The sequence below is a fragment of the Garra rufa genome, chromosome 1 (assembly GCF_049309525.1).
Source record: "Garra rufa chromosome 1, GarRuf1.0, whole genome shotgun sequence".
Classification (NCBI taxonomy): Eukaryota; Metazoa; Chordata; class Actinopteri; order Cypriniformes; family Cyprinidae; genus Garra; species Garra rufa.
In genome coordinates, this window is record NC_133361.1 from 92,853,430 (window position 1) to 92,925,518 (window position 72,089).

General features: G+C 37.7%; 1 long non-coding RNA gene across 1 annotated transcript; it reads left to right on the forward strand.

The window, feature by feature from the left end:
- The first annotated feature begins 40,448 nt into the window (after nt 1-40,448).
- LOC141326130 (uncharacterized) lies at nt 40,449-53,041 on the forward strand. The gene is made up of 6 exons (XR_012353860.1): nt 40,449-40,507; nt 41,401-41,516; nt 44,496-45,447; nt 51,258-51,508; nt 51,672-51,764; nt 51,972-53,041. It is a non-coding gene; the product is annotated as an uncharacterized lncRNA (long non-coding RNA).
- Nucleotides 53,042-72,089: the final 19,048 nt, after the last annotated feature.

The window sequence follows — 72,089 nt, forward strand, 5'->3', positions numbered from 1 at the left end:
AATCTTATCAGCCTAGAAATTAGCAGCTTTGCATTTCCACTGGTACACGATATAACTACAGAAGAGTCAAGTTTTAAATACAACAAATATGGAAACTCGTTGGTCATTTTTGAACGTGATGCTATTGGTCTAATAGGATTCAATGATCTATGCTAACTATGCTAAAAGTGATATCGCCAGAACAGGAGAACGGTTGAATGGATTTCAAAACGGTAAAAATCAACTTATTAACTCGGGGGGAGTTGGAGAATGAGCCTATTTCCAAAAAAAGTGGAGTGTTCCTTTAAGAGAGACGTTGAGATGTCTGCTAGAGTCTGATCTGTGGCAGAAATCAGAAGAGCCCTCTACTGAGCCTCCTGCTGATGTTCTGTGTGACATAAGTGATAAGCTGTTTAAATCAAATGATTTTTTGGTCAAAACCCATCATGCCTCAAGCTAATACTCTACCAGGATGCCTTTGAAGTCGTTAACCCTTTAGGCTCTGCAAGGACAAAACACAAGGTATTAGCTGTTTATGCATCACCGGCAAACTTGCCACTTCGTCTACGCTCAAACACAGACCACACGTCTCTTGTCTTACTGTACAGGGAGAAAGATTTTAAAGAGTTTGGTCGTGCTAATGTGTTCTCTGAATTACTAGCAGACTTGAAAGAATTGGAGGACAGTGGGATTGTTGCATCAGATGAAAATAGAGTCAAAGGGACTTTGTTTTGCATTGCTGGTGATAATCTGGGTTCTCACTGTATTGGTGGCTTCACTGAAAACTTTAGTTCTTCTGCAGGTACTGACGAAATCTAAGTTTCAGGGTGCTGACCCAAATCTGTGTGGACCAGAACTTACCAAAGAGAACTACAACTCTGCTATTGATTGCCTCCAGATTAACAATACACCAGACATCGAAGGAGTGAAGTTCAGGTCAGTGTTCAATTCAGTGAAATACTTCAACGTTTGTATGCCAGGCTTGCCACCATGTCTAGGTCACGATATCTTTGAGGGAGTTTTGGCACTGTATCTGAAGTACTTCATCAAGAAAAAAGCATGGTTCACTTACCTCCACTCTGAACTGACGCATCAAACTGTTTAATTACCATGCCTCTGATACTTCTACAAAGCCATCTGAGGTCAGCCCTCAAGCAGCTAAACTCTCAGGACTAGGGTTGGGTATCGTTTGAATTTTATCGATTTCTATTCAGATTCCGATTCCACTTATAGATTCCAATTCTTTTCGATTCCCAGTTTCGATTCCAATTTAGTATAAAAAACAACAACAAACACAAAAGTCAAACATTAATATATCAAACATGTTTATTTGCAGTGCTTGCTTGCAACATATTTTATTACAGGGGTTCTCAACCTTTTTTATATCAGGGCCCCCCTTCTTCTCGGGTCAATTTTGTAAGGCCCCCTATGCCTGACATTTCCTCTAAAGGTGTTTATTTTTTAACCTTTTTTATTAACCTAAACATTTGTTTTGCCTTTATTTTTCTCCTGCATGTTATAAAAAATTCAAACAAACTTTAAATTAAAGCTATACTTTTTAATTTAAAAGAAAACCCTGTTCTCTAACTTTTTAACATGAATATACATATGCAGATTTAAAGCACCTAAATTATTTAATTCAGACATTCTTCACAACTTCAGAGTACTCTTTCTTAAGTGACTGAATATCTACTGTTTGTATTTATTATAAAACAAACATATAAATAAAAAAAAAAATACAGTAAATACATTGTAAATCTGTTTATGCTGTTTAAACTATGCAAATATTTTGAAATTTCACACAAAAATACTCTGGATCAGAGCCTCGAAAGCATGAATATTTTGTGAATCAAGAGCGGACTTATGCGTGCCTTATGTACGACTCTAATATACAAGAATGAATACATTAGGCACACACGAGTTCGTTACTATAACTCTGATCATCTTTGCCTTTACATTAAAGGGAGGGCTTGTTTCATGCAGCCAAGAGATGAAGTAGATGCCTGTCTTCCCGCGGGGGTATAAGTTACTTTTATGTGGCTTTTGCGGGATGAAATAACATATATTCCTTCTGGAGCGGGCGGGCGCGGGACTAAAACACCCATCCCTTGCAGATCTCTAAGATGAAGTTTGCGTGCAGCAGTAGCTTTGTCTTCGGTTTTAAAAAAGCGTAGACACACTTTTAAACGCTTACGGCGATCCATCTTGTACTAGACTGATGTTTACATAACCACTCAAGGTCCTGGCAGATCACTAGATGAAAAAATGCACCCAGGAATCGAAACGAGGAATAGAAATTTTAATAAGTATCCAAATTTTTATCTTAAGTATCCGATTCCAGAATCGGAATCGATTTTCGATTCCCAACCCTACATGAGACTACATACAGGAGTCCTGCTTTACCAAACCAAGTCCTTGTACACCATGATTAAATTTACACAAATATGATGCAGAGTTATAAACTAACAGCAATGAGACTACATACAGGAGTCCTACTTTACCAAACCAAGTCCTTGTACAACATGATTAAATTTACACAAATATGATGCACAGAGTTAAGAACTAGTAGTTATGAGACTACATACAAAAATTATGTTGTAACAAATATATTTTGTAATGCTTAAATCCACTTGTAGCATTTAAAATGATTGATTTTGTCAGCAATTCATAATGGGCATAACACAAATAAATACCAGCTTGCACATTCACGAATATGATCTGTGAAGTGCACGTAATGCCTATTTATGGACTTTTTAATTTTTGTGTTAAAAGGGTGTTTTCTTTTAAGCCACACTAAATCAGCAGTTTTTCCTTCAAATGTGTTAAAAGAGTTTCTACAGAATGTTAGGTGAGCAGGCGTTACTTCACTTTAATTGGGGCATTCAGAACACATCAGATTTAGTTTCAAATACAAATGTGTTCTGAAATGAATGGATCACAATATGACTAATTTAACTATTCTACCATGTCAAACTAAATATTGTCCTCTTAATTAAGAAGCATTACACCATATTCATTATCCTTAAAACGTGTTGTAATAGTATATCATATTGACAGAGATTACCTTTGAATGTGTTCTTTTGTTTACACGCCAAGGAAGGTCAGCTCCTCCATAGTCGTAGGTTATCTCTTGGCCTTCAGAAATACTTCTAATTGCAAACAAACAGAGGTGTGGATTGCCATTCACCTCTATTTTCAACATTTTTGCATTAGGTTTCTTGTCATCATTTATTAGTCTACCCAGTGAACCATCATCATGAGATGCATCGATGCTGTAAAAAAAAAAGTTATATAACATTTACACACATCATAGACATCAAGTAATCACAATGACTTTACTGCAGTGATATATTTTGGCGTTTTATTGCAATTCTTTCAACCTTAACTAATGCAGTGTGTAACTATTTGTTTCTTAAAAGATCAAGCAAAAGGTAAGTAATATAATTAAAAACACTACAGGTAATAGACTAAGTGGTAATAAAACAAGTATTTTGCACTTACACTGCAGACACAATGCATAATGCACAGATCTACTCAAACCATCAGATTTTAAATGGGTTTGAATGGGTTAAACACACAAACAGAATAAAATTACATAATAAAAACTGTCCAAAAGCACTTCCTTTATAATCAAAGCTGGATTATTAAATGGGTCCTGACAAACTTAATTGCTTCTGATTAACTACTGTATTTAGGTGATCAGCAAACATGGCTACAATGCTCAATGCTGCAAAAACATTTTATAAACAGAAACCTTTAACCGTCTTGACAGAGAGTAAACAATTACACACAGGACCATTTAAAAGCTTAGTATCGAATAGATACCAAAGTAGCAGTATTTTTGTCCACAATAACTCACATGGTTCATTAATTAAATTGATGAAATGTAATTTTGGTTGTCATATCTAGATGCACTTCAAGTATATTGTACTTACCAATAATTTTTTCCATTGTGTTTAAAATGGTATCTGTATGGATTTGAGGTGTTTTTCAACTTGTTCTCCTCAAGCAGAGCTCCGCGATGCTCAACTATGAAGGATCCCTTGACAATTAAATGTTTTGCGAAAACACCACGTCCTGTTTTGAATAAGAAATATAAGAAGTTGATAAAACACTAAAGTTAGAAACTAATTAACCATTAAAAAACAGCTTTACAAGGCTTTATACACTCAACAATTCAAATTAGCCCATTATTTACTCACCCTCAAGGCATTAGGTGTACATGACTTCCTTCTTTCAAACAAATCCAATCAGAGTTATATTAAAAATTGTTCTGGCTCTTTTAAGCTTTATAATGCAATGGGCAGGCATTTCTACTCATCAGTCCAAAACAAGTCCAATAAAGTGCATATTCATAATAAAAAGTGCCTCACACGGCTCCAGGAGTGAATAAAGCCCTCCTGTAGCCAATCGATGTGTTTTGTAAAAAAAAAAAATAATAATAATAATCTATATTTAAAACATAATAATCTCTTTTCTCTAGCTTGCATTGACAGTTGTACACAGAAGCAGCTTTGGGCAGATTACATAGGACATCCAAGTCGCGCATGCATAAAACCCCGGAGCCGTGCGAAGCACTTTTTATTATGGATGGATGCAACTTGTTTTGGACTGATGAATAGAAACACCCACCCATGGAATAATAAAGCTTGAAGGAGCCAGAAAAAACTCTGATTGCATTCATCTGAAAGTAAGGAGTCATACACACCTAGGATGCCTTGAGGGTGAGTAAAAAATGGGCTACTTTTGATTTTGGGGTGAACTAACCCTTTAATGCTTTTTAAAAATATGTAACATCAATATTACAAAAAATAATTTAAAGATTCTAAAATTGTGACACTGGAAATGTGATGAGGTGGTACATTTCCAAAATAATGGTTTGAGACCTTCTGTCTGTAGCATGTCTGGACCCGTCACCCATCGCCCAAGAATCACACAACCACTAGATGATGAGATCCGATGACTTTTAATCTGAATGAAAACGAAGAGAGGTCATCAGTGGAATAAACGTACATCAACTTCTCTCACTCTGGTCACACTCAGAGATATTCACGGAGAGAAGTGAGCAACCCACGCGCTCGTCAGCATCACATACATTAGACTGACGTGATTACACAATCAATAAACAAAAAGAAACAACACATTTAAATAAAAAGAAATAATAATTCTGAATACATGTATTATCTGTGCTACAATACATAATGAGATTGATACTTTCAGCATACTACATTAACATATGCAATAGTGTATGTATTTATATTTTGTAACATAATACATTAGGAAAATTTATAATATATAAACTGTTTGTAAATATAAATCAATATTTCTTCACCTTATGTTCCAAAAATGAAATTAACATTCAATATAATTAGCACCGTTACACATGTAAACTACACCAGGTGCGTCTCAAGCCATTAACTCAGGCTATTTCCTTTTAACACACTTTAAGTGCAATATTTGCTCATTAACAGCAAATCGGACCTCTTTTCTTTATGAAACAACTATTTTAACAACATACCTGAATGAAAACGAAGAGAGGTCATCAGTGGAATAAACGTACATCAACTTCTCTCACTCTGGTCACACTCTGAGCAAAAAATGCTAACTAGTTAGTGTGACGGTCTCCGTCATTGAGCCTGTGAGATGTGATTGGCGGATCTACTTGCGGCAGTCTGCAGATTGAATGCACCTGCCCCTGCGCTCTGAGTGCTCCTTTAAAAGAGCGATCGTTGAGGCAAACAGAAATGGGGTTTTGGACTTTGGGTTGTATTAGGTTGGAGTCTGGTTAATTTCAGCACCTTTTGCACCATCAGTACATTACAATGTTGCACTCAGGCACCTTGCGCTACACACTGATTCTGACGTATACAGGAATATTATTATGTTTCGTTGTTTCTTTTCAGTGAGTTATGTTTAAGTTGAATAAAGCCCTTTTCCAATTCGACCTTATGTTTCCGTGCGTCCCTCTTTTGTTGCTTCCCTTTGAGCCACGGGTTGTAACAAATTGGGGGCTCGTCCTCGTTTAATTTAGTAGCTACAAGAAAAATGTAACTTTGATTAATTGGTTTTGGGGACGCATGTGAATTAGTTTGAATCACGCCCAAGTTTGTTCAGTCGTCGTGTTAATCACCAATTGGTAAGTACATCTGTGCAATATTGTCTTTTGAACGTGAGTTTCCCTATTAGGGATAGCGGCATGTTTCTTTTGAGACGTGTCGTGTTTGTTTTTTTTGTGTAATGTTGCGATGAACGTGGGTAGTAGTATTTATCTCGGGGGCACATCCATGGTGTTGAAAGCGTCGCTGGTCGTACCGGTTGCGTTTTCACCCAGCGGGCTATAGTGCGTAAATACCCCCCACAAGTAATCGCATGAAGACTAGGGTTGAGGTAGTTAGAATATTGGATAGGTAGTTAGAGGGATCTCTCGTTATTTGATTGCACAGTGTAAATTTAAATTGTGTTTTTTTTGTGGTGAATTTTCATGGACGATTTTGATTTGTTTATTACTTCACCTTCTCATGAAATTTTAGAAAGATGTTCTAAGGAACAATTGTTAAAAATAGCGGAATATTGTGAAATAGTGATTAAGGATAAAAGATTTGGTAGAGAAAATGTGAAAATTATTTTGAGAACGGAGTTGATTGGAAAAGGCTTTTTAGAGTCCAATATGGAGGAGTCAATAGCAGGTGCATCTAATTTACAAACGAATATGTCTTTTGAACAGCAAAAAGAGCTACTGCTTTTACAGATGGAGCATGAAAAATTAAAGCAACGCTCTGAGGGTAATAAATTGGAGCTGGAAAAAGCGAGACTTGAGGTGGAAACCCTTAAACTGAAACTGGTGAAAGAAGGTAGGCTGTCTAGCTCTGGTGAGAAACAAGGTATGTCTTTTTCGCTTACTTCAAGCTTAAAACTAGTTCCGAAGTTTAATGAAGAAGACCCTGACACCTTTTTTAACTTGTTCGAACGTATGGTAGAAATGAGGAACTGGTCAAATGATGATTGTGTAGCTTTACTTCAGTGTGTTTTAACAGGAAAAGCACAGGTAGCTTTCTCTTCAATGTTGATTGATGATTGTAGAGATTATGATAAAGTCAAATCTGTAATCTTAAAAGCTTATGAGTGCGTACCAGAAGCTTACAGACAGCGTTTTCGTTTGCAGAGAATAGATGACGCCCAGACACATATAGAATTTGTTAGAGATTTGAGGAGAAACTTTAATCGTTGGTGTACAGCATTAGATATTAAGACATTTGAAGATTTAAGTCACTTGATGGTTTTAGAGCAATTTAAAAACTCACTCCCGACTCGTGTTGCTACATATATCAATGAGCACCATGTTGAAACTCCTGAGGAAGCGGCAATGTTAGCTGACGATTTTGTACTGACGCATAAATCCGCTTTTGTTGATGTACATGATCGTGATGTTCAGTCTGCTTCATTTGTAAAAACTCCATTTAAAAATGAGCGAGGGTTCACAGGAAAATCTGACCCGAGTAAGGTATGCAATTACTGTCGGGAGAAGGGGCATTGGAAGTTGGACTGTCCAGTACTTAAGAATAAAGATAAACGAACCATGTCATGTTCACTTGTTAACTCCGTTGTTTCCGTGTCATCAGCTTGGTCTGAAGAAGTAAAAAATCCGACATTTGGGGGTGAATTTTTGGCCTCTTACGCGCCTTTTATTTCAGAAGGTTGGGTATCTTTAGGAGAGGAAAATAAAGTTCCTGTGAAAATATTAAGGGACACTGGTTCGATGGATTCGTTCATTTTGGAGTCTGTTCTTCCTTTTTCTCCGCACTCGCATACTGGTGAGAGCGTGTTAATCAAGGGAATAGGACTGAATGTTTTGTCCGTGCCTCTTCATAAAGTGAAACTTCAGTCTGCGTTGATTCAAGGCGATGTGGTAGTAGGAGTACGGCCAGCGTTACCAATTGAAGGAGTTCATATCATTTTGGGAAACGGACTAGTAGGTGGGCGTGTTTGGGCTGACAGTTCACTGTTCTCGATAGTTATTGAAAATAAGAATGAAATTGAACGCCGTCAAGATGCCGCCTGTGTAGTAACTCGTGCAATGAAGCAGCGAGAGGATGAAATGATTCTTCAAAAGGAAATTCAGTCAAATAAAGTCTGCACTGATTTGTTTGTTCCTGACGTGTCTGCACTGTCTTTTCCTATGTCAGCAGAGGAACTTGGAAGTGAGCAACGACGCGATTCCTCTTTGGAGGTACTGTTCCAGAGTGCTGTTACTCCAACAGAAGTGGGTAACCTTGCTCGTGGGTATGTGGTCAGTGATGGAGTGTTGTTGAGGAAATGGATTCCTCACAAAGGTGACTTGGTTGGAGATCCTATTTTCCAGGTGGTGGTTCCTGATAATTTTCGACGTATGATTGAATTTGCACATGATCAAGCTGGTCATCAAGGTGGGCGAAAGACTTATGACCGCTTGTTGCGATATTTTTTTTGGCCGCGTTTAAAGCGGGACGTTTCTGCTCATATTAAGAACCGACTGGTTCAGGCAAGGGAACTTGCTAAAGTAAGTCTTCAGAAATGTCAACAAAACATGAAGCGGTTATACGGTCGAACAGTCGAATATAGAGTCTTTGACTCAGGAGATTAACCCTAATAAGGTCTTCATTTCCAGTTTATCAATCTGGTCTTTGGGGTCAATATGACCCCAACAATTGATAGAGAAATTATACAAAAAATATACATTTTTAATTATACAAATAATATGTTTTTTTTTTTGTTTACTTCTCATCTATTCATTAATGCTGTGTTTTGGGAGATATGAAGTACTTTTGTACCTATTTACCACACAATTCCACAACTACACCATAAGCTTGCATATTACATTTTAATTTTTTATGAAAAAAACACTTAAATGATGATCTAAATTTAATTTAAATTGTTTTTGGATATTGATTTAGGTGTTATGTGTAGAAGTACGCCATCTCCTGGTTAGAGATAAACCTTAATTCTTTGCAGTTTAAGAAAGAAATAGTTTTGACCAGCAGAGGCCAATAGAGAGCCATTCATTTTACTGCATGTAGCCAACTGCTTGTATTACAACTTTTGAAATACATTTTGTGAATTTATATATATATATATATATATATATATATATATATAAACATGAGAAAGGACATTTAAAATATATATATATTTTAAATAGTAGAATTTTTGTAGTTTTGATGCATTTTGAAATGTCTGTTTTTACAGAAATTTGACAGAAAAATGCCACCTAAATGCCACCTAAGACACACCTAAAGGACAAGACTTGGAGTCAGATTTTAGTTGCATATTGTTGTATGCATTATTTTAATGAACAAAGTGTAAAAATAAATAATTAACTTTAGAATGCAAAAGAAATGAAATAAATAATATGTAAACAAAAGCAATATGTGTGAACATCTAATAACAATAAAAAAAAATTCAATAACATTCTGAACACTGAACATAAAAGCAATAACAAGCTACAAAAAATAAGTAAAACAAATTGTAAAACAATAATCAGTACACGCACATCTGGCACAGGAACACTGTGTGAGCAGCACAAATGGCTCTTTTGCAGTTTGTGCACTGCTTGTCAGTTTTGGTGTCCTTTGCCCGTGGACAAACCTGACACCGTTTTCTCTTTGGGGGTGGATCAGTGGAGGGCCCTGGTTTGGACGAATGCTGTTGTCTCTTCAGAATCACTGCAGAGGCTGGTGTACGAGGCACGTGTTGTCGTCGCTCCATCTGAGGGGACACCAGAGCTTTTCCCAGCTGCTCTAGAAAGAGCCTCCTTTTCATTTTCTTCCCTCTCTCCCATGATGGATTGATTTCTCTCCACACCACAAAGGCATTTATGGCCGAAACATCGAGGATTGTGGAGAAGACAACCATTGGCCATCGATTAGTCTTACGCTTGCAGCTGTAGCTTGAAACCATCTGCAATATTTCAAACACACACACACACACAAACAAATTAGTATATCTGTTAGCAAAAGAAATACCAATTACTAACTCAGCAACTTAGCTAAAACAATGCATCAAAAAATACAATTTGGAAATACCTTGTCAAGGTTGTCAACTCCGCCTTTGCAGCGATTGTAGTCCAAGATGACCTCTGGCTTCTTGTCCTCCCTGTCGCTGATTTTGCCATCCTTGTGACATGTGCTCATGAGCAGCACATTTTTTTGCCTTTTGGGGCAATATGAAACAATAGTGTGTGTTTCATTGAACGCAAAAAGAGAAGAAAACACAGCTCGGTCTCTCGTGGTCAGTAGAGCAGGTGGGAGTTCTGGTTTGTTTTTTCGAACTGTGCCAACCATGGTCAACTTCCTTCTCAGAAGCTCCTGGCCAAGGGCATAGGAAGTGAAGAAATTGTCACACGTCACTGTGTGTCCCTGGAGACCAGTGGTCAAATCAAGGACCACACGCATGCCCTGGTTTCTCTCTGGCTGGCCACCTCGAGGTTTGCCGGTGTAAACTTGCATGTTCCATGCATAACTCGTTCTGGCGTCACACGCTGCCCAGATTTTCAATCCATATTTCGCCGGCTTACTAGGCATGTATTGCTTGAAAGAGCATCTACCTCGAAATGGCACCAGGCACTCATCCACTGTTACGTCTGACCCAGGGTTGAACATTATTGGGAGACGCTCAACCCATAAGTCCCACAGGTCCCGAATTGGTGCCAGCTTGTCAGTTTCTCGGCGAGCAGGTCTTGTTGCCCTGTCATCAAATCGGATGACTCTAGACAAAGTTTTAAACCTTTTCAGAGTCATTACAGCACAAAAAATTGCACGCCCAGTTTCAACCTCCCACAAACTGGACAGGGCCTCATTGTTAGAACGGAAAACTCCGGCAAGAATAAGCAGACCAATAAATGCCTCAATATCAGTCCAGTCGACATCCCTCCAGTCAGCATCATATACTCGCTTGCCTTCCAAATTTGTCATCTTCACCAAGATGCGTTGGATGCTTGGTGGAAAAAACAATAAAAAAGATGACTTTATGTCCTCTACACGAGAACATGCGTACCTTGTTGGTCCGGGTGTCAGCTTTTTCACACATGCTGCTGAAGCTCTCCCTGGCCCCTGGGAAGGTGGGGTAGTAGACCAGGTTATTTGCCCATTTTTAGAAGTGAAGGTTTGATCTGCATCTCCCTCCTCACAGTCATCATCCGATTCCTGGTAATCTTCCAACTCTGTGTTGTCTTCAGGGGGCTCAGTGTCTTCTGGCTCAGAGTCTTCTGGCTCAGAGTCTTCCAGGGCATCTTCAGTTTCGCTGGAATCCAGCAAGTAGTCCAGTGTCTCGAGGAGAGTGTAATGCTTTGTCATACTGCCAGCACAGAATGAACTGTGTGCAGGACACCAAAGACACTCTTTTATAGCCTTTGCGTGGGAACAACTTCTTTGTTTTCAAAACACAGGTCTAGCTCTTACATCTAGACGTAAACTATTTACAGTGGAAAAGGTCAGTTGTCTTTTATCTCTGTTTCATCTCTCTCTTGCTCTCTCTGTGCATTTGAGTGTGCATGTGCATGCATTAGGTCTCACTCACACGTGTTCTGCATTTGGCTTCATTAGCCAAATTGGATACAAATTCTCTCTGTGACAGTCACACCTGTGTTTGTGCGTGTGCGTGCGTGTGTGTGTGTGTGTGTGTGTGTGTGTGTGTGTGTGCGTGTGCCTGTGTGTTTGTGTGCATGAATTAGGTCTTACCCTTTTATATCTTTGTTCTGCATTTGTGACTGATTTCCTTTGCCAATTCTATAAAAATGCTGTGGCAGTACACACATACATGTGTGTGTTTGTTTGTCTGTGTTTTTGTGTGTGTGTGAGTGAGCATGTCTTTTCTACATCACATTTATGCTCTAGTAGTAGGCCTTCATTTCTGTGTGAAAATTTTCTGATTTATGCTGGATTTATAGTTTTTTTTTGACAAATGAAAAAAAAATATTGAGTTTTTTTCACATTTCCCATTCATTTCAATGTGGGGTCATATTGACCCCGAAGACCAGATTTGTAAAAAAAAATTTTACATACCTTCAGAACAACCGAATCAAGCCCAGTTTTTTTGTGTGTGTATAGATAGATTATGTAGGAAAAGTCACAAAATATTATTCCACTCAGATGAAGGGAACCCTTTTTTTTAACCAAGGAAAAGTCGATTGGGGTCAAATAGACCCCAAGGACCGATTGAGGGTTAAGTTATGGTATCTCGGCCAATAGTATCTATTAAAACCTTATTATGAAAACGAAAGTAAGTCCGTGTCAAATCAGAAAACGTGGTAGCGGATGCGCTGTCACGTATTTCACATGCAACATAATGCATTTTTCTTTTCTGGTGTTCTGGGAGCTGTTTTTTTGTTTTGTTTTTAGATCACGTGACTTATGTTTTATATTTTGTTGCAGGTCTCTTTGCAGAGTCCCTGTCTTATGGAGAGGGGTGTGACGGTCTCCGTCATTGAGCCTGTGAGATGTGATTGGCGGTTCTACTTGCGGCAGTCTGCAGATTGAATGCACCTGCCCCTGCGCTCTGAGTGCTCCTTTAAAAGAGCGATCGTTGAGGCAAACAGAAATGGGGTTTTGGACTTTGGGTTGTATTAGGTTGGAGTCTGGTTAATTTCAGCACCTTTTACACTGCACCATCAGTACATTACAATGTTGCACTCAGGCACCTTGCGCTACACACTGATTCTGACGTATACAGGAATATTATTATGTTTTGTTGTTTCTTTTCAGTGAGTTATGTTTAAGTTGAATAAAGCCCTTTTCCAATTCGACCTTATGTTTCCGTGCGTCCCTCTTTTGTTGCTTCCCTTTGAGCCACGGGTTGTAACATTAGCATCATAACGAATTTAACAACATTCAGTGGCGGACTGGGACTAAAAAACAGCCCTGGGGTCCGTTCTTCGTACCTCGCTAACTAAGTTAGCTGGATTTGATTGTTGACGATTTGGCATGATCTTGGATTGTTTGGTTCTTCGAAGCTCATCCTGGACTTGCTGTCATAGCAACAGCTCTGCAAGCTTAAACCTGCTCTGGAGCAGGTTTATTTCATCAGGGTTTCTGCAGATATGAACAAGTCAAATTTAAGACTTTTTAAGACCTTTTTAATACCACCTTATATGAAATTTAAGACCGAAACCTGTAATGGAAATAGATATTATATTACATGCATATATGTAATATTTAATGTGTTTAATGTAAAAAGTAAACACAATTTCATGGCTGTCATAAATAATATTTATTACTACGATATACTGTGTACTTTTTAGCGCTGGGCGATTAATCGAAAAGTAATCGAAATCGACATTCAGAACCTATAATCGATCAAATTTTTCCAGGTCAATTATTTCAATTACTTTCCCTTTAAAAACACTACCACCTGTGGAATCACGTGACCCCGCTCTGTTACGTTACGTTATTCCGCCGACATTTCGATGGAGAGCTTAAACAGTATTTATACAGTAAAAAGTATTTACAGGATACACAAGAGAAATTTTATTTAGAAGAGATACTGCTTATTTTCTACTTTTAATATGAAAAACATTGAAAATAATTTATTTTGTTTCCAAAAGTGCAAGTTATTTATTTTCACTAATTTAAGAAAAATGTGGCTTTTCATTTTAAGCAATGTGTGCTTTAATTTAAGTTGTTCAACACTGAAGGTCAATAAATAATCAAAGATAGCAGATGTGTTTCCTTCAATTAATTTTAAATCAAGTAATGTACCCTTCATTCAAAAATCTCTCACTTGTAATATGTGAGCATATTTACTGTACAAAACTTGCCATTGAACTATGAGGGCAAAAAAAAATAATAATATATAAATATAATATAAATATAATTCAATATAATTTAATTAATAAATAAAATAATCGTTCATTAATCGTAATCGAGTTAAAATGTTCAATTAATCGAGATTTTGATTTTAGGCCAAATCGCCCAGCCCTAGTACTTTTCATATCAGCAGATAATATTCCACACAAAAAATGCCCATAAAAGTACCACTAGAAATATCTGACGTAAAAAAAAAAAAATTCTGAAGCAATATTTTCATCAGTACTCTATTAGCTTTTACATCTTAAATCTGCATATTTGATTTACCTTTATAAAGGCTTTTTTTTTTTTTTTTTTACTTTTGAAATGTATGCATTACCTTTCAAATTTATTTTATGAATTTATCAATAAATTCTAAATGGCTGTTAGCAGTGAGATTACATAATTTACACTGCAAAATAAAAAGTGAGATTAATGTTTTAAATACATTTATTTATTTCTAAATATATACATTAGAAATGTTGGGTGTGGAGGCATACTTTTAAACACACTAAACCACCAGCAGGTGGCGGTAAGTCACTTCATGAGCGAGTTATTTCAACTGATTCGAGCAAAACGCTGAATTATAGCAAAACGTTGCTAGGAGAATGCTTCTGCTAATGTTGCATATTGTCTAATAAGTAAGTAACTACTTGACTAACTACTTTTTTATTGAGCTAAAATTAATGTAACATTTGTAATTGTGAGAATTTTCAGCAAAAAGCTCACTTGGTATATTTCTGAACAATGTCATGTTATAAATAAACTTTACATTTGAAATTTTTACCTCAGTGTGTTTCTTTAGAGTGCGGTTACATTTGTTTATAAGTATGTCTCAAATAGACCAGAAATACACACATATCCATTATCAATTTCTGTTTACATTGAATGTATAAAAATAGGAATCTTTCTTGCCTTTTGATGCTTCGCTAGTTGTTTTTGTCACTTCAGTTTTAATCAGGTGGTTTGTTCGGTCGGGCAAGTAAAAATTTTTAAAAGGATTTCGAAGGCTGGCGGTCAGCTAGCTCGACCTAACTTATATATCTTATTATTATTGATAACATTATATACAGAAAAAGGTAGTTTGACCAGTATTCTGCTACTGCGATTCTGTCTGAAGACGCAGTAACTTCCACAGAGGGAGAAAAAAATCTAGTTGTTAGCAACTGGCCTTAGCCAAGCCCTATATTCAGTTTTTTCAAGCTAAGTATCACTAAACTTGCACTTCCCCATAGCTAAAAAGTTAAATCCATTTTACTTCTGCGGTACAATCCGAGAGAGACTCGCGCCAATAACAGAAAGCTGATTGGCTATTGCATGCTGGTCTCATTTGTAGTTTAAATGCAGCAAACTATATTTGGACCAGTGAAATAAAGAACTACAACACCACGGAAACAACAGAAAGAGAATTTAAATAAGCTTTAGAGGTAGCGTTACATGGACATCGGAAAAATAAGACCTGTGTCAAATTATTTAAGACCTAGAACAGCGAATTTAAGACTTTTTAAGGCCTAAAATTTTGATTTAGAAATTTTAGACTTTTTAAGACTATTTAAGACCCCGCGGAAACCCTGTTCATGTAAACAGGATTTAGGCTGCGCTCCTGGCGGGTTATGATTGGTTGAAATGGCGAGGTCACATCTGATTGGTTAAAGAGCACGACTGACGCGGACTGACTCACGTGGGAAAAGAAAAGTATCTTGCAAGAAAGTGTAGGCCTATATATATATGACAGGTTCCAAAAAATATTTGGCAGCACAACTGTTGATATTATCCAACATTGATCATTCTAATAATAAATCAGCATATTAGAATGATTCCTGAAGGATCGTGTGACACTTAAGACTGGAGTAACAGCTGATAAAAATTCAGCTTTTCATCACAGGAATAAATTCTATTTCAAAGTATGTTAAAATATATTAAAAAAACAAAAACATTATTTTATTTTGTAAAAACAATTTGCAATATTACTGTTTTTTCTGTATTTTTAATCAAATAAATGCAGTCTTGATGAGCATAAGAGACTTCTTTAAAGACTATTACAAGTCTTACTGACCCCAAACTTTTGAACGGTATTGTATAAAAATATAAATAAAATAACATATCAAGGAAAAAACATGTAACATGGGCAGCATTAACGCATTTAATTTGTTCACTACTTTTTGCCAGCCCTCTCTCCTTGCTTTTCCAGTCTTTGCAGTGTTCCCTTGCGTTTTAATTAAACTCTGAAACTCCTGAAAACCCTCAATCAAGAGTTCTTGCTCTGCTGCAGAAAAATACTGAGCGCGCTCCTTTGTCATGTTTGCCGACCAATCAAAGAGTTGCCGATCAATGTTTCTACTATCGATACGTAGCCCCTTTTAAGCCACCCAGTGATCTCAAATAACTTCATCCAGCTATACTAATCATCAACAACAGGTGCGTTCGGAGAACCGGAATAGCGAGCTCATAGTTAGCGCGATGATTTGATCTTGGATGTGTCATTTGATCTTGGATGTAGTAAGCGAGGTACGAAGAACGGACCCCTGGACTTTGACTCAGCTCAGCCCACAACAACAGATGTGTGTGAAAGCTAATCAGCAGCTTTCAAAATAATCAAAATACTTAAATCTTAACCCATGATGTTTTACCTTCCAAATTATAGAATTATCTCTGATTTTGACTAAAAGATGTGTTAAAAGCATAGTGTAGAATACTCACAGAACAGCCCTCTTTAATGTCTCTCTGCTAAAAAAATATGCAGATGAGGTGACTACCTAAAACATACAAAAACAAATGGTAGAAATGGCATGCAATCTTAAACTATATTTATTACTTGCTAATCTCTTAATTAATTTGTGCAAAAAATACGGCTCTGCAAAAACTGTTCATCTAACCAAGTCAAAAAAATCATGTTTCCAGCTAAAAAGTATTTTTGATCTTGTTTTGAGACTTATATACTAAGCAAGAGCAGAAGAGGTTATATTATTAATCTTATTTTGAGTATATTTGTCTTATTTTGAGAATTCTTAGCAAATTCTTGTTTCATTGGCAGATTATTTCACTTAATTTAAGAAGCTTTCGACTAACCTAACCCTTAAAATACTTGATTTTAGTCGAAAACTTCTTAACTTAAGTGAAATAATCTATCAATGAAATAAGACAAATCACACTTGGTAAGAATTCTAAAAATAAGGCTTATATACTCAATATAAGAATAATAATCTCACACCTTATACTCTTGCTTAGTATCCATAGGGACCATGTGACGTCACTGTGCTTTATCGCCGCCATTTTTGTGACCGCGCCACCTGTTTCAGTCTATGGTCACAGTAGCCACAACTACCAGAGGAAGATCAACAAAACTCCCAGAATGTTCACAACAAGGATACAATATGCCCAAGATCTGTTGTTCTGTACGCTGTAACAACAGTCATCAGAAAAAACCTAACTACAGTTTTATTCGTTCTTAGCAGTGCTTGAAGTGGGTCGGTATGCATATAGCCTTTAGCGTACCAGTGTCATTCACGCAGGTGCTTTTCACAGCAAGGGTGTTTTTTTCGTCACAATAAGAGTAGTGGAATAATAATTAATTATTGACTAAGATTGTGAATCAGTACATTAATACGAAAATAATGCCTTAAAATGAAAAGAAGCATTTTTTTTGCAATTACATCATTTTGAACCGATCAATTCATAAGTCCAAAGATTTAGTAAACAAGAAAGCATTAGAACAGCAAGTTCAAAACAGTGCTAATGCAGAGAATAGTGACTTACTGTACATCCAGATGCCGTAAATTATTTGTTTCAGTGTATATTTGGCTTAAGAGCAAGAGTGTTTTATAGTTAAAGGTGTTTTAGAATATACGGTGTTTAGTGAATTATGAAAATTAAATAATAAACGCTAAACTATTTTACTACATAGCATTCGTCATTACAACGCCTGCAGTAAAGTATATACATGTAAAAAGGTTCTCAAAAATAATCATATTTGTTTTGCTGAAACTATTTATGTACAACAAAGTTACACACAAACCATCGTCCCGAGTAAATGGTACCATTGTGAATTGTGACTGGCTGCACAAGTGGTGTAATAAACTAAACTAAATTAAACTAAAATGTTATTGCAGCCATATAGCTTGAATGAATAAAATCGCATATTTTAAATAAAGAAATCTCATGCTTTTGGTGCTTGAATTTGTGCTTCAATAATGAGATCCAGGTTTAGGAATACACAAGACGTGAAAGACGTCTTCCATTAGGTATATTTTATGTTTTCTTGGCTTGCTGGATGTTGGTTTTATGCTCAATAATCACATTTCTCTGCATTTGCCAAAACTAATTTGCCGAAATCTAAGCGCGGACTGTAAGGGGATAAGTGCCGTCAGCGCGAGTCTCGTTCGCTGTGAAGTAAGTTAGTGACCAGCCGGCAGAGGATTCTTCAAGGTCTTAAAGCCTTCATCGAGCGACTACGTTCACAATGATGTACACTTTTTGTCCTAAAAGTACAATCAAGTCAGATATACAGTGTGTGAAGTAGTAGTAAAAAGTAATTTCTTATTTCAATTTATTATTAAATCTCATTTAGATGCGCTATGTCTGTTGTCATATCGGACACAAATATGGCGGTGAGCATAGCGGAAGTGACGTCTTTGGTACCCATGAATATAAGTAACAAGGTTAAAAATACTTTTTTTAGCAGGAAACAAGATTTTTTGACTTGACTATGGAGTTTTTGCAGTGTGCACAAAAACGGTTTAACTACTTATTAAATATTTCTTCTACCTTCATGTTAATGCAGTTGCATGTTTATATCGTGTTTTATAGCTAATCAACTGTAAAAACTGCAATAGTTTTATTTCATTGGGGTATAGATACAAATGTAGCAACCTGAAATTACATTTGCTAAAGTCAGATTACCTAGGAAATAACCCTAATTATCCTCATCTCATGCTTACTTGCCGAGTTGCAATGCACTTGTCTGGGGAACTTCCCCCTGTTCCTGCACCTGTCCCTCATCTCTATGTCCCTGTGCTGCTGCGGCCGCAGCCTCCTCCTTCACACCCTTTTCTTTCCTTTTTTTTCCCTATTACCAACACCTGCAGTCTCCATGTTCTTTCTCCCACCTGCACTTGTAAACGGTTGAGTGACAAGCATTGACGAGTGAGCTTGCGCTTCTATGGGCTTGTAAGCGCATTGTTGCCACCTATCGATCTTGACATAGAACAACAGTAAATTATGAGCAAGAAAAAAAAAGAAGGAAAAAAAAAAAACTGTGACGGCTGCACAGAGGCCGACGGCCATCCTGCTGCAGCGGCCGTTCTGGTATTCTCCCGAACGTCCAGACGGCCAGTCCGCCACTGACAACATTTGAATTATAAATTAACTCACACCAATAAAACAAACACAATCTGATTCTGCTATTGCTCAATCACGCTTCAAAATAATGCACATTTTACAGAAACGAAGACATACCAGAGATATTCACGGAGAGAAGTGAGCAACCCACGCGCTCGTCAGCATCACATACATTAGACTGACCATATCGTACGCACGCGTGGGGAGGAGCTCAGGAGGTGTTCCACTAATAACACTCCCTTCTGCAACAAACACCCGAGAAAAAGTCGGCTACCTTAATGTTTATAACTCATAAATATTAACTAGAACAAAATTTCGTGAAGTTCATTAACTTCATCTTAACACAGAACACAAATTTAAAACATAATATAAACAGCAAATAATATATATACACATAAAGAATAATACAATAAAAAAAAAAAAAAAAAAAAAAAACACAAACAAGTCACACCAAATCAATGACTTATTTATACCAGTTACATGTCATCATCTATTTTTTTATCATATACATTTTTTTAAACTAAATACAGTACTCGCACAATCTCTTATACACTTTTTTCTTTGCGCCCACACCCAAAGTGCCATTTTTTAAATGTTAGTCAAACTACTAGGGGTGGGAATCTTCAGGCACTTCACGATCCGATTCCGGGAGTCACGATTCGATTCTATAACGATTCTTGATCTACATTTTTTCCCCAATTAATTCTTCTGCTGTGCAAATACAACTTTACAATTTTAAAAACATGTAAAATTGCAGTTTCTATGCTTTTTGTTTATAGTTGGAGTGTAGTATAGTAGGTGTGTCAATCTTCACTGGTTTCAACATTCAATTTAATTACTGTTTTCATTATCAACTAAATATCACAATGCTCACATTCTCAGTTTTAAATAGTACTGCACATGGATACATTTTCATATACGTTTTATATCTAATTTATTTTGTGCCAATTTTATTTTTTAAATTATATAAGCAAGGTACTTTTTAAAACAATTACTCATTTAAAATAAGTGTTCTTTAGGTATCCTAAAGTTTACAGACAATAGATTTTCTTTTTTTCCTCAGCATTACTGCGTTTTATTTTTACTGATGAGATCATAGACAGGCAGCTTTACCAGGCTGCATTCAAACTAATGCACAGCAGTGGCGAGAGGTGACACTTTTATTTACCAGGTATGCTGAGTGCTAAAACCACCAGTAATACCAAAAATAATAATGTCTTTAGATTATTTAGAAACCATTAAAATCAGAGACGAAATCATATTTTAATATTTCCTCTTTTTCCTGTTATTATTTTAAAAAGTATATAAACATTTTATATAGGCAATTTTTTTTCAGTGGAATTTCACATTTTGAATTGTTGATAAATTATGAAAATATACAGTTAGGATGTTTGTTTGTTTTTTCCACTTGATTTAGTCGAGTAAGTTGCGCATCAAACACAATATGATTTTCAGCAATCAGGATCTGGCAGCAACAGTGCGTTTTTCCGTTTGGGTGAGCGCTTCTCAGACAGCTTACCCCGCGAATGAAATCACGCGCATGCCAGCAAAACAGAGAACGCGCATTAATTCTGAGGAGTCGAGAAAGATGCAGAGAATCTGCTTGCCTGGAAGATTCAATCTCAAATAAGGTATCAACTTGAGCACGTTTATATTAATTAACACGTGAATGCATTCTCTCTGACAGCCTGGGTATGCGGAGCATTAGCAGCTTATATGGACGGAACGCCACTGATGCACAGATCTGTCCTGCTCTGAAAACATAACTAACTGCATGTACAGTTTTGTTTAAAACTATTCGAAAATGCAAGTGCATTTAACCGCATCCACAATCGAGCTTTAGGACAAACAAACACAATGCGCATGTAAAAAATCTGTCAGTGCACGAGTTTCGTGCATCTAATTTTACTGCATTGCAGATGGAAGCACACACCGTCAAGCAATGCGCACGTGTCTCACAGTGCAAATTCTGTGCAAAAAAGCGTGCCGCGTCTCTAGTGCGCACACGTGCCAAATGCGGGAAAAAAACAAGCTCAGAATCGATTCTGAAATATTAGGAATCGATTCAGAATCGTTGAAGAGAGAATCGCGATGCATCGGAGAATCGATTTTTTTCTCCCACCCCTACAAACTACTTGTAAATTCTTTCAGTAGCCCATTCAAAAAAACAAAATAAAAAAACACCTGTCCTATACAAGTGAGCAAGCGTTAATGGAGAGCCCTTTACCTTTATAGTAAAAATCTTGCAAGAGATCATAATTTATTGCACCACTGACATAATGTCGGTCAATGAAATTTTTTACACAGATACTGCCAGCAAAGATATACTTCATTCATACATAAGTAAAAACAAATGTCACAACCTATATACAATAATATGAAATTTGCCAGGGCTGAAATTGACAAAAAAAATATATTTTTGATTTACTATACATAAATTAAGAATAACAACAAAAACAACATTACTATACAGATTACATTATTCTTCTAAGCATTAAATATAAGTGTAAATACTTACCTTTAGTTTCATCAATATATTTTGATAAAATGATGTTTTTTTTTTCTTCTTCTTTTTTTAGACTAATGTGTATACATGCATCCTGAAGAGGGGTAAGCCCCCTGCCTCTGGAGCTCTTTCTGGTATTCACTGAAATTCAAAAATGTGATAGTCAGTTGTAGGAAAGATCTTCAGATGAGTAATGTATGTTATCAAGTTGTTAACATTGTAACATTACTTGGATAGTCTTGGGAATAAAGTTTCTATTATAAAACACTGTCTAAACTATATATATTTCCACAAAAGAGAGAAATCTGAAAGAAAAAATACAGTTCGGATAAAGTAAGGCCAAAACCGATTTGACAGAAGCAAGTACAACGAATCATTTGTTAACTATCTAACGTTATGGTTCAGATTCTAGAAAGTACGTGACGAAATGGTTGCTGTAATATTGACGTTACCAAGAAACGTTGTTGTAACGTTATGCCACAAAGTACGTAACTTACTTTTAAGAAGTTTGGGGGGAGCCTATGACGTTCGGTTCTGGTCGATCTCGAATATTACAAATTCGTAATACAAAACCATCATATATACGTAGACCAAAGACATTTCAACTCATCAGTCGTGGTTTCTAAATTTGCCAAATAGCTTTTATTTGGTCGTAACGTTAACCCTGACGCCGGTTTCACACTGCACTCGTAAGCAGGGCGTATTTTTTTTCGGCGCCCATGTTAACAGATTAGAGCATTCACACCGCACGCAGGGACGGCGCGGCAGCGCGTAGCAGGAGCAGAGCAGAAGCGTCAGTGCTGCGATCGTTTTGGCGCCGAGTCTATTTTTGCTGCGCCGCTTACGCTGGGTTAAAGCCACAGTGCATCGATGTTAGAATATGTTTCTCTCTCTCTCTGCTTCAGTCTGTTTTTCTCTCTCTGCTCGTGAGAAGCTTCCTGTGGCTGACTTCTCTCCACTCCTTTTTTCCTTTCTCACCGCTGCTTAATGTATTTTACACTTGTATCTGTTTGATTAATATATAGTTAGTTAGGAATAACAGGAAAGAGCTATTGTATACCTAGACCTATTTCTGATATTCTATTGTACACCCAATATTGTTTTTATGCCATATGACGCACATAGATATTTTTGGTTAGATGCATGACATACTATATAAGCTCTTGCACTACACCAATAAAGTTGAAGTAATGGAGATACAGAACTTGTGTCTGTGCAAAATTTACTTCCCGGCCGAATCACTGCAGGAGACTGAGAATACTTGGGGCAACGAGAAGCAGAACGGGAGGAGAATTATATATTTATTAACAATTGGGGGCTCGTCTCTCCGGGAGTTTCTCAGAAAGACAGGTAAGAAAATGTTTTAATTCTTTCTGCCTGTCTTTTTGGAGAAATTGATGGCTTACTCGTGCCGTGATTTTGTTTCCGTTGTTGGTAAACAAAAAGGATATTCTCGTATTGTGTAAGATATACGTGAATTGGATTATTTTGTGCCGTGATTTTGTTTCCGTTGTTGGTAAACAAAAAGGATATTCTCGTATTGTGTAAGATATACGTGAATTGGATTATTGCGGTTAACCTCACTATTTGAATGTGGGATGAAGTTTTGAGAATCTGTTGAAATGCTTTCATTACCTATTTCTAGTTGGGAATAGTTGTTTTTGTGAAAGATTATTTTCACGCTCAACTCTTGCTTAAGATATTCTCGGTCTCCTAGGTGAACATATGAATTTTGATGAATTGAAAGCTTTCTTTTGGCCAAAATATCAAAAAGTTAATTTAAAACCGCGGAATTTATTTTGTGTTTTATTTGGGCATTCTAATGCTTGTGTGAAGTGTATTAAATTTGATGAGACATCTTTGATCGATGATGGGAGATGTAATTTCGAAACCGATTTTTGGGGAAAGTCCGAGAGACTGGATGTACAGAAATAACAAAGGTTTTAATACTGAACCGTATCTGAGTAATTTGGCAGGTTGGTCTGAGGGCAAAATACAATTGGATCCATTTCCTCGCGATGGCTCGTTTAAAGACGATGACATGCAAAATGCTTACAATATGATCCGAAATGGATGGGGAGATCCACAGTGGGATTATGATTATATGAAACAGTCTTTTGATGTATGGAAAAAAATGAAGCCCTATTGGGATAAAGGACCGGAACAGGTTCCTAATAAAAAATCCCTCTTTGGTTCCCCCAGCGCACCTCTGCCCCATTGTAACAGTGTTACAAAGCCTTCTGAACCGGCTCCGTCAAATTCGAATCGATTATATCCGCAATTGCCAAATACAAATGATGTTTTTCCATTTGTACAGTTACCAGATGGTTATAAAATTACTCCTCTGTCTATGTCCGATTCTATGGCAATTTCTAAAGAACTGCCTGATCCTGCCAGGTGTCCTCATCAATATGTGTCCATATTGAAGCGTTTAACCGCGTACAGTCAGTTGACTGGACGTGATTATCGCTTCATTTTGACTAAAACATTGCCTGCGGAGATTACAGAGGAGGAATTGATTGATGAAATCCCTTTCTTAGACCCACTCAATGATGCACCGCCAGCGCGTCAGGGTGCTTCATCGAAAGATAATAAACCGCTGGATCTGTCTCGACCAAAATCTCGTGTATTGACTATTATAGATTCAGAGGATGAGGATGACGCGTGGGTTTGGGCTGATGCTGCAAAACTCAAAGAATTTTTTACACAGCTGACTGCATTTTTGGTGAAATTGTCTTCATCTAAACAAGATTTGTCTCATGCTGCTAATACTAAACAAAAGAATGGTGAGACACCTGTCGCATTTTTCAATAGATTTAAGCATGCTTGGATTGAGGAATCAGCTATTCCTCTAGATCAAAATTCGCCATTGTTTGTTAACACGTTTTTGAATAACATGCATAAAGAAACTGCACAATTGGTTCGGTTGACTACTCCGAGCATTAATGATATTTCTGTAGAAGCTTTGGCTCGCAGACTGCGTGAGCTTTCCACCGCAGGTGCATTTGATACCCGGGGAAAGACTCTCGCAGTAATGCAAGTTGCTGATGTTGCTGACTCACGCCCACAACAAGCTACAAGGTCTAAAGTTTGTTTTTATTGTGGAAAAATTGGCCACTTCGCTAAAGCTTGCCGTAAAAAACAGTGGGACAAAAGACAGAAAAAAGGTGGGTTTAGCAACCCTAAGTTACAACCTACTGCTCCTCCAGCTCAACAGCAACAGAAACAAAACCCGAAATACCCCACAGCTTGGACTCCTCGCTAGGGGTGCCCACAGAGTGAAGAGCCCTCCGCTAATGAATATTCAATGATTTCTCTTACATATCCAAATAAATCGACTGTTTTGCCTTTCATTGAATTGAATATCAATCATAAACCATATGTCCTTCTTGTCGATACAGGGGCTACGATTTCATCATTAAGCGGTCTATGCTACGAAGGCTCTATTTCGGGGCAAATTATCAACTCTGTTGGGATTAACGGTGTCCCTGTCCGATGTGAAATGACACCAACTTTACCGGTCACATCTAAAGACAATCCTTCTTTGTTTAAAATGCATGCGTTTGCAGTTATACCTGATGCTCCATTTTGCCTTTTGGGAAGAGATCTCCTACACAAGCTTGGTGCTAACATTATTTTTGATAATAACTCTCTGCAACTTATGTTTCCTGCCATATATTCTCTCACTGTAGATGCAGGAAGTGTTTCCTCTGAGGCTGAGGCTGAGACTGCAGCAAGACCGGAAGTGCCTGGTGTTAACCCTCAACTATGGGCTGAGCATAAGGATGATGCAGGCCTTATTAACGCCCGCCCATATGTAGCAAACCTGATCAGAGACACACCAGTCTATTGTAAACAATACCCTCTCTCCAAAGACAAGGAAGATGGAATTCGACCTGTTATTGAACGGTTATTGGCTCAAGGCATTCTGATCCGTACTCATTCAAATTACAACACACCAATTAATCCAGTAAAGAAGCCTAATGGTTCCTGGCGATTGACACAAGATCTCAGAAAAATCAATGAATTGATAAAACCATTAGCTCCTATTGTACCTGATGTGCACACTATTCTTAATTCTATTCCTGTTTCACATGCCTATTTTACGGTCATTGATCTTTGTTCTGCATTTTTTTCTGTCCCCATAGATCCTGCTTCGCAGCCACTGTTCGCTTTCACCTTTGACCACGCCCAACTTACCTGGACACGCCTCCCTCAAGGCCTGCGCGATTCGCCAGCTCATTTCTCCGCTGTAGTGCACGCTACATTGATGGATGCTCAACTTCCTCCAGACACCTGTCTCCTGCAGTATGCAGATGATCTACTTCTTACTGGTGCCTCTGCGGACTTGTGTGAAGCTGCCTCCATTATTGTATGCAACATTTTAGCAGAGGCCGGTTTCAAAGCGTCAAGAGACAAATTGCAGTGGGTCCAGAGGAGGGTCGAGTACCTTGGACATGAACTGTCACAGGGCACAATACGATTGTCTGCAGATCGTATAAAAACTATCGCTACATTCAAGCATCCTGCCACGAAACAGCAAATGCAAAGCTTTTTGGGCCTAGTGAACTATTGCAGATCCTGGGTGCCTAACTGTTCCATGTATGACAAAATCCTGAGAGCGGCCACCTTGCAGGACTCTGAGACTATTACATGGACAGCTGAGATGGATCAAGCATTCAGACATTTGAAAACATCCTTGATCAGGCCCCCCGCCCTGGGCCTACCAGCATACGATAAGGACTTCCATCTGTATGTGCATGAAAGTGGGGGAACGGCTGCCGCAATCCTGGCCCAAGAACATGGGGGAATCTTTCGTCCAGTGGCATATTTGTCCAAAACATTGGATTCAGTGGCGAAGGGGCTTCCAGCGTGTTTGCGTGCAGTGGCTGCTGCAGCGATCATGGTGCAGGATGCAGAACGCATTGTTCTTTCACATCCAATGACAGTGCACACTTCTCATCAGGTAGGCGCTATTATGCAAAACATTTCTACTCAGCATATGACTGCTCAACGTCGATCAGGTTATGAAGCTATTTTATTGGCTACTGCTAACTTAACTTTGAAACCTACTTCTGTTGTTCATGGTCCTACCTTATGTTTGCATAAGTTGTTAACACAGGGGGAATTTGAGAACGATGATCATGACTGCCTTGCAAGAATCCATACTTCCACAGCTTGCAGGCCAGATATCTCTGCATCTGTCCTGGAGGAGGGGAATCATTGGTATGTAGATGGATCATGCTTTAAACCAAATGACAATGAATACTGGTGTGGCTACTCGATCGTAGAACTTCCAGATCGTATAATTGAGGCTTATTCTCTGCCATATAAATCAGCACAAGTGGCAGAGCTAATTGCACTAATAAGGGCTTGTCAATTGGCAAAAGACCAGTGTATTAATATATACACTGATTCAAAATACGCACATGGAGTTCTCCATGATTTTGCTAAATTATGGGAAGAAAGAGATTTCAAAACCTCAGAAGGAAAGCCAATTTCACATCACAGTGTTATAGCTGAACTGATCCATGCAGCGCAGTTACCATCAAAATTGGCTGTGATAAAGGTGGCTGGGCATGCATCTGGTCAGTCAGATGAGGCTCAAGGAAACAAACTTGCAGATGAAGTTGCTAAATGGGCTGCAAAAGAAGTAATACTGAGTCCATATGTAGACAAAGCAGGCACGGAGGTGCCTATCATGTCTTTTGTGTTGAATAATGATTTGGACATTAAAGTGTTACAGGCCAATCCGACGCAAGCTGATTTGAACCACTGGGCAGCAAATGAGGTGAAACCGGATCAAACAGGTATTTTGAGAGACAACCAGAATAGAATTGCTCTGCCAGCATCAGCAGTTGTTATGCTGTGTAGACATTATCATGGTGTCTCCCACATATCTAAAGAGAAAGTGATTCAAATTCTGAATCAATCTTATTGTATTGCAAATGTCAGAAAGAATACTTTGCTAATACTGGACGCTTGTTTGGTATGTGCTAAAACAAACAAACATAAACCCGTCAAACATGATGCTCTTCCACATCCGGAATTGCCATTTCAACATTTGCAGATAGATTTTACACATATGCCTCCTTGTGGGAACAATAAGTATTTGCTTGTAATTGTTGATCGTTTTTCTAAATGGCCTGAGGCTTTCCCGTGTGGAAGAGAAAATGCACAGACAGTAGTAAAAATATTGGCTAAGGAAATCATACCACGTTTTGGTATACCGTCAGTTATTGAAAGTGACAATGGCACGCCGTTTACGTCTAAAGTCACACAGTTATTAGCTAAAGAGCTAAATATTAATTGGCACTTTAACATACCATTTCACCCTCAAAGTTCATCTGTGGTGGAACGTTTTAATCTTACGATAAAGAATCGAATCACTAAAGCCTGTATAGATACGGGACGGAAATGGGTTGATGTATTACCTGCTGTTTTAGCAGAAATAAGGATGTCTCCCTCATCAACGACAAAGATGTCTCCTTTTGAAATAATGATGGGAAGACCTTTTCCCACCCCATGGGTTAAAGGTCGTGTAGGTAATCTTTCCACAGGTGACACGGAGGTGATCATCGCGGATTACGTGGATTCCCTGGTTAAGACGTTAAATAGCATAAATGGTGATGTTTCTCTCTCTCTCCCTCTTCCTGCAGAAAAGCCGACTCACCCTTTTGCTCCAGGTCAACAGGTGCTGATAAAGTGTTTGAAACCTCCAAAGCTGGGAGAGCCAAAGTACCTAGGACCTGCGACGGTCATCGCTGTGACGAGGACCGGGGTGCTGACTGACTACCAGCCACAGTGGGTTCATGCCAGTAGAGTGAAGGCTGCTCCGGCCGGAGGAGGGGATCAACCTGTTGTTTCGTCATCTGCTTGAGATCGGGGAGCTGAGGAGGAATCGATAGGACGAGGAAGAACCAAGGATTCACAATCACCATCGCTGAAAATATCTGGCCATGTCTTCAAAACCAGTCATATATCTGGCCATTTTAATAAATTTGTTTGCCTGTGCTCATACTTTTGTTGGTACAGGAAATGAAACCTGGCTTGGAGAAGATGAGACGCCACATGCATATGCGACAAATATGTGGTGGCGATTTGCTAACTATACAGCCAGAGCTGATGGTAAGAAAGGGCCTTGTTATGTATGCACTAAAATGCCACATAGTGCTACTGGACCACGTGTGATTGTTGAGGCCCCGCCAGCAGAAGAATGGGAATGCATTTCATTCATCAGTATTGCTGGACTGATTCCAGCTTTGAAGACTTCTGGACAATGGATGTGCAGACCAAATGCAACAGTGTGGTTTGTGCCTCAAGTGTTTGCTAAATTAACAATTGTGAGTTCTATTCCTGATTCGTTGTTTTGTGTAGAAAGACGAGAAGGAAACTACAAGTTAGGTGAAATTCCAGAGAAAAAATGTAATCGAATTTATCAATATTGCCAAATGAAAAGTATTACATGTTGTCATTACTGTCTTTTAAAAGGTGGAGATGTTAATTTGGAAGAATGTGCTAATAGAAATCCACTTCCAATAACTACAGTAGTTGGTTATGGATGGAGTAATGATACAATAAGAGAAAAATGTGATTTTTTCTGTTCATATGGAGGAAATCCAAAGTGTCATGTATATGTTCCAAACAGAAGAGGAACTAGAGCCTTAAGGGACTGGTTCTGGCTCTGTGGACATTCTGTGTATACTTCTTTACCAGAGGATTGGAGCGGAAGATGTGCTCTAGTAAGTTTAGAAGAACATTCTTTAATTGTTAGACTTCCATCACAAGAGAAAGAAACAAAACAGAAAAGTAAACGTTCTCTCGCCAATCGTAGTAAAGTTTCTAGTCTGGCTCGAGATAACCCTGTCCCAAAGGAACATCGACTTTGGTCTGGCACAGAAAAGTTTTTTGAAGCTCTGTTCCCTGGTGTAGGTGTAACTTCCGTGATGATTGAAACAGAAGTTACGAGATATGAGTTGCTCATGTTTATTAATACTACTAGGAACACACTAGAAGCTGTCAAAGAAGAACTTAGAGGTCTTCGCTTAACTGCTCTTCAAAATAGATTGGTCTTGGATCAATTAACCGCTTCGCGCGGAGGAGTTTGTGTTATTATAGGAACAACATGCTGTACATATATCCCAGAGAATGATAAAGATGGTCATCTGATTGATGAAGGTTTGATGAACATGACTAGAATTGCTAATGAGTTACAAGCAAGGGAAATTGGGGATAATCGGGATGACTTCTTATCCTGGCTTACAGGCTGGCAAAGAATGTTTGTAAATGCCTTAATTCCTATAGTGGTTATGGTTTTAATCCTTGCATTTATTGTATGTTGTATTATTCCATTTATTCGAGTTTTGATTAATCGTGCCATGAATAATCTTGTATCTTCTCAATATGCTTTGATGAGTAGACCTGTCAATATAAGGACAGAATGAAGATTTTTATCTGACTATATTCTATGCATTTATAGTTGCTTAACACCAGTATGAGTATTGGGAGTATAGGTAATGGTGTAGAGAGAGATTGATATTGTTTATTTTATAAACAAAAGCAGGCAACTGTTAGAATATGTTTCTCTCTCTCTCTGCTTCAGTCTGTTTTTCTCTCTCTGCTCGTGAGAAGCTTCCTGTGGCTGACTTCTCTCCACTCCTTTTTTCCTTTCTCACCGCTGCTTAATGTATTTTATACTTGTATCTGTTTGATTAATATATAGTTAGTTAGGAATAACAGGAAAGAGCTATTGTATACCTAGACCTATTTCTGATATTCTATTGTACACCCAATATTGTTTTTATGCCATATGACGCACATAGATATTTTTGGTTAGATGCATGACATACTATATAAGCTCTTGCACTACACCAATAAAGTTGAAGTAATGGAGATACAGAACTTGTGTCTGTGCAAAATTTACTTCCCGGCCGAATCACTGCAGGAGACTGAGAATACTTGGGGCAACGAGAAGCAGAACGGGAGGAGAATTATATATTTATTAACAATCGATCTTGATCAAAACTGGCCTGATTAACACGAAAAATAAGTTATCCATAAAATCATGTATCACATGTAACACAATCACGGTTTAAAAGGCTCACCAGTAAAAATAATGTTTTTTTTGTAAATAACATTTACAAAGTTAGCCTACTTGTTCAAAACAATCACTTTAACAAACTTTGTCCTATTTTCTGCTTGTTTTGATATATACAAGAATAAATAAATTTATACTACTTCCATTAAAATGTTAATATAAAACATATTTTAAAATACAGAAACAAAATTTTTAAAAGTGAAGATTCTGAAAGTATTGAAGGTGATCCTATAATAATTTTGTCTTATGTCTTATCATGTTTTTAAATATGATGGTTTCATTATCTCAAAGTTGGACAACCACCATAAAAATATGATATATACCAGGGATCATCAAATCTGGACCTCGAGATCCATTTTCCTGCAGAGTTTAGCTCTTACCCTAATCAAACACACCCGAGCATGCTAATCAAGGCCTTCAGGATCATTAGAGAATAACAGGTAGGTGAGTGTGATCAGGGTTGGAGCTAAACTCTGCAGCGCATTGGACCTCCAGGGTAAGATTTGGGGAACCCTGATATATACCATATGAGTCAACAAATGTAAAAGTCAGTCATCTATTATCTTGTAAATTATTGTGCCTTTAGCCCCAACAGTTGGGGTGATTAGTACCCCAAATATCATACTTTTACATATTCTTCTCGTTATTGAAAAACTGTTGCCTTTAATTATCTTAAACCAACCTGGTAATCATTAAGACCTTTAAGATCTTTGTCTAAAAATATATTCAATATTTTAGCGTTTCTCATTTTCTACTTACAGTAAATCTACAACATACAACCATATCACAATTCAATGCACATGACAGACAGTTGTCGGAGAACACCTGAAATGCCGGACCGAATGAACGATACTCGTCTATATTTTCAGTACACAAGCTGCGGTTCAGCTGCGCGCGACAAACGCTGCCAGTGTGAAAGCCCAATGGATGCGCGCTGCTTACGTCCTACGCGTGCAGTGTGAAACCGGCATGAGTTTGAATCTGAGGTAACGATAACGCGGCACCTTAATTATTCGCTTTATCAAACGTAGTAGCTTAAATGTATTCAAAATAAAAGACGATATTTAAAGAGACATAAAATTTTAGGTTTTACAAATAATGTTACAGAAAGTTACCCTGGAAATCCAGAGGATACGGCAAGAGTTTAATCTATCAGTTCACGCTTACATATAATTAGCCGGATAATAGTAGTGCATGTTTGGCGTGCTGTCCGGTAAAGGGCTCCGAGCTCGGCAGTGGCCCGAACCCAGAGTACGTTACCCCCCAATAGGAGTAGCGAGAACTCGGAGTGATGAGATGGGGTGGTGGAGGTTTACTGATAAACCATCGAGTGAATTGAGGTGAGTCAGCTGTATTTAAACCTATGGCGCTGATTGACTTGTGATGTTTACGCTAAGCATCTGACACCTTCTCCCGAACTTTGTTAATGAAACATCATTTAGCTCTGCTGGTAGCTAAGCGTGTATTGTTGTGATTGGTCGTGGCGTTATCCAGTTGCGTGCAGTTAGAGTTTCAAATGCATGCTTGGTGCCACCCCTCGAGTTAGGCAGTTTTCATTGTTCGATCCCAGACCCATAATCTTAATAGATTATGGTCTGGATTTTTCCAGGCTAACAGAAAGTATTACAACAGCACAGATTAGCTTACTTCGTTCCTCGATGACACAGTCTGAAGATCTTCGCGGGAAAAAAAAAGGATTGACATCCCAGGAAAACCTCCCTCTGCATTGTCATTGGTCGGTAGTGTTGTCAATCACAATGAGAAAAAAACACGCAGGCTGCAATCACTTTTAATTCATAGGTTTATTCTTTTTTTAAATTTGACCTTTTAATTTTAAAAGATCTTGTGTAGGAGAAAATTGTCCAGCCCCGCGAACGGCGTTTTCAAAACGGACCAATCAGACAAAACTTCATGTAGGCTATGGCAGACACACTGCCATAAGCGAAAACTTTGTTATCTGTTAATATTAAGTTTGTATTTTTAATATTTATCCATCAAATCGTCATTTTATCCATTTCCCGCAAATTGTTGTATAATTTCCTGAGGGATTGTACTGTTGTAAAATGCACATCGTGGTTAAAGGGGACATCCTTAAAAACCATACACTTACACATTGTGGTATATAAGGCCTTTTTTTTTTAAAAAAAACATGATAGGGGGCATTATTTGGAGTCAAAAAACAACATAATTATATCGAAGTTTCCTCATAAACCAAGGTGTCCTTATAATGCTGGTGAGAACCCCAAAATGTTGTCCTCATTCAAGAACACACACACACATTCACATAACACTCTCTTTCAATATGTCTGTCTCACACATAACATCCTCTCACATGCATGTCTTTATAGCAAACATCCTCCACAAGCATGCCCTACGCAAATTATAATTACTCTGCTTTTATTATTTCTATTTATTATTTGGAGAATGTTTTATTACTAATGTTTTTTTTAATTGAACAGATGCCTGTTTAAGATGAACCCTGAGAAGGGATCAAAAGTGGAGAAGACCACATCAAGAAAGCTAACAGCAGTCAGTCCAAAGGTTCTTTCATTGATTAACAAGATTGCGGACTATGAATGGATGGACTAAAAACGTTGAGAGCCAGATCATCCTTCATTGCCTGGCAGGCTTAATATAGTTGGCGATCATTTGCTTTCGTGGTTTAATAATTTGTTTTTTTGTCCATGCCTCATGTGTTGTCAAGATGAATTCATCTGTTCCCAGGTCGTTCGGATTTGTTTATCAAATTGTTATATTTTTACAGATCTGAAAAATTCCTTTTATTGTATATTGCTGCAGTTATGATTTTTTTTTTTAATAATGGTGTACTGTTGCAGTTATAAATTGTGTTGTTGCAGAAATTTTAACTTTTGGAGTAATTTGTATATTTGAATATTGTTGCAGTTATTATATTGTTGTAGTTTTAAACAAAGAAAATAAGTAAATTGCAGTAATGCTATATTGATATTCTTGCATTTTGAGATGTTATACTCATGCAGATGAATAAATTATTAAAACAATGTTTTATGGCTGATTATTTGAGTTAAAGCAGTGTTCAAAATGGATAATTTCATGTTATTTTTACGTAACTTTCCACAATTGTAAGATTGTAATAGGGATTAATTACATAATAATTTATAATTTAGCTCAAAGGGAATCGAATATGATTCAATAGGGAATTTGAACAGAATCGCTGTTTTACGGCTGTTTCAGAGTCGACGCGCGATTCATTCACAAGTCGTCTAACAGAAACTCTGCAATGGATATTACTATCCAGAATATAGTGAAAACACTATATATAAGCACAGTAGCAAAATCAGCAGTTTAAGGCAATAACTTGTAAGCACGAAACACAAGATACTTAATAAAAATATGAATTTATTGGATAAACCTACCACATACAAACTAATCTAACATAAACACACGCATTCACACAGGTTGCAGAAAGAGAAAGTGAGGAAAGAATGAGTTTAAAGGAATGAAAATATGAAGTCCCAAGTTTATAGCAATATGTGCATTTGCTTAGACCTGAACAACCATCAATCACTTAATTAACCCTCGTATTGAGTCTCTCAAAGAGGTTATTAAACTTTATCAAATGCACCAGTTCAGTTAGAACCTGGAAGTTACTTGCGTTGCCTTTGTGTGAAGGGAATTCCTTTCGTCGCTCGTTCCAGAAAGGGTTTTCCCGAGGTTGCTGATTGGTTGGTGGTCGGTCAATGTAACGTCTTCTTGGGCGTTGGCTGGATACGAGAGTTGTGCGCTGGTTAGAGTTCGGGTCCGCGAAGGCGTTTGGGTCGGTCGCGGCTTGCACAAACTTAACTAGACACGAAACTCTCAACGGAAAGAAATAAAAGAATTAAAGTAATAGATAAGTGTGATGATCTCCTCATGTTTCCTTTAGATGAGGAGGCTGGCATTCAGGCCATGCGGCGTCGAGACGCCGCGGCGCGAAGCACGTGAAGAGCGTTGTAAGGAGTGAGAAAAGTTGCAAGAGATAAGAGAGAGATTTGAGGGTGTCCTTGGTATTTAAACTCAGCTTTTGGACACCTCCCAAAATGATGTCTTGACCAATTAGAACATTGGCTGAACTCCGGTGGGCTGCTGGTTCCACCTTCCAAACCATAAATCACCATGTTATCTTATTAGTCCCGTGATCCCAAATTCCCGCTCTTTGCAGAGATAAATTTGGACATGATTTCTATAACAAGACTATAATACATTTCGCAAAGAATTGAATTACAGGAACATTTTGAGAATGCGATTTCCAGACCGTGCATATCAAACATCAATATAAAACATTAAACTATTCAATAGTTATCAAAAGGGACATACACAATGAGTGATTAAAACATAATAGACAAATGTGTGGGTTACATATATGATAGGAAGTTATACATAGAAATGAGGAGTTGCTCCTTAGTTCTTTAGCACATTTTAGGTGCATATGTACATCAATAGACAGTTTTCTGTGCCCTTCTGTGAGGGTCTGTTCTCTAAGCTGGGAGGTCAAAAGTTTAGGGAAGGAATTTCCGTTGTGTCCTGTGTGTGGGGGAAAACCAACCATATCGCTAATGACTTTAATCATGTGATGTTCAAAATGTGCATCTCTTTGACCATTAATCTTGGTTACTTGCTCCAAATTTGACAATCTCCTTATTCGAAGGATTTGATTATGAAGAAGTGTCTTTGTGTTAATTTTGCAAGTTCTTGGTTAGTTAGGTCTGCTTCAGGCTGGCGTTCTGGCGCCAGGCTATGAAACGTCAGATTTATGACGGAGGCCTCTTGTGGAATTTGAGTGTGTAGATGTAAAAGTGTTTTAACTTCTGATCGAGTCTCCTAAATTGTCTGATTCTCGCTGAAATACTACACAATATTTAAGTAAAGTTCCATATTGAATATTAAAAGCTCAAGAAAATAGTTACACTGATTATTTGAGTTAAAGCAGTGTTCAAAATGGATAATTTCATGTTTTTTACGTAACTTTCCACAATATTTAAGTAAAGTTCCTTATTGAATATTAAAAGCTCAAGTAAATATTGTGTAAAATTACAGAAAAAAAAAAACTGTTTTTGAATTATGGAAAAATACTGTAATTTAATGTGCCTGTTATTTTACTTTTTTTTTTCCAGCACCCCAGCTGCTATAGATCTAGATCTATCTATCTATCTGTTACATGTTTCTCGATTAGAAATTATGTGCAGGCAATCAAGAAAAACTGAATGGGGAAACACCAGAATCTATGGGGCCATCAGAATCTATTAAGACCAATGCAAAAATGAAAGTAAATTTTAATATATATATATATATATATATATATATATATATATAAGGAATAATTGACGACGGGACGTAGAATTCCTAGAAAATAATGCACACCCGAGGTGGTGATGCGGTCACGACGCGAAGCAGAGTGGCCGTTACACCTCGGGTGTGCATTATTTTCTAGGAATTCAACGGACCGAAGTCAATTATTCCGCTTATACTACAGTTACCACACCTCAAGACAACGATCAAATGATATATTTCAAGACATTCGTCCGGTTTGTATCCTTAAAATGCTTTTGTGAGTAGGATTATTTTCTTACGCAGCTCATCCAACAGCTTCGTTGCTAGTTCCAAAACGTCATTTTAGACCTAGTAACGAAGGCTTGAGCTGTTGAGAGCAGACTATGCAGTTAATAACTGCGTCTCAGTGGCAAAAAGTTCAACTGTAAGTTCATCTGCTTTAAGATGCAGCTGTTATTACCCTGCTAGTGAGAAATGGACATGTATAGCGCTGACAATACGTTTCTGTGCAAGTATGTGACCTATAGTGTGCATGCGAGCGCGTGATTGCAAGACAGAAAAAAGTTTGTGCGTGTATATTTACTAATTTATTTATTTATTGGTTCGTTGCATATTTCTATTAGTTGCAGCAATAAATGAAACACAAAGTTCTTAGCCATATCAATATTATTTATTTGTTGTACCTTCGATAAAAATGTGCAGCAGGCCAGCCATTATTGTTTCATTTTCGATTTATATGGCTACAACTTAATTTATCTAGACCTTTGTTTTATTTATTAAAATTAAACTGCACGTTTCCATTAATTGTAAAATTCGACATTGAAAACGGCAGATCAAGCGCGGGGGGCTGTGTGTTCGCAGAGATCGCCTTTTCCTGTTGATCGTGGGTTTCTGATTTCTGATTTTCTGTGACATTTGAACTGTTGTTTCCTGAGAGGATCAGGCTCCATTGTTTTCTTTCTTTAGCCGAAGGTGTCCAATAGCTTTTTAGGCTTGTTTCGCACCTGTGCCCTGTGACAGACATTATTTGCCTGCTCTCCAGCCCTGCTTCTGTCAGAATTTGAACTGCGGTGCTTCTCAGTGAGTGGTTGGTGTATCTTTTGGATAACCCGACTGCCTCGCTGATGCGTGGAAGCATATTTCCGAGGAAGTTCACACCCATCGGTTCGCGGGTATACCAGAACTCTCACCCGTCGAGCTCCTCCTGTGGGGCTTTCAGTGGATGAAGATAGAAGGATGTGGCATCAGGTGGGCATTTAGCGATGTATTTCTTGAAACTTTTGACTGGGCAAAAGGGGTCACTTGAATTAGCAAACATAAAAACTCGGTAGCAGTCTTTGTTAGGATCAGTGGGCTTTTTGTGGTTTTTTGTTTCAGCATTGTAAGACAAGCAAACATATTCATCTCCATTTTCGTCTTTTTTAATAACGAACGAATGCTTTCTCAATTCTCGATTTCCTTCACGGCCCCTTCTTGCCAGGTTCAGCTGAACATCAAACCAGACCTTGCGAACCAGTCCGGCTGCTGTGTCTGGTGACAGATACGGAGAGTTGCGAATGCGCTGTATTTCAGCGATGGAGATGGGAGGATGAAGAAAACTGGTGTCTTTTCCAGCCTTGCGAAACTTTTTGAGGACGGCCCTGAATACGTCGTTTGATGACTTGAATTCGGATTGACCAGTGATGTTATATCTGGACATAAAGCGGTTCAGTCCTGCTCTTAGGGAAATAAAACTTGACATGGAGTACTCTGCGCCGGATGCGTTTCGGACAGTGGCATAGAAAGCTCGCAGCTGGGTATTTAAAGCGTCTGCTCCCTCTCTCTCTACCTCATCCACAGACATATTTTTGGCCTTAAGCCAATCATTAAACACATTAACTGCCCAAGCTGTTGTTTTTTTGGTGTTTTCTTCATGTTTTTCTCCTTCGAGTATGTCTAGCTGTTCTTCGCTGATCGTTTTATGTCTTTTGTTCTTGCCGGCTGCTTTTGATGTCCGCTTCCGTTTATGTTGTTTTTCATCTGGACTGTCCAATACTGCTGCCGCCCAGTTGTTAAAATTTTCATATTTACCATAAATATTAAAATGTACGTGCGGAAAATGGTCTGCCATGTTGTTGTTGTTGTTGTTTGTGTATGCAAATGTCCGTTATTACAGTTATAACTATGCGAAGTGATATGGAACTGTAATTCGGTCAAAAGCTGTCTGGAACTTGTGGTACTTTTCAGTTTAAATCTGGTCTCTCCTATTGCTGAGCTTGAATAAAACTTTTGAACTTTGACAGATTGACTCCAGACCATTTTTGAACACGCATGGGACTCTTTGAAAGTCCAACAAACTACATTCGCCGTGCGTTTCCCTGAATATAATGCACACCTCTAGAACGTTCGTCAGCCAATCAGATTCAAGGATTCAACGGCCCTGTAGTATAAGCCTACATAAACCATACTTATACTTTTAGAATTTTATAAAAAAGTTTATTTACAGATTAATTCAAGTAAAATTACATTTTTATTATTTTTTTTATTTCTGACGGTTTTCGTAGCACAACTTGATGTATTTGATGAAACTGTCCAAAATCGCTTTGAGATCTGGGACGCAAAGGCAACTTTTTCCACCTTTGACCACAAGATGTCATTAGTGTGCAACGTGTTGAAAAGCTTCGAGTAATGAACCTTTTTACGATTCAGTTGAGGGGAAAGCTTTAGTGCTTCGAAAAGCTTCATTTTCCCATCACTATTATATTTATGATGCATTTATTTTACATAGCTTGTAAAAACGCTTGGTTAAAACTTTAAAACCACAAACCTTTCTTCAGGTGAACCACAAGCAGATGAGGAGCACAGCGCATCTTAATGACGTCACGTCACCAGAGCAAAATAAAAGTTAATTGGTGCACTGCTCTCTAGAATCACAAACACATCAAAGAAATGTTGATTATTGAATAGAATTTCGTACCCATATGATGATGCATTTCTAAAGTTATTAACATCGCAAATCTATCGTATTTTTCTCTATTTTTTAAGTGATGTTTCATTAACAAATTTCAGGAGGAGCTCGCGCAGATAATTAACACGGCCAATTCATCATCAGCAATCACTCCCTATCCAGTCACTCTCCCTATCCAATTACTACAGTCCCTTTAAATAACCAAGCAGTCCTAGCTTCACTTATCTCTGATTTCAGCATCCCTCCCACCCCCCCTTTTTATTTTCTCTTCACCTCCAGCTAGGGGGAGCGCTATTGGGTTCGGGCCAAATGCCGAGCTCGGACCCCTCTTCCTGGGCAGGGGGAGTGCCCCGGGCTCGGGAATGACTACCGAGCTCGGGGCCCTCTCCCGGACAGCATGCCAAACACGCTTAACTTTTACGCTGTTTATTATATGCAAGAGCGAACTCGTGAAATAGCCTATCCTGTAGAATTCACAATCTGTAGTTATTTAGGTAGGTCATTCTTTCTTTCTTTTTTTTTTTTTTTAATACTGCAGGAAATAATAACTCATGCAAGAAACTACTTTCCTTTTTTGGATTATTTCTGCAGTCCTGCAGGAATGATAAAATCCTGCATGATTTTTCACTTGTGTGTGCTGGGTTTTCTGTTGTACTGAAGGGTCCATTCTAAAACCTGTAGGAATTTGCTGCATATTGCCAATGTGCCCTGCAGGATTTCATTATTCCTGCAGGTATCCTGCAGCAAAAAAAAAATGGGAATCCTGCAGGATTCCTTAAAGCATGCTGGATCATCCTGCATGTTTCTAAAAACCTGTAGGAATTGCCTGCACATATTGTCAATTTGTCCTGCAGAATTTTATAATTCCTACAGGATACCAGTAGGTATCCTGCAGAAAAAATGAAAATCCTGCAGGATTCCTGTAGGGTTTTTTTGTAAGGGAACCGGAACTGCCGTCTCCCCACTCGGAGACGTTCTTCGATATTCAATTGTTGCGTGACATAGGCCTATAGAAGACAAACCAACACAATTCCCATTAACCCATTACAAAATTTTATGAGGGTTTTTATTATTTTATTTATTTATAGATTTATTTTTTCACCAGGGTATTTGCTGTTCACCACAGTATTTGTGTAATGTGTACAAATTATTTCTTCTTTACAGTTATCACAGTGCAACAAAATAGATTTTATATATATATGTATATAAAGGTCCAGAACTAATTTTGTAGACTCAAATTAATATAAATAAAAAGTTTTACTTTTGAGTTATATAAAGTGTTGTGGTGTTTATTGATTTAAAAAAAGAACAATAATTATTTTATATATCTATAAGTCACTGAGTGAATTAATAGTTAACAAAAGCAATCATTTTTTTTAAAATTAAATAAGGCTGAATGAAAAAAAAAATCTTCCAACTAAAGACAGCTGAGTCGCATTCAAACGCAGAAGCAGAGGGAGTTTCCATGGAAACGGGTGTCAACACTTTAACTGACAGCCACTAGAGACGTCTCTTGCTGCGTTTTTCACAGTTCTGAGGTGAGTTTAGTCCCTAAAATTACACAAATAATATATACAACTGTTCCTGACACCTTTCTTACTTGTATTTGACTCACTTCTGTTGAATATTTACTTCATAGAAATAGTTTACAGTCTTCGAAAAAGTCTGTTAGCATGTCAACCTTTTTCAGAAGAGAAAACTAGTCTAACTCAAGATTGAGCTCTTATTTACGTAAGTTTTGAATTTTAATCACATCTTTATGTGTAGATGAGCGATTTTGTTAGCTTTGTAAAGGGTTTGCTGGCAGTTTGTAAATGGTTTATTGGAAGTTGTCTAACTGGTGATTGATGGCAGGTGTATGTAATGATGAATGCTGAACGAGACACTGGTGAAGGAGAGCTGAGGGAAACTCTGACAATAATAGACAATAATAATGTTCTGTATTGTACTTCTGTTATTAAAATTTTATTATATTAAAAATGTCTGTGAATCAATTTTGTGTTTAAGATTTACCATGTAATATTTTAAATAAATAATAGGTGTGGCATAAATATGGTTAAATTATGGCTTTTGATTTATCAGCCACATGTGGTCCACGTACGGGCCATAGCCCTTTACAGAATTCAACCATATAAGAATACCATATAAGATCCATATTTCAACCAGATCTGTTTTCATGATTTGGCTCATTTTAGGTTGGGTTATGGCACTGTTTTGGCTTGGTTCTGGCTAAAAAGATGTGGACCAGATTTGGGCTGAGGAACCAAAACTTATCTGCGCCACACTTTAGCTGTTGGTATGGGCCAGATCCGGCCCAGAGGAAATTTGCTGACTGGGAAACTGCTTATTGCATTGTATTATATCAGCAAAGAATTTGCATTTTCATCTGTTAACGTGTTCTCCTCCTCTAATCTCATCTGTCCTGTTTCAGAATGGGCAGTGTGTTGGCTGTCTTTGTGCCTGAGAGTTCTTCACCTAGACATCAGGAGACGAAGCCTCTCCTTCCAAACCCCAGAAGGTATGAAGAGTGTCATTGCAAATGCAAAGGTAAGAAAATAATTCCTTTCTTGAATGATTATGATTTTTTTTTTAAACTATATACTACATATTTACAGATGGTGAGCTATGTTTGTGTACATAAATAAATAAAATATTCAAATTAAAAATATACACATTTACCAGGGTTTCCGCGGGGTCTTAAAAAGTCTTAAATTCGCTGTTCTAGGTCTTAAATAATTTTACACAGGTCTTATTTTTCCGATGTCCATGTAACGCTACCTCTAATGCTCATTTAAATTCTCTTTTTGTTGTTGTTGCTTGGTTTTCGTGGTGTTGTAGTTCTTTATTTCACTAGTCCAAATATAATTTGCTGTATTACAACTACAAATGAGACCAACATGCAATAGCCAATCGGCTTTCTGTTATCGGCGCGAGTCTCTCTCGGATTGGTGGCTCCTCACTGCTTAGGCAAGGCCCACACTGCAGCTCTGCAAACCCCAAATCCGTGTCACTTTTGGATCAGAGCCAACACTAGTTAGTTCTCAATCCATAGGGACCATGTGACGTCACTGTGCTTTATCGCCGCCATTTTTGTGTCCGCGCTACCTATTTCAGTCTATGGTCACAGCAGCCACAACTACCAGAGGAAGATCAACAAAACTCCCAGAATGTTCAGAACAAGGATACAATATGCCCGGGATCTGTTATTCTGTTAGCTCTAACAACAATCATCAGAAAAAAACCTAACTACAGTTTTATTCGATCTCAGCAGTGCTTGAATTGGGTCGGCATGCATACAGTATAGCCTTTAGTGTACCGGTGTCATTCACGCAGGTGCTTTTCACAGCAAGGGTGTTTTTTTCGGCACAACAAGAGTAGTGGAATAATAATTAATTATTGAATAAGATTGTGAATCAGTACATTATAACCAAAATAATGCCTTAAAATGAAAAGAAGCATTTTTTTGCGATTACATCATTTTGAACCGATCAATTCGTGAGTCCAAAGATTTAGTAAACAAGAAAGCAATCGAACAGCAAGTTCAAAACAGTGCTAATGCAGAGAATAGTGACTTACAGTACATCCAGATGCCGTAAATTATTTGTTTCAGTGTGTATTTGGCTTAAGAGCAAGATTATGTTTTAGATTATGCAGTGTTTAGTGAATTATGAAAATTAAATAATAAACGCTAAACTATTGTACTACATAGCGTTCGTCATTGCAACGCCTGCAGTAAAGTATATGTAAAAAGGTTCTCAAAAATAATCATATTTGTTTTGCTAAAACTATTTATGTACAATTACTCTAAAAATTATTTGTCATACAAAATGGCACACAAGTTACACACAAACCATCGTCCCGAGTAAATGGTACCATTGTGAATTGTGACTGGCTGCACAAGTGGTGTAATAAACTAAACTAAAATGTTATTGCAGCCATATAGCTTGAATGAATACAAATGCATATTTTAAATAAAGAAATCTCTTGCTTTTGGTGCTTGAATTTGTGCTTCAATGAGATCCAGGTTTAGGAATACACAAGACGTGAAAGACGTCTTCCCTCAGGTATATTTTATGTTTTCTTGGCTTGCTGGATGTTGGGCTTATGCTCAATAAGCACTTTTTTTTTTTGCATTCGCCAAAACTAATTTGCCGAAATCTAAGCGTGGACTGTAAAAGGGAATTAGTGTCGTCAGCGCGAGTCTCGTTCCCTGTGAAGTAGTGACCAGGATTCTTCAAGGTCTTAAAGCCTTCATCGAGCGACTACGTTCACAATAATTTACACTTTTTGTCCTAAACATACAATCAAGTCAAATACACAGTGTGGGAAGTAGTAGTAAAAAGTAATTTCTTATTTCAATTTATTATTAAATCTCATTTAGATGCGCTGTGTCTGTTGTCATATCGGACACAAATATGGCGGCGAGCATAGCGGAAGTGACGTCTTTGGTACCCATGAATAATAATAATAATAATAATAATAATACATATAGGTCAAGCTAGCTGACCACCAGCCTTTGAGATACTTTTAAAATGTTTATTTTACCTGCCCGACCAAACAAATAGCCTGATTAAAACTGAAGTGACAAAAACAACCAGAGAAACATCAAAATGCATGAAAGATTCCTATTTTAATCTATTCAACGTAAACGGCAATTGGTAATGAGTAGTGTATTTCTGGTCTCTTTGTGAGAGACTTCAAAACAAACAAGCGTAACAGCACTCATAAAGAAATTACATGACATTAATTTTAGTTTAATAAACTAGTTAGTCAAGTAGTTACTTACATTGTAGATGACAGATTAACTGTTTTGTTCTGTTTCACCAACGAAAATAGTTCCAAACAAGGATCACAGCAGAAGTACAGCACATTCTCCAAGAAACATTTTACTACTAATCGATTCAGAGTTTGGCTTGAATCAGTCGAAATAACTCACTCATGAAGTGACTTACTGCCACCTGCTGGTAGTTTAGTAGCCTATGTTTAAAAGTATGCATCCCCAGCCCAGCATTTCCAATTTGTATATTCATAAATGGATTTAAAACATTAATCTCATAACATCATTTATTGCATTTTTAATTTTGCAGTGTAAATTATGTAATCTGACGGCTAACAGCCATATAGAATTTATTGAAAAATTGTAATGATTGCAAAGGAAAACATTTCAAAAAGGAAAAAAAAGGTGAATCAAATATGCAGATTTAAGATGTAAAAGTTAATAGAGCACTGATGAAAATATGCCTCAGAATAAATAGTTTACATCACCAGATATCTCTAAGTGGTACTTTTATGGGGATATTTTGTGTGGAATAGTATCTGCTGATATGAAAAGTTCACTGTATATCATAGTAATACATATAATTTATGACAGCCATGAAATATTGTTTACTTTTTACATTAAATGTTACATATTTATATGCATGTAATGTAACATGTTTCCATTACAGGTTTAGGTCTTAAATTTCATATAAGGTGGTATTAAAACGGTCTTAAAAAGTCTTAAATTTCACTTGTTCATATCTGCAGAAACCCTGATTTACAGACGGTGAGCCCTACAACCTACTGCCGCCTGAATGCTGCCGTGCCAATTCTTCAGCTTTATTTCAAAGATGGATCTGACCTTCATCCCAGCCTGCAGCTTTCACGACAGTCCATCACGTCCCTCATCGCTGCTTTGAAGTCAGATTTTGACCATGGCTGGGAAACAGATATTGAGGTTTGACATCCCAAAGTCCACGGTGGATGACATTGTGCACAGAATCAGCAGGGCAGTCATCTGTATTTTGAAAATGGTGATCGCTTTCCCGACCCCGGATGATCTGGAGGTAGTGGAGGGAGGTTTTGCCCAGCTGGCTGGGTCTCCAGCTTTCTGCACGGTAGCTGGTGCAATAGACGGCTGCCACATCCAGATCAAAGCACCTGCAAGTGACCCCATGCTATTTCAACAGGAAGCTGTTCCACTCTGTTCAGCTGCAGGCCATCACCGACCACAAGGGGAAGTTCATTGATGTCTTTGTTGGGTATCCTGGGTCGGTGCATGATGCCAGGGTGCTTAAGAACGGCCCTGTTTACTCTGGCCGCTTATATCCACCTGCAGGAAAATGCATCCTCGGAGATGGTGGGTACCCCTGTTTGAGCGCGCCCATCTGCCTCATCACCCCGTACAGAATCCTGTACATGCTCGCTTCAACGTCAAGCATGCTCGTGCACGCAACGTTGTTGAAAGAGCCTTCGGGATGCTGAAGACACGCTGGAGGTCCATCTTCTTCAAGGCCCTGGAAGTGAGCCCTGCATTTGTGCCAGAAGTTGTTGCTTGCTGTGCAGTGCTCCACAACTTCTGTCATTAGAACGAGGACATTGTTGATGCAGAGGTTGTGGAGGATCCTGCCGATGACCCACCTGAACCCCAAAACACAGAAGCCAGACAACTGTGTGCCTGCTCTTCATGAGCATGATTACCTGTAAGACAATTTAACAGGTAAAGACTTTGCAAATCAGTTCTTGTTCTCACATTAAAATCGTTTAAGCATGTCTATGTTAGCTAGTTAATATGTAAATAGTTAGGTGTATGTGGGTGGGCACAGCCAGCAGGGTGTTGTGATGCAAAAAAATGCAGTAGTAGTTAGAGAGAGGTGGAAGTGCATAACATCTGTGTGCATCCCTCTTGCTTACGGCTCACTGCCACTGGCAGTGTGATGAAAAAGCAGTATTTTTCAGGGTTTATGAAAACCGTTTTATGAAAGTAAATTTATGAAAAGTTAAAGGGAATACAACTAATCAGTACTTAGGATGCAAAATTATGATACATTTACGTTTAATCATTTAGCGAACACTTATCCAAAGCGACTTACAAATGAGGACAATGGAAGCAATCAAATCAACAATGCTATGTAAGCTCTGACAAGTCTCAGATTAGCTTGTAGCAAGGATCTTTTAATTATATAGTAAATAAAAAGAAAACGGATATAAAAAGAATAGTGCAAGCAATTTTTTGTTAACTGTAAAATAAACAGAAAAAAAATAGAAAATATAAAAAGTTTTTTGTTAAAAAAATTATACAAGAAGCCTTGTTTTCTGTGAAATTGAACAAAATGAAGTTCATGATTAAAACAAGGACAATCTCTCTGACCATTCTTTGTATCCCACCTTTTCAAGTGCCACATTTGGTCAATTATGCGGCATTGTACATTACTGGCAAATCGTAGCAGTAGTTTGACCAACGTAGAAAAGTAGTTTTACCAATAACATGCAGACAGTAGTTTCTTTCACAGGCGTTTCAAGTGTTGTGCTCGAGACCCAGCCTTCTTTCTCATTCATCAGTGCTTTCATTTCTGTATTTACTGGTAAAGTCATACTGGTAATTTGACAGCAATTTACCGGGATTTCTGTGTGAAAGGGGCTATTGTCAATGCCTGCATGTTATAGGTCAAGCTATTGTTGTGATTCACCTTCAGAAAATATGAAAACTGAAAAATTAAGCCAGCACCTAGATATTTTAGGCAATATAGAAATCCTGGCCAGGACATGTCTAGGTAAAATAAATAAATAAAAAAGAGGAAGAATGGGTCAACATTTACAGTATGCGAAAAACAGTACTATCATTGAATTCATAGTGTGTTTTATTAGGGAAAGGAAATGTGCTGTGCTGCATTCACACACCATGTCATAATTACTGTAAAAAAGCTCTGTATGTTACTAATAGACCTTGTGGTACTTTGTCTCCCTTGATGAAGTGAGAGCAGGTTTACGCGACGTGGAGATCCTTATCATCGACGAGGTATCCATGATCTCAAAGGATATGTTCGCTTACATCAACTGGAGATTTCAGCAGATCAAAGGCAGCAAGAAGCCTTTTGGAGGGATCTCTTGTCTCGCTGTAGGGGATTATTATCAGCTGCCCACGACAGGTAAAGCCAAACCGCTGTGCGTGTTTGAATAGGATGTGCTGGACTTCTGGAAGGACAATTTTCAAATCGTCACCCTGACAGAGATCATGCGCCAGAAAGAAGACCTCGCTTTCGCTCAGCTGTTGAACCGACTGCGAGCAAAGCCGAAGGCCGAACCTCTCAGGGAAGATCAGGGCTCGACATTAAGGCTTGTCCGCTTGTCCGGGACAAGTGGATTTTTTGTAGGACAAGTGGAAGAGAAAATTGGTTGTCCGACTGGACAAGTTAAATTTCAAACAAAATAAAATGCCATGTTAATTAACGTTATATGCCGTTAACGACAGAGCAGAACGTGCAGCGCAAACACCGAGCGGAATATTGAACAGAGAGCGCGCCGACACACACACACACACGGAACGGAAAAGAACTGCTCATGAAGTTACTGTACGTTCACACCGCCGCCGACTTGAGCTGAAAAGAAGCTCTGGCCGCCCCGTCAAGAACTCTTGTCAAAAAGTACGAGGAAGCTTGTTGATGCTTTGGCCGCTCTGACGTAGCAGCATTCTATGCTCGATCATGGGAGAGTGCGCGCGCGCGTCTCTCTCTCTCTCTCTCTCTCTCTCTCTCTCTCTCTCTCGAAATTGCGAGAAATTAATCTGTGCGACCTCAAATTATATTTGGAAGCATTTGTGCGAGTGAGAGAAATGAGTGTGGTACGACTCGGTTTCAAAACTGTCGCTAGCCTAACTACTGACTAGTAGTACAAGACTAAAAGTCTTGATTAACGTATAATTTTAAGAGACGGAAAGACTATCGCGATAGGTTTGGATAAATCTTCAAAAAGGCAATGATGTCATTGAATAAATATGCACGCTGTACGTTTCAAAGTCAAAACGCTGCACGTATGTCTTCATATGAATGTATCTGAAGGGAACAGACTGTCCTCAGAAACATGTCGTTTGCATTGTCATTTCATTTCTGATAAAACGGCGTTAGTGCTGGTTTGTGTACAGCTGTTACTATGGAAACCGTAGTATTTCAGCGCTCCTAAAGCGCCCCCTCGTGACAAACAAATTAATTTTTATTTTCAATACATTTTTTCAGCTGTTTATGGTCAAATTATTGGAATTATCGATCCATGTGTAAGTGTGAAATAATTTAATTTGCCTTTTAAAATTCTAAACAATTAAGTAATACTAATGTTATATATCTTATATAAATATAAGAAATTATATACTTGATTTATCCCTTTTAATGGTATAAAGGTTGAAATGCCATTGTATTAGATATTTTGTTTTTTGTGTCTGTATCTGAATTATAAATATTGTAATTTTATGGCTTAATATTCTACCGTACATTGTCCAACCCCACTCATACTGTTCATTTAACTTGTGCAGCTCTTAAAAAAAGGGTCATAAATTGCCTTAAATTGATATTTTAAAATTCTGCAGCTACACTAAATGGTGAAATAAAATTCTTTCCTTGATATTTGTTTATATTTGTCAATATACTATACAACGCGGCTCAGATAGCACATGTACATCTGCAAGATGTCTGATAAAGATCTCTTGATCTGGAAAGCATCTGCTGTGTACAAACATCTGGCAGGCGTCTGTCAGATGTCAGTTAATCAGAATCGGCCATGAAGAATCAAGATCGGTGCATAACTAAAAAGAAATTGGGTGCTCCTAAATTTTTTGGGATGCTCCTAACTTTTTAAAGTTGGGAGCACCAGTGCTACCAAGTAAAAAAGTTAATTTCGAGCCCTGCCTTACACCAACAGCACCATATGAGTTCAAACGGGAACGAAAATTTGTAACCAAATGGAAAGATGAATTCGACTGGGTTATTTATGAAGACGGAGAAATGTTCTGTGGCGTCTGTCGGATAGATAGTTTTATTTTTTTTCACCAAGAGTCACCACTACCTCTGGTGATACACTGTGCACATCAGCGTGCAAAGTATTACTTTGTATTATACTATGAGTCTGGAGATCCTTCTACTGTTCCTTTCTACTTCTACGTTCCTTTCTACTGTTTCAACTGAATTGTATTAACATTGATAGTGTTTGGATGCTTTCAATGAATTATGCATTAGCAAAAAAAAATAAAAAATTATATTATAAATCTTTACCCGGACAAGTGACTTTTGTGCATGGAGAAGTGAAACATAAATTTACTTGTCCGAAGGACAAGTGCCTCAAAAAGTTAATGTCAAGCCCTGAAGATGATAGAACTTTGTTACCCCAGGCTGTGAAGAATTCAGAAGACTGTCCGCGTGAAGCACTGCACATATTCGCCACCAACAAAGAAGCCCTTAAGTACAATACCGAGACTGTGCAGGCCCTTTACGCTGACATCATAACATTTGATGCCGAAGACTACAGGAAAGACCCCACAACAGGAGGGATGAAGAGACTACGCAACCCGCCACTGGAAAAAAGGACAACTTACTTGACACCATAGAAGTTGCCGTGGGAGTTTGTGTAATGGTGACCAGGAATCTGGACGTAAAAGACGGAATCGTCAACGGATGTTTTGGCAGGATTGCAAACATCATCACCAAAACGAAGGATGGAATCGCCACAGTGGAGATGCTAGGCCTTCAACTCGACAATCTGAACGCTGGCCAGAAACATCGCAAGAAAGTAGGAGGTGAAGACGACGTCTTGGTCTACATCGAGAGATCCGAAGAGACTCTGAGGAAAGGAGCGGTTTCCCATCAAGTTAGCTTACGCCTGCACAGCCCACAAAGTTCAAGGCATGACGATGCAGTCTGCAGTAGTGTCCTTGAAGAAGATTTTTGAGCCAGGAATGGCCTACGTTGCCCTTAGCAGAACCACTTCCCTACGTGGATTACACATCACAGACTTCGAAGAGAAGTTGTTAATCCAGAAATCACAGCCTCTTTGCAGGCCATGAGGAGAGCACCAGTCGAAGAAATTATGCCACTTCTGCGGCACGTTAAGGAGAACAGGCAGGAACATACACTCACCATCATTCACCACAACACAGAAGGACTTGAACCCCACATCGAGGACATCAGATGGTATCATGAGCTGCGTCACGTGGATATTCTTTGTCTGACGGAAACACACCTGTCCGGATCGTCTACTTCATCGGATCTCCAATTGGACGGATATAACCTATTTACCCACAACAGACACGTCTCCTACTCCACGCATCAAGACATTGGAAAGAAGAACGGAGGTGGAGTCGCAATATATTGCAAGGAGCACATTCCAGCTCAGCCCCGGCAATATATACAAAATGTGACCGATCTGGAGTTCGTTGTCATCAAATTAGATTCGCCAATAAAGGCAGCAATTGTAGCAGTGTATAGGCCGCCACAGTACAACGTTGGAGATTTTTTTGACTAACCTGAAGGGTATGCTGGGTTATTTTGACCTCGCACACGACGACCTTGTCATTGTCTGTGGAGACTTTAATGAGGACCTCCTACACACTGGGAAAAAACGATTCTGGAGTTGTTTCAAGCTCGAGGATACACCCAACTGATTACAACAGCCACGACGGAAAAACACACACTACTTGATCACATCTACATTTCAAATCCGGACCTCTGCCTTCAGTCGGGTGTGTTACAGAGCTACCACAGTTACCACAATCCTGTGTACTGTGTGTTGCGCTTGATATAGGTGGTTTTGTTTTGGTTGTCGTTGGGAAATGTTTTGCAGTGTTATGCCAACTTGTTTTGCTTGCATGGTTGTTTATGTGTTATGCCATACAGAACCGTTCGGACCAAGCATTCTTTTAAGGATGGTGGTTGGGTTCAGACAGCCTTAGCTAACGGGTTGGCTTGTATGGTTGAGTTTTGGTGTTAGGCCATACAGAACCGTTGGGACCAAGCATGCATTAACGGTGCGGGTTGGGCTCTGACAACCTTAGGCAACGGGTTGGCGTGTATGGTTGTGTTTTGGTGTTAGGCCATACGGAACCGTGGCTCTGAGCATGCATTAACAGTGCCAGTGGGCTCAGAACAGCCTTAGCCAACGGGTTGGTACGTATGGTTGTGTTGTGGTGAGACGTATAGTCGTCTTGAGGTTTTATGGCGCTGAGCTAGCAGGAAAGAAGAGCAGCACCTACAGCAGCAGGAAGGACGAAGATAGAAGTAGATTCAGGCAGATTCAGGGAGGACACTGGCAGCAGCACCAGCGACAGACAGGATACAGTGAGGATTATTGTGGCAGCTCCAGGGAAGCAGTAAGTGAGTAACATCACTAACATGAAGATAGCAAGGTAAAGGGGGAGGTAGTAAGACACTAGTAAGACACTATTATATTAGAAGTTTTAATTTTAATTTGTTCGACAATCTGTACTAAATGTGTTATATGCAGTTATTGAACTGTTATTCTGTCATTAATATGTGCCCTTCTGTAAAGTTGCAGGAAGAGACAAAAGCAGTCATGTCCAAGACTGGATGCGACTCTGCAATATACCATCCAAAGCTAAGTGTTTAAACATTTTGATTCAATCACTGTACTACTGCACATCATAACCACATTTATAAGAAAATGTTAATTCTAATCTCATTTTGATGTTGATGTTTTTCAGCAGTTGAAGTCAGAATGCCTGAGAAGATCGAGTGTGCTACAACACTAATGATGACAGCATCTGAATACCGGCATCTGTGGTAAGCATAAGATTAGAATTGGTTTTGAAGTTTGGAAGATTGTTTTGTGACTAAATAAAAACAAGTAGTGTCTTTCTGTAAAGTTAAGTTGTGAATTTACTTTTATTTACTACTTTAGTATTTGTGTATGATAATGATCCTATTATTCATTTATTATTTACAGGATGGGACCAGTAGTTGATGGCACTGAAGACCAGAGCAAAGGACAATGCTGAAGACAGAAGAAGCAGAGAAATATGCATACTAAAGCACTGATGTAAGTTCATAAATACTTCTAGTAAAATCTAGTGTTTCAGTCCATTTTATTATATACTGAGCTTAGAATTTTAAAGTGTAAATGGTTCTCTTGCAAGACAAATCACACCCGTCTTTCAAACTTTGTTTTTCATAAGTCTTGTGGAGTCAAAACAATTCAAATAAATTTACTAACGGTATCACATCTGTTATACTTCCTCTACCACAGGACATCCAGCCTGTAAGAAGAGTCAGATCCAGTGGCTAGATGGCGGGCGATCCTTCATCTAATAATCCGAAGACCAGTTAATTTTAATATGTTTAGAAATGATTTGACCATACAACATAATTGGTTTAATTTCTAAATATATTAATATTCGTTATATTAGGTTAAATGAATGTGTTTTTGCAATGTTTGCGCCATGCCAGAAGAGGATGGGTTTCCCCCTTTGTTGAGTCGGGTTCCTCTCAAGGTTTTTACCTCCTGACTTTATGGAGTTTTTTCCTTGCCACTGTCGCCTTTGGCTTGCTCACTGGGGGTGTTGTGCCAGATCCTGTCTCTTTCTCTGGTCCTTTCCAACTAGGGTTTCCAAAACAGGGGTTTTTGAGTTGATTAAAATCGTGTAAATAATTAATTAGTATTAAATTAAATATAGGACTGCACAATTATTAAAAATTAAAAATAAACCATGTTATGGCGATTATCAAAACTAAACCAGCTGCAATTCTTTAAACCACTGTATAAGTGTATATATATATATATAAAAAAAAAAAAAAATATATATATATATATAATACGTAAAAATATAATGTGTATCTATCTGAGCATCTGCATGTATTTACATTTATGTGACTATATGTATATATCTTTATTAATTTATATGTAACTGTCTATATATATATATAATTATAAACAAAGTTTTATTTCAAAATAATAATTAAGTGATGTTTAAAATAAGTGTTTTACAATTTAAAGCTTAGTTATATTTTATTATATATTGAGTAACATAAATTTATTTTATAATTCTGTAAAGTAAAATGGTGATATTCATATTTTATATTATACAGTACAATTGTCGCATTGCAACAGTAATATTTCGGTTTTCACTTTTATAAATTTAATAGTGGTAATACAATAAGGGTATAATATTTAAATGACTTCACTGAAATAATGTTTACTGGTAGCCAATAAAACACTTTAGGATCTAGATGCATGACTGGGATCAGGATTGGTGGACAGGATTTGGCACAACAGGTGCTTTTCTTAATTTTAATAAACATTTTAGGTGAATTGGCAAATCAAGCCTGTTTGTCTTTATTGAATGGTACATTGAGATGGTAAGAACTTACTTTTAAATAAGGTTTATACATTTCTCTAAATGAAGACCACATTAAGTGTAAATATTTATTTGTTTTATTATAATTCTGCAAATTAACTAAGTGTACTTATCCAAGACCACAATATGTCTGAATATCCAATAAGCAAACTTTAGTATCTAAACCTGAAAAAAAAAATCACACTCTTACTTGATCTGGAAAGGTATCATTAATCATTTGAGTTTTCACTTCCTGGATTGCTGTTGTAGCTCAGAAGATCATTCACTGCTTATGACACTCATATGTTGAACTGCATGCTAGTACAGTACTACTCGTACTATTTTAGTCTGTCTTTCTGTGGCAGAAATAATACAAGTGTTATGTAGGTTTGTAGTTCTAAATTCAGCAGCATTACATTTTTTTATAACCTGCCTATGTCTCATCTGATAACAAATGTCTGCTTTACTTTCACTTTGTGCTCAATACATAACAGACAAACATTTCTACATGATTTTATTGAATCACTTTAACTATGGAGCCTGTTCACAAACTTTTGTGGTGAGTCAAATCTGCAATATTGCAATGTTTGTTAGTTTTTTTTTTTTTTTTATTGATGCACATTTATTTAATCATATATCCACCTCACTGAAAACGAATGACAAACATAATTTTGTAGATATACAGTAGTCAACATTTGAAGTGGATCAAAACCTTTCAATAAATTTGTCCTAAAAGCATAAAGAATTATCCTTGTCTTAGAACCACTTTGATGACCTTTTTTGATCCCCTTCAGATGTTGACTATTATATGGTATTTTTTATGTATGGACTAATAGCACTTCTCTCTCTCTCTCTCTTTCTCTCTCTCTCTCTCTCTATATATATATATAAAATTTACAATCTCTGAAAATTGAACCCCATCCAACCTGGACAGTTCACTTTTCTTCTCTGTTATATCTTTATTATTGATAAACACTACATGTGTTTTGCCATGGCGTTGTTGATGGATGCCTGATGCCTGGCTTTTTTCATCTTCCGGCCTTTAGTATTGTGGTATTGGTGCTGAAATTGCTTAAAAGTCCTCATTGGAGTGCTGAAAGGTTGAGAGCATGACATCTAGAAGCTGGCTCTATCTCATGCCTTCCTTCCCAAGTCTCTGGACTATTCAGAAGACCCAGGTTTGGTTTCCAGGTGACCTTAGCTGTCCTCTCAGCCCATTTGATATAGCTGTGACTGAGTACAATTTTCTCTAAAATATTGTGTTAAAACTATTTATTAATGCATTTATTTACTTTTTATTAATTATACACAAAATGAAAACCGAAAACGGAGTGTCTATTCATACTAACTCCGCCCACCAATGTTGGTCAACAGCACAAAAATGGGAGTTGAACGTCAGCTTCTGTGGTCTCGTCTTTTTCAAGTTTTATTAATAGCAGAAATTGCTATTTTAAATAAAAGTGTAAAAAAGATCTATACTTATTTGCAAATTCTGTACAAGCTTAGAGCACGTCTCTATCTCAGCAGCTCGGTCCAAAAACTCTTCCTCTGCATATGCTGTGAGTTTAGAATGCTTAACAATCATCTGGGAAAAAAGTGTGTGTGTGTGTGTGTGTGTGTGTGTGTGATCTCAAGATTTGTTACGTAAATCATCTATGCCATGCCAACATAGAAGAATACTTCAAAATATGCATCGCGATTTCAAAATAAAAATAAAAGTCACCCTGAATTTGCTGTAATTTGTTTAAATGTCATGAATTGCGGTGTAAAGAAACCAGGCCGTTTCAGGAATATAATACATAATAAAGTCAACTTATATTTTTCAGGTTAATGATTCATAAGAAAAGAAAAAGTTTTAATATGGAACCCCTCAAATGCAACTCACTGAGAAAGAATGACAAACAAGTTTTGTAGATAAATTACTTTAAAATTTATTTGCTTATAGCACTTGCAATGTTTTTCAAAAACATGTCATTTGCCTCATCAGACAGATGAACCCCATCCCACCTGAACAGTCCACCTCTCTTCCATGTTATAATGTGGTTGTCAATGAATCCACCACCAGTCTCAGCCATGAACTTTTTCATGGCACTGTTTACAAACTCCCTCGCTTTATTAATACTCCGGCCTTTTCCCCACCGCCAGACACACCTCTCGGTTATGCCGGAGAAAATCACCTTGGCCCCGGTGATTTTCTGCAGTGCAGAAATGTCCTTCCTCATGGAACTTAGGAGATCCAGACTCCTTAGTACACCCAAGTCATTCCCCCCAGCATGGATCACCAGGACGTCTGGTCTCTGGCTTGTTGAGAGGACGGCAGGCAGTAGCTGGCTCCATCTCATCCCTCCTTTTCCATGCCACTTTACACTGGTGCTCCGCAGACCCAAGTTAGGCTCCCAGGCGGCCTCAGCTCTCTTTTCAGCCCACTTTACAAAACTGTGGCCAACAATCAGTACTACTTTCTCTAAAATATTTAAAGAAAACTATTAATATATTGACAATAAACTGACAAATATGTGATGAACTGATGATCAAGACAACAACTTACCTCGTGTCATGATCCCAGCAAGTGCTCAATCAGTAATGAAGCAAAAATGTATAAGAGGCTTTTTTTTCTGTCTGGTAAACCCTTAAAGAACGTTGCTAAGCAACAAAAATAACAATGCACTTTTCAAGGCAAAACAAATCTTGATTACCACAGTTACCTTTGCATTCCTGTGGACCAGAGATTTATATAGGAGAAATATCCGGATTTCTAAATATTTTTTACATTTAACTATTTATTTATTCATTCATTCATTTATTCTTTCATTCTTTCATTCATTCATTTATTTATTGACAGCTAAATGAAAATCACTGAAAATATAAGCAGTTTAGCTTAAAGTTTGGCTCAGAAAAGTCATAGTTAGGGCCCGAGCCCAAAAGGGCGAAGGCCCTATTGTTCTTCTAAGGATTCTTATTAGGGCCCGAGCCCAAAAGGGCGAAGGCCCTATTGTTTTTCTAAGGATTATTATTAGGGCCCGAGCCCAAAAGGGCGAAGGCCCTATTGTTCTTCTAAGGATTCTTATTTGTTTTTTTTTTTTATTTTTTTATTTTTTTTTTTTTTCAACCGTTGGGGCACTTTTGGGGGCCTTAACATACTCAAAAACTCTTGAAAATTTGCACACACGTCGGAATCTGCCGTCGTCCGGACGCCACAGAGGCTGGGACCCGGGCGTGGTTCAGGGCCTCTACAGCGCCCCCTGGAACACAGTTTGAAAACTTGATGTACTGCGCACACATACTTGCGCGTATTGATATGAAACTCGGTACACATATAGATCTCATCGAGCTGAACAACTTTTGTACTCTATGTCATGGGCTCCACGCAACAGGAAGTGAGATATTTAGGGCTGTTTAAAAAGCGCATGCTCTGGAATTTAACGTACTCCTCCCAGGAATTCCATGGGATTGTCACCAAACTCGGTCAGCATGATCTCAAGACATTGGGGACGCTAAATTGCGAGGAGATTTTTGATATCTCGAACGGTTTGGCCGTGGCAAGGCGACAAAGTTATGGCGAGAAATGAGAAACAGGAAGTGTCTAATAACTGTTGCACACATTGCCTGATTCTGATGAAACTTCACCAGTTTGTTCCTTGTATGATGCCGATTCCATAAATGTGACTATTATGAGTCAAAGTTATAGCGCCACCAACTGGCAGCAGGAAACGTGTCATTTTCAAAATGATTTGAAATCAGCCTCTTAATTTTACTCGATTTTCTTTAAACTTCATCAAAATCATGTCAAAACACGGCCAATAAGAATATGTAAAGGGGTCGATGATAAATCGAATGCTGTTGCCATGGCAACGTGTCAAACTTTAAAATTACATTCCTGTCTTTTCGAGGCAGATAACATGCTTAGAATTTCATGAAACTCAACACACACATCAATATTAATGATAGTTAGACACTGGCAAAAGGTCATAAATGGGCGTGGAGCAGGCACTCTATAGCGCCATCTTTTGACAAAAGTTGGGGGGTTAGTTTTTCCTACAGTCACCAAACTCTGTACATATATTGTTCTCATCAATCTGGACAACTTTCTAAATCAAACTCATTAGCTAAGACCAACAGAAAGCCGGCTATTTTGATTTGAAGGTGGATTTTTTGAAAAATCAGGTAGTAAACAAATTCACACTACTCCTAAGAACAACCAGCTGTTCACACCAAACTTTTTTAACATGAAGAGAAGATTCTGAAGATGTTAAATTGCGAGCGGATTTTGGATATCTCGAACGGTGTGGACGTGGTGATTTTTTAAAGATATAGTAAAAAACATAACCCTAATTTTTTATATCTTTAAAGTGCAGCATCCAAACTCTTTAAAACTTTTTTCACACAGAGATCTAATCATTCTGAGCAAGTGCTGGAAATATAAATTTTATACAAGCTTCAATGAATTAAAGAAAATTAAAAAAATAACTCAGAAACCTGCTGTCACTCTGGTGAATGTCTCTACAGTATGTGTGTGCGTTCAGTCAGGCACAGAGAAGCTCATTATTGCAGGGGGGAGGGGTGAGAGGCAGAGAGGGTGACAGAGTAGAGAGCCATCCTACAGACCATCTTTGAACAAAAAATGCACATATGTATTGTAATTACATAAATATGTCTGATCTTTGAGAGTCTGATATTTTGAGAAAATATAAAGGGTCACTTAGTCTTTCATTGTTCGTATTTTGCAGTTGTTGTTTTTTATTTATTTTTTACTTAACTGTACCATGAACTTGTCCTATTCAGTCACATAGCAAAAGATTTAAAAAAATACAACTTTTTAGCATGATCAATTTATCTTCATTGATAGACAATATTTACATAGTGTTATTTATTGAATATAAAATAATAATAATAAAAAATTAAGACAAACTTTGACAACAAAACAAACGTTACTGTTATCTCTTCAAAACATCTGAAAACCATAATTTTAAGATCAGTTATAAATATATATATCACCCCGTTAAAATACTCAACTTGATTTTTAAAGATATTTTGAAAGAATGAAGAGTTTATAGAGCACTTTATTGTGTATTGCTGTACACCCACATGAACTGTGTTCATGTTCATGTTAATTCACAGTACATAAACTATATATGAATACTTTTTTTAGCTTAATATTAATTAACATTAATAAATGCTATTTATTTATTGGTCATGTTAACTAATATAGTTAATGCTAACAAATAAAACTGAATGGCAACATTTTATATTTTGTGTGTATGTGTCTGTGTGTTGATTTTAAAGTCTAACCCTTTCAATTCTGTAAACTTTAAATCCAAACTAGCAGAGGGTTACTTTGAATGCATGTGCCAACTGGGCACCGTCTTCATTATTGATTCTTAGTTATGTAGCGCTTAAGAGTGATGTCTTATAACAGGAGTCACCAGCAAAGCAATATCCACACACAAATTGTACAGATAGGTAACGATGACATTTCAGCAGAAGTGGTGGACGTAAAGCAAGCAATAATAACATTTTGTTATCATCATGAATCTTGTTCTTATCATCATCATCAGAGTATAGGGAAAATTTAGCATATTGGTTCACAGTTGGCATTATCTGAAGTCCTTGCATTGATTGCATTTAATTAAATCAACATTATATTTGGTCAGTCTGATCTTGAGGCCTTAGAGATGTTAAATTGTGAAGATCTTGAGTTTTCATTGAGTTGTTATAACTTAGCCATAAAATGTCCGATCTGCATCAAACTTCACAGGTTTTGTAAGAGTCCTGGCCTGAAGACACCTAAAGACCAATATTCAGATATTATCATAGCGCCACTTGTTAGCAGCAGGATATATCATATCTTTCACTAACTCAAACATACCAAGGTCAATCTGCACCAAACTTCATATGTTTGATAATAGTGCTGGCCTGAACACATCTACATGCCAATAATTAGTTACAAGCATAGCGCCACCATCTGGCAGCGGCAAGTTTGGCACATTTAAATGACTTATGACTTTTTTCTATATTTACTGTATTAAAAGCATACTGCCCACCATTTGCTGATTTCCTGAAGCCACCGGTCGGCGGTGAGCCCAGGTGCGAGGGCCCGTTCATCGCTGCTCGCAGCTTTAATTATTATTATTATTATTTTTTTTTTTTCAATGTTTTGGGGGATTTCGGGGGCCTTAACATACACGAAAACTCTTGAAACTTTGCACACACATTGGAACCTGCGGCCATCAGGGCCGGACAGACTTTGACATGGGGGGGTCACCTGGGGGGGGCATGGCACAGCGTTAAAAATTGCGACTTTTGAAGGGCTCTGGAGCGCACAACGGTTGACCTACAGTCACCAAAATTCATACACATATAGACCTCATCGGGCCGAACAAATTTCACACTCATAGTCCATGCTTCGCCAAACAGGAAGTCGGCTATTCAGGGATGTCTAAAAAGTGCATGCAATGGAATTTGAAATACTCCTACTAGGCCTTTCCACCGATGGCCACCAAACTCGGTCAGCATGATCTCAAGACATTGGGGACGCAAAATTGCCAGGGGATTTTTGATATCTCGAACGGTTTGACCGTGACGGGGCGACAAATTTATGGCGAGAAATGAGAAACAGGAAGTGCCTAATAACTTTGACATACTTTGTCTGATTTTGACCAAACTTCAGCAATTTGTTCACCGTCTGATGCCGATCACAGAGATGTGACTATTATGAGTCAAAGTTATAGCGCCACCAACTGGCAGCAGAAAGCGTGACGTTTTTGAAACCCTTTAAACTCAGCCTCTTAATTTTACTCAATTTGCTTCAAACTTCATCACAATAATGTCAAAACACGACCGATAAGAATCTGTGAAGGGCGTTATCCATAACTTTTATCATGTTGCCATGGCAACGTGTCAAACTTTAACTTTAGTTTTTTGTGTTTTTGAGCCACTTAAAATGCTTAGAATTTCATGAAACTCAACACACACACCTGTATTAATGACAGTTAAACACTGATAAAAGCCCATAAATGGGCGTGGAGCAGGCGCTCCATAGCGCCACCTTTTGACAAAAGTTGGGGGGTTACTTTGTCCTACAGTCACCAAACTCGGTACATATATTGGACTCATCAAGCCGGACAACTTTCTAATTTACACCCATTAGCTACGACCAACAGGAAGTCAGCTATTTTTATTTAAATATGGATTTTTTGAAAAATCAAGCTGTGGAATTTGAAATACTCCTCCCAGACCTTTCCACCGATGGCCACCAAACTCGGTCAGCATGATCTCAAGATATTGGGAATGCAAAATTGCCAGGGGATTTTTGGTATCTCGAACGGTTTGGCCGTGGCAGGGCGACGAATTATGGCGAGAAATGAGAAACAGGAAATGTCTAATAATTTTGACACACTTTATCTGATTTTGACCAAACTTAAGCAGTTTGTTCGTCGTATGATACCGATCACAGAGATGTGACTATTATGAGTCAAAGTTATAGCGCCACCAACTGGCAGCAGGAAGTGTGTTGCTTGCAAAACGCTTTTAAATCAACCTCTTAATTTTACTCAATTTGCTTCAAACTTCATCAGAATAATATCAAAACACGGCCGATGAGAATCTGTGAAGGGGTCCTTGATACATCAAATGCTGTTGCCATGGCAACATGTCAAACTTTAACATTTGTTTCCTGTGTTTTTAAATATAGCTGTGAATAAATTCATATCACTCATAGCAGAATCAGACAGTTCACAGCAAACTTTGTCAACATGATGCCAAGATACTGAAGATGTTAAATTGTGAACGGCTTTGGGACATCTTGAACGGTGTTGATGTGGTGATTTATGAAAGTAACAATAAAAAAGATGAAGAGTTATTTTCATATATCTTTAAATTGCATTATTCTAACTCATCAAAACTTTTTACATATAAAGAACAAGAAATTCTTAGGAAATACGTGTAGTTTCAAAATGTTATCATGCTCAGAGGCCCCAAAAACATTAAAAGTGTCACATAAATTTGTCAGATTAAAGCTCTAATACCAGGGATGAACACTAGAGGTCCTCATAAGATAAGGAATCGTTTGACCTCTAATGCTATTTAGCTCATTCTCAGTGTATAAGAATGAAAATAATCAATAGAATCAGTTGATATAGACTGTACTGTCAGTGTACTTTTACATAATTATTTTGTATAGGTGCTTAAAGAGCATTAAAATCTTTTTTTAATCTTTTAAGGAAAAATTATATGATTTATATACATATATACAATCTCACTGATAGAATAAAAAATCTTATAAGTATGACACTATACTGCTCAGTTCACTTAATTAGAATGAGAAACAAATACATCAACTAAGTAAATATGTATTTATTTTTAATATATTTGTTTATAATTATTTCACAGATGCTTATAGATCATTAAAATAATATTAAAAAATGGATGTAGATCATAAAACATGGTAACTATTTAAAATAGGGTCTCTTTTGTTAACATTGGTTAATGAACTAACACACGAACGAACAACGAACAATATATTTGTACTCGATTTTCTTCAAACTTCATCAGAATGATGTAAAAACACGGCTGATGAGAGTCTGTAAAGGTGTCCCTGATGCATCAAATGCTGTTGCCATGGCAAAAAAAAAAAAAAAAAATACAAAATACATTCAAATATTTGTTTCCTGTGTTTTTGAGGCAGATAGCGTGCCTAGAATTTCATTTCCCATTTTCAATTTTCAATGATTTGTTATATATTTAAAGTGCAGCATCCTAACTCTTTGAAACTTTTTTCATACAAATAACTATTCATTCTGATTAAACACAGTTCATTTCATAATTATATAAAACTCCACGAATGAAAGAAAATTAAAAAACAAATCTGATCTCACTCTGCTCTGCACTCTATGTGTGTGTTTGTGTGGTAAGTGGCTGAGTGTAAGGAGGTGGGATGGGTGGTAAGAGAAAGAGTCAGACAGGAGGAGAGACAGTTAGGGTTAGTCCAAAGGGTTATTGTGAATGCATGTGCCAACTGGGCACCGTTTTCCTGATGCTATCGGGATGGCGACTGCCAGACGGCGAGGGCCCGGTCAACGCTGCTTGCAGCTTTAATTTGTTTTTTTTTTTGTTTTTTTTATTTTTTTTCAACCGTTGGGGCACTTTTGGGGGCCTTAACATACTCAAAAACTCTTGAAAATTTGCACACACGTCGGAATCTGCCGTCGTCCGGACGCCACAGAGGCTGGGACCCGGGCGTGGTTCAGGGCCTCTACAGCGCCCCCTGGAACACAGTTTGAAAACTTGATGTACTGCGCACACATACTTGCGCGTATTGATATGAAACTCGGTACACAAATAGAACTCATCGAGCTGAACAACTTTTGTACTCTATGTCATGGGCTCCACGCAACAGGAAGTGAGATATTTAGGGCTGTTTAAAAAGCGCATGCTCTGGAATTTAACGTACTCCTCCCAGGAATTCCATGGGATTGTCACCAAACTCGGTCAGCATGATCTCAAGACATTGGGGACGCTAAATTGCGAGGAGATTTTTGATATCTCGAACGGTTTGGCCGTGGCAAGGCGACAAAGTTATGGCGAGAAATGAGAAACAGGAAGTGTCTAATAACTGTTGACCACATTGCCTGATTCTGATGAAACTTCACCAGTTTGTTCGTCGTATGATGCCGATTCCATAAATGTGACTATTATGAGTCAAAGTTATAGCGCCACCAACTGGCAGCAGGAAACGTGTCATTTTCAAAATGCTTTGAAATCAGCCTCTTAATTTTACTCGATTTTCTTTAAACTTCATCAAAATCATGTCAAAACACGGCCGATAAGAATATGTAAAGGGGTCGATGATAAATCAAATGCTGTTGCCATGGCAACGTGTCAAACTTTAAAATTACATTCCTGTCTTTTCGAGGCAGATAACATGCTTAGAATTTCATGAAACTCAACACACACATCAATATTAATGATAGTTAGACACTGGCAAAAGGTCATAAATGGGCGTGGAGCAGGCACTCTATAGCGCCATCTTTTGACAAAAGTTGGGGGGTTAGTTTTTCCTACAGTCACCAAACTCTGTACTTATATTGTTCTCATCAATCTGGACAACTTTCTAAATCAAACTCATTAGCTAAGACCAACAGAAAGCCGGCTATTTTGATTTGAAGGTGGATTTTTTGAAAAATCAGGTAGTAAACAAATTCACACTACTCCTAAGAACAACCAGCTGTTCACACCAAACTTTTTTAACATGAAGAGAAGATTCTGAAGATGTTAAATTGCGAGCGGATTTTGGATATCTCGAACGGTGTTGACGTGGTGATTTTTTAAAGATGTAGTAAAAAACATAACCCTAATTTTTTATATCTTTAAAGTGCAGCATCCAAACTCTTTAAAACTTTTTTCACACAGGGATCTAATCATTCTGAGCAAGTGCTGGAAATATAAATTTTATAAAAGCTTCAATGAATTAAAGAAAATTAAAAAAATAACTCAGAAACCTGCTGTCACTCTGGTGAATGTCTCTACAGTATGTGTGTGCGTTCAGTCAGGCACAGAGAAGCTCATTATTGCAGGGGGGAGGGGTGAGAGGCAGAGAGGGTGACAGAGTAGAGAGCCATTCTACAGACCATCTTTGAACAAAAAATGCACATATGTATTGTAATTACATAAATATGTCTGATCTTTGAGAGTCTGATATTTTGAGAAAATATAAAGGGTCACTAAGTCTTTCATTGTTCGTATTTTGCAGTTGTTGATTTTATTTATTTTTTACTTAACTGTACCATGAACTTGTCCTATTCAGTCACATAGCAAAAGATTTAAAAAAATACAACTTTTTAGCATGATCAATTTATCTTCATTGATAGACAATATTTACATAGTGTTATTTATTGAATATAAAATAATAATAATAAAAAATTAAGACAAACTTTGACAACAAAACAAACGTTACTGTTATCTCTTCAAAACATCTGAAAACCATAATTTTAAGATAAGGTATATATATATGTATCACCCCGTTAAAATACTCAACTTGATTTTTAAAGATATTTTGAAAGAATGAAGCGTTTATAGAGCACTTTATTGTGTATTGCTGTACACCCACATGAACTGTGTTCATGTTCATGTTAATTCACAGTACATAAACTTTATATGAATACTTCTTTTAGCTTAATATTAATTAACATTAATAAATGCTATTTATTTATTGGTCATGTTAACTAATATAGTTAATTTTAACAAATGAAACTGGATGGCAACATTTTATATTTTGTGTGTATGTGTCTGTGTGTTGATTTTAAAGTCTAACCCTTTCAGTTCTGTAAACTTAAAATCCAAACTAGCAGATGGTTACTGTGAATGCATGTGCCAACTGGGCACCGTCTTCCTAATTGATTCTTAGTTATGTAGCGCTTAAGAGTGATGCCTTGTAACAGGAGGAGTCACCAGCAAAGCAATATCCACACAAAACTTGTACAGATAGGTAACAATGACATTTAAGCAGAAGTGGTGGACGTAAAGCAAGCAATAATAACATTTTGTTATCATCATGAATCATGTTCTTATCATCATCATCAGAGTATAGGGAAAATTTTGCATATTGGTTCACAGTTGGCATTATCTGAAGTCCTTGCATTGATTGCATTTAATTAAATCAACATTATATTTGGTCAGTCTGATCTTGAGGCCTTAGAGATGTTGAATTGTGAGGATCTTGAGTTTTCATTGAGTTGTTATAACTTAGCCATAAAATGTCTGATCTGCCACAAAATTCACAGGTTTGGTAAGAGTCCTGGCCTGAAGACACCTAAAGGCCAATATTCAGATATTATCATAGCGCCACTTGTTGGCAGCAGGATATATCATATCTTTCACTAACTCAAACATACCAAGGTCAATCTGCACCAAACTTCATATGTTTGATAATAGTGCTGGCCTGAACACATCTACATGCCAATAATCAGTTATAGGCATAGCGCCACCATCTGGCAGCGGCAAGTTTGGCACATTTAAATGACTTATGACATATTTTTTCTATATTTACTGTTTTAAAAGCATACTGCCCACCGTTTGCTGATTTCCTGAAGCCACCGGTCGGCGGTGAGCCCAGGTGCGAGGGCCCGTTCATCGCTGCTCGCAGCTTTAATTAGGGCCCGAGCCCAAAAGGGCGAAGGCCCTATTGTTCTTCTAAGGATTCTTATTTTTTTATTTTTTTTTTTTATTTTTTGTTAACCTTCCGGGCACTTAAGGGGGTCTTAACATACTCAAAAACTCTTGAAAATTTGCACACATGTCAGAATCTGCGGCCATCAGGACGCCACAGAGGCTGGTACCGGGGCGTGGCAAGGGGACTCTACAGCGCCCCCTGGAATTTTGAGGGCCATATAGCACACATACTTGAACGTACACATATGAAACTCGGTACACATATAGAACTCATTGAGCTGAACAACTTTTGTACTCTATGTCATTTTCTCAATGCAACAGGAAGTGAGATATTTAGGGCTGTATAAAAAGCGCATGCTCTGGAATTTAACGTACTCCTCCCAGGATTTCCATACGATTGTCACCAAACTCGGTCAGCATGATCTCAAGACATTGGGGACGCTAAATTGCGAGGGGATTTTTGATATCTCGAACGGTTTGGCCGTGGCAAGGCGACAAAGTTATGGCGAGAAATGAGAAACAGGAAGTGTCTAATAACTGTTGCACACATTGCCTGAATCTGATGAAACTTCACCAGATTGTTCGTTGTATGATGCCGATTCCATAAAGGTGACTATTATGAGTCCAAGTTATAGCGCCACCAACTGGCAGCAGGAAGCGTGTCATTTTCAAAATGCTTTGAAATCAGCCTCTTAATTTTACTTGATTTTCTTTAAACTTCATCAAAATCATGTCAAAACACGGCCGATAAGAATATGTAAAGGGGTCGATGATAAATCAAATGCTGTTGCCATGGCAACGTCTCAAACTTTAAAATTAGATTCCTGTCTTTTCGAGGCAGATAACATGCTTAGAATTTCATGAAACTCAACACACACATCAATATTAATGATAGTTAGACACTGGCAAAAGGTCATAAATGGGCGTGGAGCAGGCACTCTATAGCGCCATCTTTTGACAAAAGTTGGGGGGTTAGTTTTTCCTACAGTCACCAAACTCTGTACATATATTGTTCTCATCAATCTGGACAACTTTCTAAATTAAACTCATTAGCTAAGACCAACAGGAAGCCGGCTATTTTGATTTGAATGTGGATTTTTGGAAAAATCAGGCTGTAAACAAATTTATACTCCTCCTAAGAAGAACAAGCTGTTCACACCAAACTTTTTTAACATGGAGAGAAGATTCAGAAGATGTTAAATTGCGAGCAGTTTTGGGATATCTTGAACGGTGTTGACGTGGTGATTTTTTAAAGATGTATAACCGTCATTTTCTATATCTTTAAAGTGCAGCATCTTAACTATTTAAAACTTTTTTCACACAGAGATCTTATCATTCTGAGCAAGTGCTGTAAATATCAATTTAATTCAAGCTTCTACGAATTAAAGAAAATTAAAAAAATAAATCAGAAACCTGCTGTCACTCTGCCTTGAGCGTCTGTGTTCAGTCACCATTGAGTGACTGAAGAGAGACTGAAGGGGGAGGGGTGAAAGGGAGAGAGGGAGAGAGAGTAGAACATGCTGTCTTGCTAAAGACCATCTTTGAGGAAAAAATGCACATTGATGTTACATAAATATGTTTGATCTTTGAGAGTCTGATATTTTGAGAAAATATAAAGGGTCACTAAGTCTTTCATTGTTTGTATTTTGCAGTTGTTTTTTTATTTATTTTTTACTGAACTGTACCATGAACTTGTCCTATTCAGTCACATAGCAAAAGATTAAGAAAAATACAGCTTTTTATCATGAGCGATTTATCTTCATTGATAGACATTTATTTTCATAGTGTTATTTATTGAATATAAAATTTAAATTAACAATTTCAAGACAAACTTTGCTGTTATCTGTTCAAAACATCTGAAAATTATACCATTATACCATATATATATCGCCCCATTACAATACTAAACTTGATTTTTAAAGATATTTTGAAAGAAAGAAGCGTTTATAGAGCACTTTGTGTATTGCTGTACACCCACATGAACTGTGTTCATGTTCATGTTAATTCACAGTACATAAACTAATGTTAAAATATACTATTTTACCATTAAACAATATATGAATACTTTTTTTAGGTTAATATTAATTAACATTAATAAATACTATTTAATTATTGTTCATGTTAACTAATATAGTTAATGTTAACAAATGACACTGGTTGGCAATTTTATATATTGTGTGTATGTGTCTGTGTGTTGATTTTAAAGTCTAACCCTTTCAATTCAGTAAACTTTAAATCCAAACTGGCTGAGGGTTACTGTGAATGCATTTGCCAACTGGGCACCGTTTTCCTAATTGATTCTTTCTTAGTTATGTAGCGCTTAAAAGTGATGTCTTATAACAGGAGTTACCTGCAAAGCAATATCCACACACAAATTGAATAGATAGGTAACGATGACATTTAAGCAGAAGTGGTGGACGTAAAGCAAGCAATAATAACATTTTGTTATCATCATGAATTACATGTTCTTATCATCATCCTCAGAATATTGGGAAAATGTTCCCTATATTGTGAACGGCTTTGGGATATCTTGAACGGTGTTGATGTGGTGATTTATGAAAGTAACAATAAAAAAGATGAAGAGTTATTTTCATATATCTTTAAATTGCATTATTATAACTCATCAAAACTTTTTACATATAAAGAACAAGAAATTCTTAGGAAATACGTGTAGTTTCAAAATGTTATCATGCTCAGAGGCCCCAAAAACATTAAAAGTGTCATATAAATTTTTCAGATTAAAGCTCTAATACCAGAGATGAACACTAGAGGTCCTCATAAGATAAGGAATCGTTTGACCTCTAATGCTATTTAGCTCATTGTCAGTGTATAAGAATGACAATAATCCATAGAACCAGTTGATATATACTGTACTGTCAGTGTAATTTTACATAATTATTTTGTATAGGTGCTTAAAGAGCATTAAAATCTTTTTTTTTTTTTATCTTTTAAGGAAAAATTATGATTTAAATACATATATACACTCTCACTGATAGAACAAAATATTTTATAAGTATGACACTATACTGCTCAGTTCACTTAATTAGAATGAGAAACAAATACAAAAAGGCCAAACAAATCAACTAAGTTAATATGTATTTATTTTTAATATATTTGTTTATAATTATTTCACAGATGCTTATAGATTATTAAAATACTATTTAAAAATGCTTGTAGACCATAAAACATGGTAACTATTTAAAATAGGGTCTCGATTGTTAACAATGGTTAATGAACTAACAAACACGAACGAACAACGAACAGTATATTTGTAATCGATTTTCTTCAAACTTCATCAGAATAATGTAAAAACACTGCCGATGAGAGTCTGTAAAGGGCGTCCCTGATGCATCAAATGCTGTTGCCATGGCAAATAAATAAAACAAAAAATCAATTCAAATATTTGTTTCCTGTGTTTTTGAGGCAGATAGCGTGCATAGAATTTCATTTTCCATTTTCAATTTTCAATGATTTATTATATATTTAAAGTGCAGCATCCTAACTCTTTGAAACTTTTTTCCAAAAAAATAACGATTCATTCTGATCAAACACAGTACATTTCATAATTATACAAAACTCCACGAATGAAAGAAAATAAAAAAAACATATCTGATCTCACTCTGCTCTGCACTCTTGTTTGTGTGGTAAGTGGCTGACTGTAAGGAGGGGGGATGGGTGGTAAGAGAAAGAGTCAGAGAGGAGGAAAGACAGTTACGGTTAGTCCAAATGGTTACTGTGAATGCATGTGCCAACTGGGCACCGTTTTCCTGATGCTATCGGGATGGCGACTGCACAGTCGGCGAGGGCCCGGTCATCGCTGCTTGCAGCTTTAATTATTATTATTCTTATCCGGAATGAATCGCATTTTTGAGGGCCTAAACATACCCGAAAACTAACGAAACTTTGCACACACATCAGACCTGGCGAAAATGGACGTATGATATGGGTTGCAGAAGTGGGTGTGGCAAAATGGCTCAATAGCGCCACCTTTACACGTTCCGCGGTGTGCGCATTCAACTGTGATTATCGTACATGCACAAAAATCGGTACACACATGTAACACACCAATACCTACAAAAAAGCCTCTTGGAGCAAAATTTGACACCCAACAGGAAGTCGGTTATTTTTAATTTTCTCAGCAAATTTTGTGTCATTTTTGCCATTTTCAGGCCTCGTACTTGAACGAACTCCTCCTAGAGATTTATTCGGATCAACGCCAAATTTGCTGAGTCTAATCTAAAGCCCTTTGTGACGTTAAATTGCGAAGATCTAGAGTTTTCATCGGAGGGCGTGTCCGTGGCGGCCTCGCAAATTTCGATGTTTCGCCATGAAAAAGGAAGTTGCTATAACTCAGGCATACAATGTCCGATCTGTCCCAAACTTCACATGTGTGATAACACTCCTGACCTGATGACATCTACATGCCCATATTCAGTTATAGTCATAGCGCCACCTGCTGGCAACAGGAAGTGTCATGCTGTACTCTACAACAAACTCCTACTAGAGATTTATACAGATCAACACCAAAATCGGTCAGTCTAATAAAAAGGCTTTAGTGATGTTAAATTGTAAAGATCTTGAGTTTTCGTTGAAGGGCGTGTCCGTGGCGGCCTGACAAATTTCGAGGTCTCGCCATGGATATAAAACTTGTTATAACTCAGCCATAAAATGTCCGATTTGCCTCAAACTTCACATATTCGATAAGAGTCCTGGTCTGAACACATCTGAAGGCCAATATTCTATTATAATCACAGCGCCACCTGTTGGCAACAGGAAATGACTTGTATCAAACTCCTCCTAGAGATTTAATGATATCAATATTTTATTTGGTCATTCTGATCTAGAGGCCTTAAAGATGTTAAATTGCGAAGATCTTGAGTTTTCGTTAAAGGGCGTGTCCGTGGCGGCGTCACAAAGTTTGATTTTCGCCATGGACATAGAAGTTGTTATAACTCAGCCATAAAATGTCCGATCTGCCTCAAACTTCACAGGTTTGGTAAGAGTCCTGGCCTGAAGACACCTAAAGGCCAATATTCAGATATTATCATAGCGCCACCTGTTGGCAGCAGGATATATCATATCTTTCACTAACTCAAACATACCAAGGTCAATCTGCACCAAACTTCATATATTTGATGAAAGTGCCGGCCTGAACACATCTACATGCCAATAATCAGTTATAGGCATAGCGCCACCAGCTGGCAGCAGGAAATTTGGCACATTTAAGTGACTTTGACATATTTCTCCTACTTTTAATGTATTAAAAGCATACTACCCACCATTTGCTGTGTTCCTAAAGCCACCGGTCGGCGGTGAGCCCGTGTGCGAGGGCCCGTTCATCGCTGCTTGCAGCTTTAATTAGGGCCCGAGCACCGATGGTGTGAGGACCCTATTGAATCTGCTCCGTTTATTATTATTATTATTAGGGCCCGAGCACCGATGGTGTGAGGACCCTATTGGATCTGCTTCGTTTATTATTATTATTATTATTATTATTCTTCTCCAAAATGAATCGCATTTTTGAGGGCTTAGACATACCCGAAAACTCATGAAACTTCGCACACACATCAGACCTGGCGAAAATTTACGTCTGATATGGGTTGCAGAAGTGGGTGTGGCAAAATGGCTCGATAGCGCCACCTTTACACGTTCCGCGGTGTGCGCTTTCAGTTGTGATTCACGTACATGCACGAAAATCGGTACACACATCTAGCTCACCAATACCTACAAAAAAGCCTCTTGGAGCAAAATTTGACACCCAACAGGAAGTCGGTTATTTTTAATTTTCTTAGCAAAATTTGTGTAATTTTTGCCATTTTCAGGCGTCATACTTGAACGAACTCCTCCTAGAGATTTATTCGGATCAACGGCAAATTTGGTGAGTCTAATCTAAAGCCCTTTGTGACGTTAAATTGCGAAGATCTAGAGTTTTCATCGGAGGGCGTGTCCGTGGCGGCCTGGCAAATTTCGATGCTTCGCCATGAAAAAGGAAGTTGCTATAACTCAGGCATAAAATGCCCGATCTGCCCCAAACTTCACATGTGTGATAACACTCCTGACCTGATGACATCTACATGCCCATATTCAGTTTTACTCATAGCGCCACCTGCTGGCACCAGGAAGTGTCATGCTGTACTCTGCAACAAACTCCTCCAAAAGATTTAATCAGATCAACACCAAAATCTGTCAGTCTAATATAAAGGCCTTAATGATGTTAAATTGCGAAGATCTTGAGTTTTCGTTGAAGGGTGTGTCCGTGGCGACCTGGCAAATTTCGTGGTCTCGCCATGGATATAAAACTTGTTATAACTCAGCCATAAAATGTCAGATTTGCCTCAAACTTCACATGTTCGATAAGAGTCCTGGCCTGAACCAATCTGAAGGCCTATATTCTATTATAATCACAGCGCCACCTGTTGGCAATAGGAAATGACTTGTACCAAACTCCTCCTAGAGATTTAATGATATCAACATTATATTTGGTCAGTCTGATCTCGAGGCCTTAGAGATGTTAAATTGTGAAGATCTTGAGTTTTCGTTAAAGGGCGTGTCCATGGCGGCCTGACAAAGTTTGATGTTTCGCCATGGACATAAAAGTTGTTATAACTCAGCCATAAAATGTCCGATCTGCCTCAAACTTCACATGTTTGGTAAAAGTCCTGGCCTGAAGACATCTAAAGGCCAATATACAGATATCATTATAGCGCCACCTATTGGCAGCAGGATATATCATATCTTGCACTAACTCACACATACCAAGGTCAATCTGCACCAAACTTCATATGTTTGATCAAAGTGCTGGCCTGAACACATCTACATGCCAATAATCAGTTATAGGCATAGCGCCACCAGCTGGCAGCAGGAAG